This window comes from Salmo salar, chromosome ssa27 (genome assembly GCF_905237065.1).
Source record: "Salmo salar chromosome ssa27, Ssal_v3.1, whole genome shotgun sequence".
NCBI lineage: Eukaryota > Metazoa > Chordata > Actinopteri > Salmoniformes > Salmonidae > Salmo > Salmo salar.
This window is the reverse complement of record NC_059468.1, coordinates 11,083,225-11,154,610: the sequence shown is the minus strand read 5'-3', so window position 1 is coordinate 11,154,610 and position 71,386 is coordinate 11,083,225. Positions and strand designations below refer to the sequence as shown.

Below are 71,386 nucleotides of genomic sequence, written 5' to 3'. Positions count from 1 at the left end.
AAAATGACTTGAATTCATATTGTGTATTTCAGGGTAGATTTGACACTTTATTTCTTATGTAGGTTATGGTATACACACGAAGTTATTTGATATGTAGTATGGTCAATGTTTGAACATGCATTCGAATATAATCCACTCACCGGAGGAATTCAGACATTTTGTCCAAATGTCTTCAATTGCCAAATGTATATTGCCATATCTAACTTTTAAATACATTTTCATGGCACTTGACTGAAACATATTTTTGGCGTCGTATGCAAATATATGCTGACGTAAAACATCATGTGGTTTTTGTCGTAGATCATGAACGACGACTTTTCTTTTTTTTTTTTACTGTTGTCTTTAGGTTATGCCAGAATCTTTAGAATTACCAGCGGAATATGCGCGTTACCACCGACTACTTAGAATTGGGAATTTTACTGCTAGTTTATCGTCCCAGCAACAAAAGGCTCTAGGCAGGTAAGAATACTATATTAAACCGTTTTTCAAGAATGGTGAAGAATATTGGCCAAATAAATTACTAAAATGAAGTTATAAACGGTTTGGTAGCAAGCGAGACTAGCCGCCTGGTTTACCCAGCTCGTGTGGTTATGCTAGCGACATCCCTTTCATCACTACTCGCGCGCTGTCACACTTGAATTAGAATCACCTTGCCATCAAATCATGCCAATAAAACCTTAAAGTCTACTTTACCCTTTAACTACATACATTAACTTTTCGTTTAGGTAAATATTTAACAATTTAGAATTAAGTACATATTTTTAGTTTGACGTTTTAACTTTTTTTGTGCCCCTTTGAAGTGGGCACCTTAATGTATTGGTGTTAGACATTTAGCTTGCCTTGTCACCTAGCTAGCTAGCGACCCAGCTCACTTCTGAAGTTTGAAAACGTGCTAAACAAAGAGTCGTGCTTCAACACTACTTCTGAACTGGTTAGCCATAGAATGTCTGTTTACATAGTTAGCTAACTCGTTAAATAGTCCCATCATTATTTTAAAATTCGGCCTCCGTTTGTCAAGCTTGTTGACAAGTTCTGGATTTATACTATAGTAGTTAGCTATAGGACAGTAATGTAATCATCCTACATATTAGACAGCCTTCCTATTGTCACCAGCGAAACGTACAGTACCTAACAATGTTAATATTTTGTCTTTCTTTATTGTCACAGTGCTTTCGTTAGTTACATGTATTGTGTAACAAGAGGCACAATTTGGATTAGGTAACTAGCTAACGTTACTTATAGCTAATTAGTTATTGTAAATGTTACTTGCTGCTGTTATATAGCTCTGGTTTTATTTGTCGCGTAGCTGGTTGAAACTAGCTTCTTGCTACAGCAGTTAGCCAGCCAGGCAGGCAGATGGGTTAAATGTGGTGACGCCTTCCGCGGTATGGATTGGTGGTGGCACACTGGCAGCGCGGGCTATGCTGCCCGGTGACAGCAGTGTGGTAAATTCCACCAGCAGTGGCGGACTGGGACAAGAATTCGGCCCTGGCATTTTATCCACACCAACCGATATCACTGCGTCCAGCTTAAACCTGGGGAACACTACACAACTTTCTAAATCCTATTGCTGAGCCTCTCACATTAAACGACCGTCTATCCAGTAGTTTTTGTGTGTGTTGCCAACGTAGTGGTGCACACACTAAACGATGTGGCACAGAGATGGTCGCACACGACAAGATTCTTCACTTGGTCATGAGGATTCTCTTGGTCATGAGGATTCTCGATACCATGCTTTCTCGGGAAAACAATGATGTGATAAGATTTAACGTAGCTAGGAGCTGTGGCTCAAAGCAGCCTCATGAACTTTGTCAGACATTCATGCTTGCCATACAGAGTTAAAATATCTAGCCAACATATTGAATTGAATAACATTGCTCGTGATCTTCAGAGCTGTAACAATTTGACACTTTGGTTAAAGGCAAGTACAAACGCATACTAGTAGTAGTCATCGCTCCTGCTCGAGAGTCTACACATTCTGGGTGATGCGAAACATCTCACTGGCTTCCTCTGGCAAGCTCTCATTGGCTGTTGCTGATCACCATTCTCAAAATGTGTCATTGCAGATCTCACTCTACAAGAGAATTGCAGATTTTGTGCTGATAAAATCAAACATGTTTGAAAATATATTGATGTTTGGAACTTCTCAAAGATGAGTTTGGTAGCCCTCAGATTGCATCTTTGACCCACTCACATTAAGCGAGCGTCGGTGACAGACGTGCGCCCCAAGTAGGCAACGACATGGGGATTTTATCTCCGATCTCAAAAACTTGTCTGGGAAGCTAAATCGTGGCCAAAAATCATGTAGTGTACATCCGCCTTTAGACAGGGGCAGTAGTGCTGACGCAACATTGGCAGTACAGTACAGCTTTTCGCAACCGCTGCTATACCAGTGACTGGCAAGACATGGTCCTCCTCTTTTAATTACATTTTTTTACCAGCTCATGTTTAAAAGTAATACAATATGCAGAAACACCACTGGAGCAGGCACGTACACAGATAGGGCTCAACCAGTGCTCAAGCACTTGCCTGTTTGCCTTCCTATGAGAAAGTGCCCTATCTGCTCAGTGGATTTTGTTCATTTTATACATTTTACTGAATAAAAATTATAAATGCAACATGGAAGAATTTCAAAGATGTTACTGAGTTACAGTTCATAGAAGGAAATCAGTTAATTGAAATGCATTCATTAGGCCCTAATCTATGGATTTCACATGACTGGGACTACAGATATGTATCTGGTCACACATGCCTTTAAAAAAAATATATATATATATTTTTAAAAAGTAGGGGCGTGGCTCAGAACCCGACAGTTTCTGGCGTGACCACAATTTTCCACATGCAGCGCGACACATTTCCTTTCCATAGAGTTGATCAGGCTGTTGATTGTGGCCTGTGGAGTGTTGTCCCACTCATCTTCAATGGCTGTGCAAAGTTGCTGGATATTGGCGGAAACTGGAACACGATGTTGTACACGTCTATCCAGAGCATCCCAAACATGCTCAATGGGGGATATGTCTGGTGAGTATGCAGGCCATGGAAGAATGACATTTTCAGCTTCCAGAAATTGTGTACAGATCCTTGCAACATGGGTCTGTGCATTATCATGCTGAAAGATGAGGTGATGGTGGCAGATGAATGGGCCACAGGATCTCATCACCATCTCTGTGCATTCAAATTACCATCGATAAAATGCAATTTTGTTCATTGTCCGTAGCTTATGCCTGCCTATACAATAACCCCACCACCACCATGGGGCACTCTGTTCACAATGGTTGTGAGGTTGGTTGGACTGTGGAGTTCAATGCCCACAGCTCATTGCACTTTACTTATTAGGTTTACTGTATGGGAAAGTTTAGCTGGAAATGGTTTACATGGTTTCTTATTTGCAAGTAAACAAAGCACTATGACATTGATCAACTATACTGAACAAAAATATAAACACAACATGTAAAGTGTTGGTCCCATGTTTCATGAGCTGAAATAAAAGATCCCAGAAATGTTCCATGCACACAAAAAGCATATTTCTAAGATTTTGTGCACAAATGTGTTTACATCTCTGTTATTGAACATTTCTCCTTTGCCAAGATAATCCATCCACCTGACGGTGGTATATCAAGAAGCTGATAAACAGCATGCTCATTACACAGGTGCACCTTGTGCTGGGGACAAAAGGCCACTCTAAAACGTGCAGTTTTGTCATACAATGCCACATATGTCTCAAGTTTTGAGGGAGCGTGCAATTGGCATGCTGACTGCCGGAATGTCCACCAAAGCTGTTGCCAGAGAATTTAATGTTAATTTCTCTATTGTAAACCAACGTTGTTTTTGAAAATTTGTCAGTATGTCCAACCAGCCTCCCAACCGCAGCCCAGGACCTCCACATCCTGCTTCTTTACCTGTGGGGTCGTCTGAGACCAGTCACCCAGACAGCTGATGAAACTGAGTATTTCTGTCTGTAACAAAGCCCTTTTGTGGGGAAAACTCATTCTGATTGGCTGAGCCTGGCTCCCCAGTGGGTTGCTTATGCCCTCCTAGGCCTTCCCATGGCTTCACCCCTGCCTAGTCATGTGAAATCCATAGATTAGGTCCTAATGCATTTATTTCAGTTGACTGATTTTCCTTTATATTAACAGTAACTCAGTAAAATCATTAATTGCTGCATGTTTATATTTTGGTTCAGTATAGATTCAGTCGCGGGACACTTAATTTTTTTTTTCTTGAGTGGATGGTTGGCAAGCCGGAGCATAAGTACAAGTCATTTATTGACTGAAAATTGACCGCAGGAAGCCCAAACAGATATCATATTTGACTGAAACATAATCATTTCAAACCTTGCTTACATTTGTTTATGATCACGTCTCTAATATGCGTGGAAATACTTGAACATATTTTACAAATTAAAATTAATTTCCTGGTTTTTACATTTTTATGTCCAACAATGAAATCAGAAAATTCGGAGGGCTAAGTAAAACCACCTGCGGGCCAAATTGGGGAACCCTGCACTACAATGTCAGGCTCAGGCTACTTTTAAGTTATCTCTAAGGCCTGCTTTGAATTACCGGTAGCCCTGTCCCTTGTATGACTTCTCAGTTTGCACTCACTAAAAATAGACTCAAAACTCCTATAGCCTGGGCCAGATATGGTGAGATAAGTGACTAGTAGTAAGTCTATATTATTATTGTTGTAGTTATTTTTTGTAGCCTTAATTATGTAAGCCCAATGATAGATGTTAATAGTTTTAAAATGTATATTATGTTGATCAGTTACTTGTTGGTTTTGAATGATTTAAGTATTGTCTAATATTTTTATCAGGAAAACAGATATTTCCATTTTGTCTTCAGACTAGCCCTTAGTGAAAACTTTTCTGCAAAATCTGGTACTGCTCGATTTTTGGTTCAAGCTCAAGGAATTCATTAATCTGCATCTTATTTGAATTTCCTGCTTGCATAAGTATTGGTTAATGTGAGCTCCAGAGAGCTGCTTGGCAAGCATGCACTTGTGCAAGTCATGTGGTGCAAATACAATGTGCTCCGATGAGCCCCCCCAACTGAGCATGTGCAACGCTGGAAATCACAAGCCCAGTGCTCAAATTCTGCAGCTTGGTTCTTGCTCTCCTCCACTATGCCAGGCTTGCCTAATTGGATGTTAACACGCATAGCCTACTCCATTTTGCAATATGCAGCCCTGCAGACTAACAAGCAAGGTGTAGTAGACCTATCCTGTAAATACTTTGTATGACCAAGGCTAGTAGAATCTTCTGCTGCATTAGATTAATATATTTAATGCTCCAGTAAATGCATTTGCATTCAGTTGTCTCACTGAATCAAGTGGGTCTGTTTCTTCCCAGGGAGCTGCATGTGGGACCTAACTACTGTACTGTAGACATGGAGGCTGTAGTGTAGAGCCATCTACTGCAGTTTCCCCAAGATCATTCATTGCATAGTTACCTCTGTTTACACAAAAATGATCTGTCTGCTCACCCGCTTTGAATACCATAGTCAATTAATTGCCAGCACCAATTAAGATATGCTAAATATTTTTATTTCAGTGACTCATTGTTAGTGAAATGGTGAAAATCCGAACACTTAAATGTAGGCCATATCTCTCAACAGCAGTTGGCAATCGAAAGCATTTTGTATTTCACATTATGATTCAGTGTAAGAGAAGAGAACCATAATCAACTAAATTTGCCTTCAAAAGCAGCTCTATTGCTTTAAGACTTCATTTGAGGGTCAGAAATGACATAAGCTTGGACACAGCCTTACACTGTTCTCCTCTTCAACTCTGCCGCCAACAGTGTCCTCAAAAGTAAACACATGGCGTAGGCGTAAAGTACTCCTTGGCTGAACCTTCACTTCAGGGTTGTCGATTCTGGCAAACAGGAGGGTCTGTCAGGACCATCATATTTATTGGTAGTTATCACAGGCCTAGCCTTGGGGAGAGAGCGCAGTGGTTTTCATTCAATAACGGTCAATTTTGATTCTCCAAAAGAAAATGAATTTCATTGCAGCGACATACCCTTGAATAGGCCTACTCGTTTATCAGTACATTCATTGAGTGGTGAGTAGGAGGTAGTTCTATGTGGCAACCACTTGCTGCGGTTCACATGTGGATGCTATGCTGTTGGTGACTAAGCAGTCGTTTCAGGTGGACGGATGATGTCACTTCTTTGGGCTTAAGCTCCCTTGAAAGCTGCGTTGTTGTGCTCTGTCTGTAGCAATGACCTCATCCTGAGGGGTAGCATCTCAGTGGCTCTCTGGTTGTACTGTATGCTCCGCAGCCCCTCTTGTCATAAGTGCTGCATGTGGGGTGGATCATAGGCTGGGACGATACCAGTATCGCGAGACTCGTTAGTATCATGGCAAGGAAACAAAACAAGAAGCGGATTTAATTTCTTTAGGAAAACTAATGTTGGAAACAATCATTATGTTGTCATCCAGAGTTACACATTTATTTTCCAAGCTATAGCGCACAATATTTTACATTCACAGGTTTTTTAAATGACCAAAGAATTTGTTCTGTTTCGTGTTTCAAAAAAAATATATAATATATATATATATATATCATCCCAGCCCTAGGTGGATGACTCCATTTTGTAAATGTCAAATCAAATGTTATTGTTCGCATACACGTGTTTAGCAGATGTTATTGCGAGTGTAGTGAAATGCTTGTGCTTCTAGTTCCGACAGTGCAGCAATATCTAACAAGTAATATCTAACAATTTCACAACAAATGCCTAATACACACAAATCTAAGTAAAGGAATGGAATAAGAATATATAAATATATGGATGAGCAATTTGAGCGGCATAGGCTAAGCGTGTTTATGTTAAGACGTTATGTTTTTGTTTGCCATAGAGATCCTGTAACACATTTTTGGTATATTTTATATAACATGCACTGTGTATTGTAATTTTGGGTTAGTTTGTTACATCTTCGAAATAAGCAGCAAAGATGTGGCTTGCTGCCTAGCTCCATTTTACACAGATTCCATCTTCATCGCTTTGGGCTGATTGTTATAAACTGGTCCTGGTTTTACCCAGTCTTGCACACACTTTTTAAAGTAGCCTAACTGTATCGGCGATGAACTTAATTCCTAACGGCGTTCATTGACAAGTTGTAATGTGATTAATTCTGATAAGTCAAGCGCAATGAAACGATACATCCCAGGTGGTGTTTGTCATTCAAATAACCTTCCAAAGCTGTCCGGCTCTTTCTTTCGGCACGTTTCCAAGGTAACAACCTTCAATTTTTCGGCAAACACAAAGCGGTGCAGTTTTCAGGGCCTTTGCAGGGCTCTGCCCCCCCCCCCGCCACTGACATTCTTGTCTCGTCTCAGATTCCAGAAGAGACTACCCAGAGTGCCGCTGGACCGGAGACCAAAAAGGAGCTGGAGAGAGTGGAGGCGGAACTGGAGCAAGATAGGCAACCCCCCCCCCCCAAGGGAAGCCCCACCCTACTGCGGAAGTGCAGTGAGTGCCCTTTCACAACGGGGCAACACTCGGGTGGGGGCGGGATGCTCAGGGGGGAAACCGGTACTACTCTACTGTTGTAATTGCTATGCTTGTTTAAATCGGCCCTTTAGACGGCGCTGCCTTTCGTTGACATCAGATTTACAAGTTTTCTATTTATATTATCCTTAGAACATCCTTGGATGTGGTATGGGCAAAGCCACGTTCACGCTACGCAGCTTTAAGCCCACTCAACATACCGTAAATATCACAATAGATAGCTATAAATACAAACAAAGCGAACAGCTGCTCATCTAAAACATATTGAACATAATATATGCAACAATTCAGAAGTCAAATTTTCCATTCAGCAAACTCAACAGAATGCACAGCACAAAGCTGCATACTAGCTACTATTCCTAGCTAGCATAGTTCATGTTAGTTGGCTGATTTTAATCTTCTCAGTCATGCATCGAGTAGGGCAGGCTATTTATTCAAATAAAAACGATCAATCTGCATTTTAACACAGGTAGTTCCCATGGTAAACATTTCTCTGCATTTACTTTTTAAACACTTCAAAACATCTATTTGCCTAGCTAGCTAACTATGTACGGTTTTCCTTTTTTTGTCAATGAGAAAGTAACAGGCTGTTACTGCAATTAAAACTAGGCCTAATAGCTCGATAAACAAGTCTCCAAATGTATGGTATTTCTGTTTTAGATTTGAGCTGTTTTACTTGTCTGTTTCAAGAGACATTCTCTTTGCACACCACAAACGCACTGTGGGGGATATGTGGCGCAGAAGTGTCCCTACAGACCCAATAGCCCCCTCTCGTTCGACTGGATTCCACTGGATTTCTGGATCAAAAGGGGCTAAGGTGGTGGGCGTGGTCGGCCCAGCTGAATTTGAGAACATTTTAGAGGCCCCCGTCTTGGCGGTGTGGACAAGTTTATCCATGGAAGTTTATCCATGGAGCTGAGAACAATGTTTTCAGTTTTTAAGCTAATTTCCTTATTCTATATATTTTGTTCAAACTTTATAACAAATCTAAACTGCCAAATTCATTGTTTTTGGAATTTTTGATTCTCCCTGGCTGTCTAGCTTTTTTTGGTGATTTTGTTGGTTCTCAAAGATTATATTATTACAAAATATTTAGGTCCATTATCTTTTTTACATACTTATATCTGGTTTTAGTCATTTAGACTGAAGGTGCTTTTCCATCCTGAAAATGATATATATTTTTTTTTACACTGTTTGGTGGCCCGAAAAAACGCCTAGGCAGCCCGCCCAAGGATTTTGATAGCAGAGAAATCCCTGTGATGGTTAGTCAGATGGTTCAACATGCAGCAAAGGGAACTTCAGTGTTACCAATGTAATACTGTATATAGTAATCACCACACAATTCATTGTAGATGTGTCAGACTTTTTCAGGGGAACAAGCATACAATATATACCATCTGGTCTGTTTTTTTCCCCCATCTACTAGAAGTAATGGTTTTTGGTACAGATAAGTGAATATTGTGTTTGGCGCTCACTTGAAATTCCACTGTAATTAATGGGCCGCATAACAAATTACACTTTACAGTATTTATTTCAATGTTGGAGCGAGACCCATCTGGGGTATGTTTATTTGTGCAACAACGCTCCACCATGGGTCATCACGCTGCAGTGACAGTCTTTGATCCGTCTCACACTTCGCAACATTAGTTCTCCTCGACCTCCACGGTTAAAGCGGTTCACCCAAGTAATGTCTCCTACCTGGCCAGGGCTAATAGAATAATTCATATTTGGCAGGAAAACAGTGATTTTTGGTGCATAGTTAGACTTGGGAACCATATCTCCGGTCTTTCAACAGCTGACATGCCAGCACGTTTTCCCTTTCAATCAATCCAAGTCCTGAGTCACCAGGTAAGTTGACTCTCGAATCGCTGACAAGCAGCCACTGCTGCCTACTGCAACTGGAGTTACTGTGTGTACCCTTGATCAAGGCCACATTTAATAATTCATCAAGGGGGTGGGCATTTTTATTCCTTCCCACTCAAAGCGCCATAATAGACGGCTACGCATACAAACATGAAGAATACTCACTTTAAAAGCCACGTAGGGAACTGTTAAATAAATATATATTTTTTCATACTTGTGTACCACTTTTAATATTGAGTTGCACCCTCCCCCCTTTTGCCCTCAGAACAGCCTCAATTTGTCAGGGCATGTACTCTGTCAAGCGTTCCACAGGGATGCTGGTCCATGTTGACTCCAATGCTTCCCACAGTTGTCTAGATGTCCTTTGGGTGGTGGATCATTCTTGATACACGGGAAATTGTTCAGCTTGAAAAACCCTGCTGCGTTGTAGTTCTTGACACAAACCTGTGCGCCTGGCACCTACCATAACCCATTCAAAGGCACAAATCTTTTTTCTTGCCCATTCACCCTCTGAATGGCACGCACACACAATCCATGTGTCAGTTGTATCAAGGCTTAAAAATCCTTCTTTAACATATCTCCTCCCCTTCATCTACACTGATTTTAAGTGACATCAATAAGGGATCATAGCTTTCACCTGGTCAGTCTGTCATGGAAAGAGCAGGTGTTCCTAATGTTTTGTACACAGTGTATATAAACATATCTGCAGTGAAGAATTTTCCCTTATCACTTCAACAAGATGACAAGCACACCTTGTTAATGCCAGATGCTTTCTCCAATTGGTTCTGTGGCATCAAGTGATCTATGTTGTGCTTCTCCTTGAGTCTCACCTGTGTGCTTGTCCTGGGTACATGGGAGGCTTAATTCCGCTCTCCTCCATACTTTGTTTGCCATTGTTTAGCTATATTTTTAACTGCTCTCATTATTCACTTACGTCTGCTGTCTCACTTGTGCATGGACAGTGTTTGTGACTTGATCTCGCATGAATCCTACATGCATACGTTGTTGGATGGACATTATAATTTTAAACAGACAAGTCTCTTAATTTGTCTAAAAAGAAACATTTAGGCCTGCCTGAAGATTCTGTTGTCCCCATTTGAACTACTACGAGTTCTGATACCGTTTTGTACCTTAGACCATGTGTCTGGCAAAAGATACGTATTTGCTGTCGAACAACAGCCGAAAACTCAGCCCACTCCTTCCCCCTTGTCTCCATCAGACCTCCCCCCAACCCCCCCACCCCCCCCACAGACACCCCCTCGGATCCGTCAACGTTGCTTTGCCTCTAAACTCTCTGGGAAAGAAGCCATGGGAGTCTGCCGCTCCACTGGATCCAGTTCCTGCTGGACATCCCCACATGTAGAGAAGCAGCTGGCCACCACACAGTTATTCAGCACATACCCCTTCCAGCTCTCTCACACACACTTGTGCTCCTGTCCTTTACGTAGCTCTTTTCTCATTCTGTTTACACATATACAAATGAATGGTTTCTCCACCACGGTTTATCAGCATCACACTTTAATGGGCTAATGTATTGTTTCATAACTTTTCATAAGTGAGCTCCAACCTTTTATTTTGAGTCGCTGGACGTTTTAGCCTTTCATCCGCAGTTCAGTGGTCAGCAGAAAACCATTTCCTGCGTTTTTGCCATTGTTTAGAGTGACCACAAACCCTGCTTTACCACAATGTAAGGATCAATGGTTTCTTTGTCTGCAGGGGTGTAAGGAGGAAAGCATGGGGGGGGAGAAACGTTTTCCAGATCGGAGCTTAAACAAGCAGCACAGGATGTGCAGCCAAACTATTTCCCTGCTTGGCTGGCGTTTTTGAAATAAATGTCTTTAATGTGTGGAGTTTGCAGACAAGATGGAGTCCTCTGTTCTCAGAGAACAGCAGTCCCTGTGGATGTCATGTGGTCTCGTCCCTTTTATTCACAGGTGGGCGGGACGGGATCCTGCCTAAAAACATACTTCTAATCCTTTGTCTGATCTTGTGTTCGTCTCTGTGGTTTAGTTTGTAGTTTATTTCAAAGACCAAGTTTAGAGATGTTTTCATGAACTAAGAGACAGTCAGACATTAGTTTGAGACATATTCGCAGGAGAATAAATGTGAATAATCACGACGAAGGACAAGGAATAGGAATATTAGTCACCAGATTATCGTTGGCCCAAAATTTGACCATTATACTCCGAATCTAAATCTACATAAATGTCCTTCAAAAGTATGAAAAAGAAGACCCTTACATCTCTAAATTCAAACGGAGCGTAACAATTGCCATCAAAAGGTCTTGGAGGAGATTGAATCACTCTTATCTCCGGTTTGGCAGTTTCCATAGCAACATGCCAGTCCCATGGCCGTCTGAGGAGAATTAAACCCCAGTAGCCTGGACCCAAATCTGCCATCAAAGTTTCAGGGGCATCAATCTGAGCGTAATGATTGAACGTTGTAGGAGTTGTTTGGAATCGCCCTTACACACTGATGCTGCCACAGACTTTTCCCTAACATTTATATAGCTATGGGGAAATACTGTTTATTTTTATTTTTTATTACATCCTTACATAATAATATGGATTAGCCTACACTATATTTGTGTAGTGTACATTGCATGACTGCATTTGTGTTGTATAATTTGTTTTTTGTTGTATTTGACTCGTAGCGCTTTGGGTTTGTGGGAGTCTGTATATAATGTACAGTTAGTTCTACACTGTGTGAAGATATTAAACCCGACCTATGTTGCCAGAGACAACAGCACAGTGCATAACTTCCCATGAGCTCTTCCCCTAGAAGGTAACTGTCTAACCACTTCAATTAGGCTACACTGACTTACGAAACACCAAAGGGGGACTAATGCAATTACCTCTGTCTCCATGCAGAACTGATAAGGTATTAAAGGGCGGCCTGATGAGATTTAAATTAATTCTGTGCTCATTCAAATTCTTCTGTCTCATTGAGATGAGCTGCTCTGTTATTTGGGTTTAGTCTCCTCTCACTGGCAAAGCAGTTCTTAAAACGTTTAACCAAATAGAGCAAGATTTAGCCGATGAGCTTGTACTTAACATGCTTTTGAAATCAGACACATGCAACGTTTCCTCAGTGCATTGCACTATTTGAGGACTTTGATATTGCATGTCAGTCAGTCACCACCTTTTGATATGGAAATTACTCTACACAGGAAAATAAAACATGATCCTTTCTAGAACTGCTTGTTAGGATTGCATGATGCTCTCTGAGCTTTGAGGACAACTTCTAACTAAGAACATTGTCTCTGAATGAACCTGCATTCATTTGAGGACAAATTATGCCTTGTTGTCTTTAGGAAGTGCTGCCTACATCCTATATGAATCCTTATCCTTACTGGTGTTGATAATCACAGTTTTATAGTAACTAGGAAGTTCCTTTTGTGTTACTAATTAGCCTACAGTCAATCACATGCCATGATCCACTTGTGAAATTTGTTTGAGCCCTACATGTCATGGTCAGATTGACTCGGTCACTCTTTTTTGTTGTTTTTCCTCTCTCCCCTCTCCCCTCTTACTTTCTCTGTCTGTCGTTTTCTCTGTTGTGATTTGAGAGAGCTGACCGCAGGGCTGCGTGTATGTGACTTAGTAGAGGCTGCCTCTGGGGTTTTACACAGTCTGCTCTGGCTGTACAGGACATTGATCATCCACGATGATGCATTGCGTTTGTTCTCTGAACTGGCACCGGAAAAGTTCAACGCACCATTTTAGAAATCTTCAGCACTAGTCTTTTCCACTGTATAGAACCCTGAACATCCCTGGCATATGTCACTGTCAGCCGCCTTTAGAGGGAATTGTCTTGCCCAGATTTTAGTGGGAGTTGTCTTGCCCTGATTTTAGGCAGTCAGTGTTGCCACCATTTATGAAGTGAGTTAATCGGCCAGTATGCACAGATGAGGTTTAAGTCATATCCCAGGCAGTCTGGAGGCCGGCTTATGTCCCCCGTGGCTGACTGGCGCTTTAAGAGTTGCCAGAGGACACGAGACAGACAGGCTCATGCATGTTTGATCAGCCCAGCCCTGCCGCCTCCGTGGCGAAGGCCTACCCGGGCGAGCGTCACGGATCAGCCGGAATGGATCTTCCCGACGGGGTTCGCGGAGGACCCTTCGCCACACGCTGTTCACTGTGGCTGGCCCCAGCTCCGCTCGACCGCAGCCCCCCTCGCCTAATTAGCACCTGTGAGAAGAAATCGTTAATATGCAGCGGTGTGAGGTAGCAGAAAGGCACCTCGCTGCCTTGGCTGTTGCCATAGTGACACCATGGCAATGAAGGCAGTCTTTAATTATTTTAGATTTTTTTCTTCTCGTTTTTAATAAGGAGCCACTGAATCTATTTCATTTATGAGGGAGGACTGACATAATTATTTATTAATGTTTTAGTTCATTCAGTTCTGGGCAATATGGGCATGACAATTCAAGTTTGGGTAGAATTGAGCGTGCCTTTGAGGCTGGATAATATTTGTGAGGCAAGTGTGTTCGAACAACCTTCCATATTTAAAAGAAAAGACAATTGTGGCCATGTCATAGATTGTTGTTTAGGTAGAGGTGATGAGATGCCTGGCATGTTGCATTCTTAAGGTGCAAGACAGCATAATCCCTGCTGCCCGGCATATTGACAGACCTAGAGCTGAGGACACTGTTGCTGAGCTTTTTACAATTAACAATATTCCTTTTGATTACTGAATATTGGCCTACATCTGTCAGTTCCATTTTAAAAACATGTTTTTTTTCTTCTGCGTCACATGAATAGTAAATACTGTATGCAAACTTCAGGAAGGCAGTCATATGGCCCTGTCTTGGTGTGTCGTGCACCTTTAGGCACATTAACACTATGTAGCCTAATTACTGTTTCAGGCCCTGTGTGGATAATGAATGATTGATCAATGCTTTTTGTCATGCGTCTCATGGTGCTACTGAATACAAACTCAGCAAAAAAACAAAAGTCCTCTTCACTGTCAACTGCGTTTATTTTCAGCAACTTAACATGTGTAAATATTTGTGAACATAACAAGATTCAATAACTGAGACATAAACTGAACAAATTCCAGACTTGTGACTAACAGATTTTGAATAGTGTCCCTGAACAAAGGGGGGGTCAAAATCAAAAGTAACAGTCAGTATCTGGCTGCATTAAGTACTGCAGTGCATCTCTTCCTCATAGACTGCACCAGATTTGCCAGGTCTTGCTGTGAGATGTTACCCAGCTCTTCCACCAAGGCACCTGCAAGTTCCCGGACATTTCTGGGGGGGAATGGCCTTAGTCCTCACCCTCCGATCCAACAGGTCCCAGACGTGCTCAATGGGATTGAGATCCGAGCTCTTCGCTGGCCATGACATTCCTGTCTTGCAGGAAATCACGCACAGAACGAGCAGTATGGCTGGTGGCATTGTCATGCTGGAGGGTCATGTCAGGATGAGCCTGCAGGAAGGGTACCACATGAGGGAGGAAGATGTCTTCCCTGTAACGCACAGCATTGAGATTGCCACCAATGACAACAAGCTCAGTCCGATGATGCTGTGACACATCGTCCCAGACCATGACGGACCCTCCACCTCCAAATCGATCCCGCTCCAGAGTACAGGCCTCGGTGTAACGCTCATTCCTTCGACGATAAACATGAATCCGACCATCACCCCTGGTGAGACACAACCGCGACTCGTCAGTGAAGAGCACCTTTTGCCAGTCCTGTCTGGTCCAGCGACGGTGGGTTTGTTCCCATAGGCGACGTTGTTGCAGGTGATGTCTGGTAAGGACCTGCCTTACAACAGGCCTACAAGCCCTCAGTCCAGCCTCTCTCAGCCTATTGCGGACAGTCTGAGCACTGATGGAGGGATTGTGCATTACTGGTGTAACTCTGGCAGTTGTTGTTGCCATCCTGTACCTGTCCCGCAGGTGTGATGTTCGGATGTACCAATCCTGTGCAGATCATAATTATACTTTTGTCTATTAAGCTGAACAAAAAAACTAGAGGCAATTAGTTCAGCTTGTTGGTAATAAAATGTAGTTGTACTGTAGGCCTAATTATTGTAATAATTTAGTAAGTGTAGGCTAGCTTGGGTAGGACCATTGCATGTAGCGTAGAAGTTTAATTATTAAAACGACAAAGCTAAAAGTGATAGTTTGGTTTAATGACTTAAAATGGCTAATACACTAAGGTTTGTAATACTGTCATTATTAGATAAATAGGTTATCATGTGTCTTAGATTTTCTCTCCCTTCCTCCCCCCATCACAACGGTCTCACTCACACTCAGGCCATGGCCTAGTTTATCTTCTGCTTTGTGCTCATATTGGCGTACATGTTACGCTTCAGAATGCCTGAATGAGACTCTTTCGGTACTCAAAAACTTCTCCACTTTTGAGTTTGTGTGAATGTCAGTCTGGCTTCAAACGATATAAGGATTTCCTTTGCTGTTAAACTTTGTACTGAAAGTCACACCTCAGTACTGCATTTTAGGCCCACTCTCTGTAGATATTGAATTATATGTTGAATTTATAGACCTACTGTTTTTCCAGATTAGATTAGCTATAGTTTTGAACTAGTTTTACAAGAGTGAAAATAAAAGGTTATGTCAGTATTAAAGGGCCAATCTGTAGTTGCTCCATACATTTTTGGACTTTAATGATCTATTCTTCAAGCATCAATGGGTACATAACTTAGAAATGCCTCATGAACTTAGTTTAACTGTCACACTCCATGAGAACCCAAAATATAAGCTTGTTTTACTCCATTGTTTGTAAACAAACACTATAGCCTCAAAACATGTTTAAATGGATGGTCAATCCTTGCATCCATAGCTCTATGAGTTTGAGAGTGGTTACATTTCTCCAACCCCATCCCTCAGCTTTTTTTCAACTGCCCCTTTAACATTTCCTATTTTTCCCTTTTATTCTAGGTGAATGCCATCTGTGATGAACTCTCATGAAGCCGCACACGGGAGCTGACATCCAAGGTCAGCAGGAGACACCACTGCACTACCCAGGACAGTAGAGGAGCAGGGTCTTCTTCAAACACTGGAGACTTACCCTCCCCCTGACCCAAATAACATCCCACATCAGTCACCAGCAATGTCCAGTCGCAGGAAATCCTCCACCCCCTGCATGATCCGGGTTAGTGACAAAATGGAGCAGGATGACTCTGAAGAAATGGAAGTGTCCACTGCCAATGTGACTAGAAATGGGTCTTCAGAGTCTGTGGAAAATCAAGAACATACCTTACAAGGCACTATAGAAGATCTAGGAAGTGAGATTGAAGCAAAAGTTGTGGCGGAAGCTGATCCTATGCCCCAGCTGAGGCAGCATGGAGGTTATGAGTGCAAATACTGTCCTTTCTCCACCCAGAACCTCAACGACTTCAAAGAGCACGTAGACTCCAGTCACCCCAATGTCATACTCAACCCCCTCTACCTGTGTGCCGTGTGCAACTTCAGCACCAAAAAGTTTGACTCTCTTACAGACCACAATGAGACCCAACACCCTGGAGAGACCAACTTCAAGTTCAAGAGGGTAAAAGTAAATAACCAGACTATCTTGGAGCAGACAATCGAAGGCAAGACCAATTCAGTTCTCTGCAATACTGTAGACGGACAAGGTGGTAACGGCTTTGTCACTTTTCCACCGAGCAAACCAATTACGGTGAATATCGGAAAGCCAAACATGGACAACATACAGTCCCTCTACCAAGGGAATGATTTGGAGAAGAGGTTGGAAAACTTTATCCCAAAAGATCAAATCACAGCTGTGAACATAAACGGCACAATGATCATCCCTGAACCAACAATCATTCAAGGGCTCTCGTATGTAATGCCATTGCTTCAAAGACCACCCAACTTCTGTTCTGTACCAACAATTGCTGTTCCTCTGAACTCCACCAAATATAATCCTTCACTGGACAATAACCTAACCCTAATGACATCTTTTAACAAATTCCCTTACCCAACCCATGCTGAGCTGTCCTGGCTAACTGCTGCGTCTAAGCACCCAGAGGAGCAAATAAAGGTGTGGTTCACTACCCAACGGCTAAAGCAAGGCATCACCTGGTCACCAGAGGAAGTTGAGGAAGCCAGGAAGAAAATGTTTAATGGCTCCATCCCACCCATACATCAGACCTTCACCGTTCTGCCTACCCCAATCTCTCAGCCTGCCAAAGCCACCCAGCCCCTTATTCAGACAAGCTTTGGGCAGTCTAGTCTAGTACTGACAAGTATTGCTAATGGATCAACCATGACCTGTGCTCCTGTTGCAGTGACTGTAGCCAGTTATGTGCAACCTCTCAAGCGACCCCTGACAACTCCTTCATTCGCCCCAGAATTAAAGCGCCCCATGGCGGCCCCTGCAGAATACCCAAAGGAGAAGATACTAATGGCCCCTCCTCCAGTTCCACAAAAAGAGAGACTTCCAATGGCCCCACCCCCAGTGCCCCCAGAATTAAAGAGATCTGTAGCACTTCCTATTATCGCCTCGGAGATGAAGAGGTCCTCGGCAGTACCTCTCATGGCTTCTAAAGGAAAACTGCCCTTGGCCACTCCACTTGTGAACACCAAAAACAAGCTGCCAATGGCACCTTCTCCAGTCTTCCCTAAGATGAAGAGACCTATTGTCACCCCTCAATTCAAGAGTTACATGCTGCCTCCTCCTTCATTAGTTTCCAAAGACAAACTTCCAATCACCCACTCTCTATTGGCTTCGGACTTAAAGTTACCAATCTCACCCCCTCTCATTGCCCCTCAAGTGAGGAGGCCAACAATAATCCAGTCAGTGTGGACTCCCCTCAAGGGCCCGTTCCAACTCCCTAGCTTTTCCCAAGACGGCAAGAAAACAAAAACGCAAATAACAGAGATGAAGGCCGGATATGTCAGAGGACGTCTCTCAGAGGACAAAGTGCTCACCCCTCTTGGGGAAGCGAATGGTGTCTCTCGTGGGGATGCAAAGTGGGTTCATGACCAAGGGCCTTATGCACAGAACGGCATTCTACAGTTGTACAATGAGCTAGCATCGAAACCAGAGCAGCAAAAATCAGTACAGACTCAATTTCCACTCTTGGAGAGAATGAAAGGGAAGACTTCTGAGCAGTTGAAGATTCTAGAAGAGAACTTCCAGAGAAACAGCTCTCCAACATACAATGACGTTGACAATCTAGTGACTTCAACCGAACTGTCACGGGAGGAAATTGACAGCTGGTTTTTAGAGCGCCGGGCACTGCGTGACAACCTTGAACAAGCTCTTCTAAACTCCATGGGCTCAAAGAGACTCAACATTGAGAAGCGTCAGCAACAACACGGACCGCTGAATGGTGTGCGCAAGCAAGGTGGCCATCCAAGAAGCTCTCCCTTTGCCATCATTGCCCCCACCACCACTTGCTCAGTGCCTCTAGACAGCAAATCCTTGGCTCTTCTCAAGGATGTTTTTGCACAAACTCGGTGGCCTTCCCCTGAAGAATACAATCAGCTTGAAGCTCAGACAGGCCTGGCTCGCACAGAAATCGTCCGCTGGTTCAAGGACAGTAGGTCAGCACTGAAGAGTGGGACCTTGGAGTGGATGGAGTTTTTCCATAAACTGAACAGCAGTGGGCAAAATGGCGAGGGGGCGCTACTGAGCACAGAGAATGCTTTCAGCATAATCCAGCGCTACCAGGAAGTAAAGGCACCCAAGGTGGAGGATATTGGGAGGCTAACGGAGCATGCCAGTCTTAGCAGCCAGGAGATCAAGGAATGGTTTGCCAGCAAATTGAGACAAAACACATCTGATATCAGCCAGAATTGTGGCCAAAATGGAGGCAGTCGAGAGGGGTTTGGGAGCTGGATGGAGGAAACCAAGGGGAAGGATGCACGCATGGGTGCTAAGGAGCTGGTCTCGGACAAAGACAGGATGATGGAGGATGCTTCTGGAAGGGTGACTGGATAAAGGGTAAGAAAGTGTATCGAACGTAATTTATTAGTTTTGTAGACATTTACATTTTAGTCATTTAGCAGACGCTTTTATCCAGAGCGACTTACAGGAGCAATTCAGGTTAAGTGCCTTGCTCAAGGGCACATTGAAAGACTTATAACCTAGTCGGCTTGGGGATTCGAACCAGCAACCCTTTGGTTACTGGCCCAACCTCTTAACTGCTAGGCTACCTGCTGCCACTAGAATAGGGCATGTTTTTCTTACCGTAGTAGCTGCATTTCACAACGTGTCCTAGTTACTAATGGGACCAAGGCACTGAGAGCCCTGACTGTTGGCAGTAGAATAGCATTTTAATCCCTTTTGGGAATTATCAGGGCTCTTGTGAAAGTGTTATTCCAATTGTGTAAAATGTAATAACGGGACCATTTTTCTTCCTTGCAGGTGAGAACAGTTGCCACTGTCAGTTGCCCACAGGAGCTGAAAAGGAAAGAGTTTAATTATTGAATATTGTATTTTCTGAACAAATAATTTCTTGCTTGTTCCATCCCAGTTTGTGCCCAACATTTCCTCAAGGTTGAGTTAACTTTGTAGAACGTTTTCAAAAACATGGTGGTAATGTTGTGTGTGATTTAGGATGAGGTAGAAGGCACAGTGCACTGAATGTGTGCCTGAAGCACTGACCAGGTGGTGATCGTTGAGTGCCAAAGCTGGATTTGCTGCATTATTACACTTTTAAAAAAAGGGTTCTTGTAAATATATTTTTTCTGTGTTGCTACAGATTTGTACAATTTTGGGGGAATTTTGTTACATTTTATAATGGGAGCAACTTGCCCCTTTTTTTCGCTCCAGCTGATCTTAGTGGTCTGTCCTACATTTTGTAATGAAACACCATGAACCACTACAACCGTTGGCAATACTTCAGTCAGTTTTCCAATGCTGAACTTCCGTTGCAGTTCCCTCCTGTCAGGTGGACTTATATCAAATCAAACTATTTACTGTTCTGAAGTGCTATTGTACTCCCTGGACTCTAAGCCAGCCTGCACTCTGGTAAGGAACATGCTTGTTTGACCAAGTGATGTTGTGGATCATTGTTAGAGAAAAGAAACGGTCAGTGGCAAAACCAGAAAGAAATAATCACATTGAAACAAATCCAGAATCATGCTGCCTGCATTATATTCTAATCTCTTTCTCTATTTGATTTATTTGTTGTCCTGCAAATGAACATACACATCTGTAATAGCCTTTATACCTACGTACATGTTGACTTAATAGTAGTAGTGCTAGTTCCATTCTGACATTAGAAACAAACCAATACAAGCTCTTTATGTACCGCTTTAGTGTCATGGTCAAGACATACAGTGCCTTCGAGAAAGTATTCAGACCCCTTGACTTTTTCCACATTTTGTTACATTACAGCCTTATTCTAAAACATTACAGTAATCTGCACACAGTACCCCATAATGACAAAGCGAAAACAGGTTTTTAGAAATGTTTGCAAATGTATTAAAATAAAAAATAGGAAAAACCTTATTTACTTAAGTACTCAGACCCTTTGCTATGCGACTCGAAATTGGGTGCAGGTGCATCGCGTTTCCGTTGGTCATCCTTGAGATGTTTCTTCAACTTGATTGGATTCCACCTGTGATAAATTCAATTGATTGGACATGATTTGGAAAGGAACACACCGATCTATATAAGGTCCCACAGTTCACAGTGCATGTCAGAACAAAAACCAAGCCATGAGGTCGAAGGAATTGTCCATAGAGCGCCGAGACAGGATTGTGTCGAGCTACAGATCTGGGGAAGGGTACCAAAACATTTCTGCAGCATTGAAGGTCTCCAAGAACACAGTGGCCTACATCATTCTTAAATGGAAGAAGTTTTGAATCACCAAGACTCTTCCTAGAGCTGGCCGCCCAGCCAAACTGAGCAATCAGGGGAGAAGGGCCTTGGTCAGGAAGGTGACCAAGAAACCGAGGGTCACTCTGAAAGAGCTCCAGAGTTCCTCTGTGGAGATGGTTGTCTTTCTGGAAGGTTCTCCCATCTCTGCAGCATTCCACCAATCAGGCCTATATGGTAGAGGGGCCAGATGGAAGCCACTCCTCAGTAAAAGGCACATGGCAGCCTGCTTGGAGTTTGCCAAAAGGCACCTAAAGACTCTCAGACCATGAGAATCAAGATTCTCTGGACTGATGAAACCAAGATTCAACTCTTTGGCCTCAATGCCAAGTGTCATGTCTGTCAGAAACTTGGCACCATCCCTACGGTGATGCATGGTGTTGGCAGCATAATGCTTTGGATGTTTTTCAGTAGCAAGGACTGGGAGACTAGTCAGGATCAAGGCAAAGATGAACAGAGCAAAGTATCGAGAGATCCTTGATGAAAACATGCTCAGGACCTCCAACTAGGGTGTAGGTTCACCTTCCAACAGGACAATGCCCCTAAGCACACAGCCAAGACAACGCAAGAGTGTCTTCGGGACAAGTCTCTGAATGTCTTTGAGTGGTCCCGCCAGAGCCCGGACTTGAACCCGATTTGAACATCTCTGAAAATAGCTGCGCAGCAACACTCCCCATCCAACCTAGCAGAGCTTGAGAGTATCTGCAGAGAAGAATGGGAGAAACTCCCCAAATACAGGTGTGCCTAGCCTGTAGTGTCATGCCTAGCCTGTAGTGTCATACCCAAGAAGACTTGAGGCTGTAATCCCTGCCGAAGGTGCTTCAACAAAGTACTGAGTAAAGGGTCTGAATACTTATGTAAATATGATATTTCAGGTCTTTTAATTAGCAAAAATGTACCTGTTTTTACATTCTCATTATGGGGTATTGTGTGTAGATCAAGGGGGGGGAGGAATAATCAATTTTAGAAGGCTGTAACTTAACAAAATGGGGAAAGTCAAGGGGTCTGAATACTTTCCGAAGGCACTGTATAACAAGAAATACTCCACTTATACCAATATCCTGCTTACTCTTTTCAAAAACCAGTTGTCTGCTGTAATCCAATAAAACAGAGCCTTTTTAAAGGTAACTTGCTGTGTTTACTCTTTGTCCCATGTATGCAGCATGTCATGAGGTAACTTGGATGCAACGTATTGTGAAGAAACCTTTCTGAGCTCAGGTAAACTCTGATCTTGAGCCAAATCCTGTGAATACTTTCTGCTGGACTTACCAATCAAATTACCTTAGCCTTTCAGTATTAGTCCTGTGTGAAAACCATTATGTAACCATCTTATTTGTGTGGTTATAATTGGGAGAACCATTTGAATGTGGCCATCTTTCAATATAGCATACAACAGTTTGTGAGACAGCCAACAGTCTAATTTGTATGCAATTATCATGTGTAATTGTTTTATTGCATTTGTTTGGATTTTTCATTCCGATTTAATGTGGTCATTTCCAAACAATCATTGAACTGTGTAATGTTACAAGCTCCACCGTGTAATGTTACCTAAACGTACTGTGTGGAATAAGTAATTCATGCGTATTGGAAGTGTGTACTCTCTTTTTTTTGGATAGAACAATAGGGTATATCAATTAGAATTTTTTTTTCTTTTTGGCCTTTACTCATAACCCATATTTTACCACTTCAGACCATATGGGACTTTTCTGTGATTGCAGGAAACTTGCACTATTTCAGTGCTAATGCACTAATCTGCAGCCTGCTTATTTGATTTACGAAACACAGATTGCTTCTCTAAACGGACCACTTCACCAATGTCATGGCACGAGAGGGGACTATTCAGCCTTTACTCTACAATGATGCATATAACTCAGCACAGCTTTCAATCCTGTGCCACTATCGGGCAGTAATGTGATTTCTGGCCTTTGCCCTCCACTTCTGAGGAAAATCCAATATAATGGTGTCTCACCTCCTGGAAATCCTCCACTTCCTGATGGCGAAGGCCAATTTTAACAATTCATTTTGGGATGTCAGTTCACCATCTACTGTACCAACCTTATTTTAAAGTCTAGTAGGGGCTTAGAGAGTAGAGTAACAGCTGTAATAGGACACAGAGGGCACTGGCCTGGCATTCTCTCCTCTGCTCTTGGCAGATGTAATGTGTCTTAAAAGGTTTACCTCGATTTGAATGGTACAGGACAGGGCTAATCACTCCGGGCTGACTCGCCATGGGCCCACCAACAGAACCCGATACGCCAGTAAATTCATTTAGGCAAAGCGCAAGCCTCCTGTTTTATAGTATTCAAATGTTGACACCACAAATTGTCTGAGTACCAATGCAGCAAGCCGTACACTATGAGGACACTGTCCATCCCTCGGCTCTTAAGCTGAATTCAAGCGTCATTAATTAACATGAAGTTGGCAAAGCCTTAGTTTAAAGTGTTTAAAGCACAAATACAGCCTCAGCCATTGGGGTTGTTTCTGCATGTCATCAGCAAAAGCAGGAGGAAAAAGGTGACCCTTCAGCTTACCATCCTGCAAAAGAAATGACAAGCATCACTGGAGGGGTTTGTGCACCTTGTTCAATTCCACCACTGTTGACTTGAGACCGTCAGACAACAGAGCTGGAGTTCTGTTACTTCCCACTTAGTTCCGCTGGGGTACATCTAATATTGGTTAGAGGTCCTGAGGCTCTGTCTGCTGGGATATTAGTGGTCAGAGCAACACAGGTAAGATGCACAATGGAGATGAAGTTTGAGTCTTAACAGAAGCAGCCAACATTGTTGAGAACAACCGGAGATTTAAATGGCATTGCTCGTGCTTCACTTGTTATTTTGCCACAATATCAACAAGAAGGTGGCCTGCCCTGCACAACCCGCTGCGATACCTGCAGGCCTATGTTTCAGCTTTCGATAAAGATATGGTTGAATTTTAAGGGACTGAGGCACAGGAATAATGGGCCAGGTGGAACAGAAATCAGATACCCCTCCAGGCCCCTCGCTGTTGGGCCTCTGAGCCAAGGTCGGCCAACAATGCGGAGTGCTTAATAGGAGGAAGTGATTATAAGCTCACAGAAAGTCCGGCGTCAAGAGAAAGGCACTGCCGCCCATGTCCACTCAAACCATTAGGAAGCTGAGCAGGTGCTCCCTCATTGTGTCCCAAACAACTGGATGGATTGATACTTAAACCCGTATCGTAATGTTTTGGTCCAACATCTGAAAGTGAAAGATAAGGGTATGAATGTGTATTCTGGACTAGTTTAGTTTATTAATTTGACCATTTTTATAAACAAGCACACACAAAACTTGAAAAAGCCATACATGCACATGAGGTAAATCATTGAGGATAACACACAAAGTCAGACTTATTTCCATTGTGGTCCTCTTGAGACAAGATGGCTAGGCAAGATCGAACACGGTTGAACACAGTATGACAGCTCGATAATAAACAAAAAACAAAGGAGAAGAACATCTATCTCATCATTGCAGTTACATCATCATAGGGGCCACTCATATGGGATCAGAATACTTTATTTTTTAAAGCTTCCCAGAGAGGATGTTGTTTTTATGGGCAGAGGCAACTCGTTCCACTCTGGGCTCCGGTATACAAGAAATACCTTTCCCATCATTACTCCTGAACCTGTATAAGCACACATTAGCAACACCTGATCTGGTGCTGTGATTGTGTGCATCCCTAATACAGGGAAATTAATCAGTTTGATATCTGGGCACAGAACCATAAATACTACTGTAAACCAAACCCGGTCTAATCTGGGACACCCTAGCCTCAACAGGCAGCCAGCTGAGTTCCTGAAAGCAGCTCCTGCATATGTGAGTACGTGGACTCACCTTCAATACTACCCTGATCAGCATATTCTGGGCTATCTGGAGCTTCCCCTTCATAAGCTTGGATAAGCCCCCAAACCAGGAAGTACTAGCGTAGTCAAAATGGCATTGAATGAGCTAGCACTTTCAAGTCCTTATCAAGCAGCTTGGGCTTTCTGGCCAAAAACGTAGTCCTAGCATTAACCAGTGGCCATGCTCACACCTCCCAAGCTTCCATCAAGGATGCATCCCAGGTAGCTAACATAGGTTTTAGTAGTCAGCACCTCACCCCCTAACTCCACTCTGATTTTAGAGGACCCACTCGATTTAGGTCTGGATCCCAAAATAATTGCCTCAGTTTTCCCTAAGTGCAGAGAAAGCTTATCTCCAAGCCATTTGCTAATGTTAGTAAGCTCTGTGCTAAATATGCTCTCCAACATAGTTTTACTTTTGTGAGACACCAGAAGTGTACAGTTATCCGCATAAAGGAAGATGGCAAGAACAAGCATCTTTCATATCGTTAATATAAAGTAAAAACAGTAGAGGCCCAAGCATGCTCCCCTGCGGAACGCCACAACTCACTGGATTTGCCTGAGACAGTGAACCATTAACCTCTACTACTTACTCCCTACCTGATAAATAGGACTTTACCCAGCCTAGAGGAATACGGCTTAACCCCAGTGCCTCCAGTTTGGAGATTAGGAGACAGGGGTTAACTGTATCAAAGGCCTTCTGTAGGTCTAGCAGTACCATTCCACAGAGATATCCCTCATCAATCAATTTCCCAGTGAAGTAAAGTATACATACATTTTTCTAAAACCCTAACTGAAAATCATACATTAGACTTTGTTTGTTGACATAATTATACATTTGCTCATGTACAACTCTCTCCAGTATCTTTGATGTTATACTGAGGATAGATACAGGCCTATAATTACCAGGGTCAGAATGTATTTGTAAGTCGCTCTGGATAAGAGCATCTGCTAAATGACTTAAATGTAAATGTCAATGTATCGCCTTCTTATACAGAGGTATAACTTTAGTGTGTTTCATGTCCCTGGGAAAGATGCCTTTTTCAAGAGAGAGATTAACAATATGCGTAATACAAGGGGCAATTTGCTCAGCAGAATCTATAAGATACCTTGCAGGAATATTATCTGTGGCTTTGGAGCATTTAAGCTCTGCTAGCAGACTGGCTATTTAGTCTGTTGCTACCTTTGCAAAAGAAAAAGAGTTTGGCTGAACCCCTTACTCATAATACTTCTTGACTTGGTCGTTTCCATACAAACCAGAACAGGTGGCAGGCAGCTTGCTGGCAAAATAAGTTAAAGAAAAAAGAGTTGAATTCATTGGCATCCTCTTCTTTTTCATATTCCATCTCCCCCTGATGTTCAGTCCTTTATGCAGACATCTGTATTGAAATCCCCTAACAAAATGATTTCCTTCAGCAGAGAATCATTACAGTTTGACAACACAAATTTCAGACCTTCATGGAATGCATTCTGATTGGGCGGCCAGACAATCTCCAGATCAACGTTTTAATCCGATTTGACGTTATAAGCAATGTCCGATCTAACAAACGCACATATCCCCTCCACCTTTCCGATTCCAAACCTTACTATCTAAATTTTTTGGTCACAAACAGATGAATCCAACCATGTCTTTGTAAAACGTAAGACACCCACCTCTGATTTCCGAGCCAACAGGCGTATCTCATCGATCTTCGATAGTACAGTCGTGGTCAAAAGTTTTGAGAATGACACAAATATACAGTGAGGGAAAAAAGTACTTGATCCCCTGCTGATTTTGTATGTTTGCCCACTGACAAAGAAATGATCAGACAGTGAGAGAGAATAACAACAACAAAAATCCAGAAAAACGCATGTCAAAAATGTTGTAAATTGATTTGCATTTTAATGAGGGAAATAAGTATTTGACCCTTGTGAGGGGGCCCTCTGCAAAACATGACTTAGTACTTGGTGGCAAAACCCTTGTTGGCAATCACAGAGGTCAGACGTTTCTTGTAGTTGGCCACCAGGTTTGCACACATCTCAGGAGGGATTTTGTCCCACTCCTCTTTGCAGATCTTCTCCAAGTCATTAAGGTTTCGAGGCTGACGTTTGGCAACTCGAACCTTCAGCTCCCTCCACAGATTTTCTATGGGATTAAGGTCTGGAGACTAGCTAGGCCACTCCAGGACCTTAATGTGCTTCTTCTTGAGCCACTCCTTTGTTGCCTTGGCCGTGTGTTTTGGGTCATTGTCATGCTGGAATACCCATCCACGGCCCATTTTCAATGCCCTGGCTGAGGGAAGGAGGTTCTCACCTAAGATTTGACGGTACATGGCGCCACCCATCATCCCTTTGATGCGGTGAAGTTGTCCTGTCCCCTTAGCAGAAAAACACCCCCAAAGCATGTTTCCACCTCTATGTTTGATGGTGGGGATGGTGTTCTTGAGGTCATAGGCAGCATTCCTCCTCCTCCAAACACTGCGAGTTGAGTTGATGCCAAAGAACTCCATTTTGGTCTCATCTGACCACAACACTTTCACCCAGTTTTCCTCTGAATCATTCAGATGTTCATTGGCAAACTTCAGACGGGCATGTATATGTGCTTTCTTGAGCAGGGGGACCTTGCGGGCGCTGCAGGATTTCAGTCCTTCACGGCGTAGTATGTTACCAATTGTTTTCTTGGTGACTATGGTCCCAGCTGCCTTGAGATCATTGACAAGATCCTCCCGTGTAGTTCTGGGCTGATTCCTCACCTGAGAAGGTGACAACAGTTGGTGCGATTATTCGCAAATGGAAGAAACACAAAAGAACTGTCAATCTCCCTCGGCCTGTCATGATCCATCATGATCACCGTCATGATCATTGCAACTCCACGAGGTGAGATCTTGCATGGAGCCCCAGGCCGAGGGAGATTGACAGTTCTTTTGTGTTTCTTCCATTTGCGAATAATCGCACCAACTGTTGTCACCTTCTCACCAAGCTGCTTTGCGATGGTCTTGTAGCCCATTCCAGCCTTGTGTAGGTCTACAATCTTGTCCCTGACATCCTTGGAGAGCTCTTTGGTCTTGGCCATGGTGGAGAATTTGGAATCTGATTGATTGATTGCTTCTGTGGACAGGTGTCTTTTATACAGGTAACAAGCTGAGATTAGGAGCACTCCCTTTAGGAGTGTGCTCCTAATCTCAGCTCGTTACCTGTATAAAAGACACCTGGTAGCCAGAAATCTTTCTGATTGAGAGGGGGTCAAATACTTATTTCCCTCATTAAAATGCAAATCAATTTATAACATTTTTTACATGCATTTTTCTAGATTTTTTTGTTGTTATTCTGTCTCTCACCGTTCAAATAAACCTACCATTACAATTATAGACTGATCATTTCTTTGTCAGTGGGCAAACGTACAAAATCAGCAGGGGATCAAATACCTTTTTCCCTCACTGTACATTTTCACAAGGTCTGCTGCCTCAGTTTGTATGATGGCAATTTGCATATACTCCAGAATATTTTGAAGAGTGATCAGATGAATTGCAATTAATTGCAAAGTCCCTCTTTGCCATGCAAATGAACTGAATCCCCCCCAAAAACATTTCCACTGTATTTCAGCCCTGCCACAAAAGGACCAGCTGACATCAGTGATTCTCTCGTTAACACAGGTGTGAGTGTTGACGAGGACAAGGCTGGAGATCACTCTGTCATGCTGATTGAGTTCGAATAACAGACTGGAAGCTTCAAAAGGAGGGTGGTGCTTGGAATCATTGTTCTTCCTCTGTCAACCATGGTTACCTGCAAGGAAACACATGCCGTCATCATTGCTTTGCACAAAAAGGGCTTCACAGGCAAGGATATTGCTGCCAGTAAGACTGCACCTAAATCAACCACTTATCGGATCATCAAGAACTTCGAGGAGAGCGGTTCAATTGTTGTGAAGAAGGCTTCAGGGCGCCCAAGAAAGTCCAGCAAGCGTCAGGACCATCTCCTAAAGTTGATTCAGCTGCGGGATCTGGGCACCACCAGTACAGAGCTTGCTCAGGAATGGCAGCAGGCAGGTGTGAGTGCATCTGCACGCACAGTGAGGCGAAGACTTTTGGAGGATGGCCTGGTGTCAAGAAGGGCAGCGAAGAAGCCACTTTTCTCCAGGAAAAACATCAGGGACAGACTGATATTCTGCAAAAGGTACAGGGATTGGACCGCTGAGAACTGGGGTAAAGTCATTTTCTCTGATGAATCCCCTTTCCGATTGTTTGGAGCATCGGGAAAAAATCTTGTCCGGAGAAGACAAGGTGAGCGATATCATCAGTCCTTTGTCATGCCAACAGTAAAGCATCCTGAGACCATTCATGTGTGGGGTTGCTTCTCAACCAAGGGAGTGGGCTCACTCACGATTTTGCCTAAGAACACAGCCATGAATAAAGAATGGTACCAACACATCCTCCGAGAGCAACTTCTCCCAACCATCCAGGAACAGTTTGGTGACGAACAATGCCTTTTCTAGCATGATGGAGCACCTTGCCATAAGGCAAAGGTGATAACTAAGTGGCTCGGGGAACAAAACATCAATATTTTGGGTCCATGGCAGGAAACTCCCCGGACCTTAATCCCATTGAGAACTTGTGGTCAATCCTCAAGAGGCGGGTGGACAAACAAAAACCCACAAATTCTGACAAACTCCAAGCATTGATTATGCAAGAATGGGCTGCCATCAGTCAGGATGTGGCCCAGAAGTTAATTGACAGCATGCCAGGGCGGATTGCAGAGGTCTTGAAAAAGAAGGATCAACACTGAAAATATTGACTCTTTGCATCAACTTTATGTAATTGTCAATAAAAGCCTTTGACACTTATGAAATGCTTGTAATTATACTTCAGTATTCCATAGTAACATCTGAAAAAAATATCTAAAGTCACTGAAGCACTCTCCGCCCTAGGTAAGTCCTCTGGTCCCACTCCACCTTCAATGCTCACACACCCAGCGGGTACAGCACACAGACAGCAAACGTAAGTTTCATTGACCCCTTGCCCAAAGCTAGGTTCACTGCATTTTAGATGAATCCACTGCACGCATTCCAAACATACCAGACCTTTGCTTTTACTCTTAATCCAACATTCGCAGGAGGAACATGGGTGCATAGGCCATTTGATTGTGTTGGTGATTAACTGAGGTCTAGGGCATTGATGGATATCACCTGATAAGAGAAGGCATAGAGTTATTATAAGATCTCCACCATTCCTTTGAGATTTCAGACTGGCTTTCAATTATCGTTTTGGTTTGTGCCAAGGTGCTATCAAAGTTTGGTATAAAACATTCCTTCCAAACCCGAAGTGTTGGATACCATTAAAAGTATCGGCATGACTGAGAAGTTGCTGAGAATTTACAGTTCTTTCATCTATATTGCAGCTGCCGCCATGCCGAACTTGCCAACCACCATTTTGAGTGAGTATGAGGTGTGTGTGTGATAGCTTGTGTGAGTGAGGGTGCATGCATCACCTGGTAGAAGAAGGCTAGTGATGCTAATAACTAACTCAGTCCATCATCAACATTAGGAGATATTTTCTTTAATAGAGAAGACAGATGAAGGATCATACCAGTGGCACATAGTCATTTGATATGGAACAGATTTCCTGGTCCATTTTTCAGAAGTCACAGACACAGTTGTGTGATTTGCTGAAAGCATACATTTAGATATTTTCATTGATCTGAGATTTGTATTTGTCAGGTCTATGAAGTCAAGAACAAGGTCAGATACAATCTACGTCAAAGAAAACCTTGGGGATTGGTGACTGATCAAACTGAGATTTAAAAAAAAAATACTGTTAACTTGACCTCCGTAGACACGGATGCACCACAGGAGGAAACTGCACAGAATGTCAGCGGCACTTTGAGGACACTGCATTCTCTTTGACGACCAATGACATTTGCAGAGCCTGAACTGAGAGTTGATGTAACCAGTTTGAAATCAGGCTTTACTATCTGTGGCAGTGCAGCAAATGCATTGACATGAAAACTAAAGGGGGGGGACGGGACGACACAACATTGTTCAAAACGTCTGGGAATGGTTTATTAAAACTGTGGCATTGAAGGATCGGTTAGAGCGGGCGTGATTAAAATGTCTGTACACACGACACAGTTTCATGTCAGCTGTGACCTAGATAAACCGGCACACTGTGTGGTGACTTGGTACGATCGGAAAAGTACCTCGCCGACACAATACAAAACGCCAGGCAGATGAACGTGAACTGGTAACAACGCAGAGCGGACTACTGGAACCAGGGTTAGGGGGTGACACTTCTCTAACCCCAAGAGGAACTTTGCCATAATTGTATATTATTGGATTGTATGCACTGACTGCATTGAAGGAACACGTCAGAGGCAACACAATCTATTCAGGACATATCATGTTCAGCATATGAACATCTATATTATTGGATTGTATCACTGGGACAATGAATACATGCATAGATGTCAGTCCCTCAGTAATAATGCCGTAGGCTGTGAGCAGAGAGAAGACAAAGTTAATGCTAGACGTGAGCTTGAAATTGGGTCACTCCTGTGGTCAGGATTCTTTATTTGATTTGTCTATTTATTCTTGATATTGGAATATTTGAGACCAGTGGAACCATAAGAGATGTCCCAAACGGAAGATGGTGAAGTGAAAAGATCATCTGCTTCCTGTGACCAACTGTAAAGCTTGTGCAAGAGTCACAATACCATTACAGCATTGTACTACAGTCGCTGTAGTAGCAACACATTACTCCTTCAGCCAAGTCATTTTCAATACCGTTCCACTGCGGTACATTGATGGGATGCTCTGTTCCGTTTAAAAGCTAAATTAATTCAGGTTAATTTGGTCTCCTACAGATTTGAATGGGATCGCTATGTAACATTATTCAGGTAATGAACTGATACAGCCGAGAACAATGTCCCTCAGCCACCAGATGGCAAATGGGATTTTAAACAGAACATGTTGACCGAAAAATTGCACACTGTTTGAATACATTCTTTGTATACTTCAGATTTCAATGCCCTCATACAATTGTGTAACAGCCCCCTTTTCATACACAGAGATCCAGCTATGGTGTCTTCAGCCCAGGATTTTTAGGCTGGGTTCAACAGTGCTGTGCAGTACATTGAGAACAGACCTCTGTTCACTCTACCCTGGATCATATCCCAGTTTCAAACTCGGAACACAAAGGCAAATATGAGACGACAGACTGGATTTGATGTGATGGGTGGCATGCGTGGACTGAACCGTTCAGGAGTCTAGAGATGGTGGCCTAATGGTATATCTGTCAACAGCTATACAGCATGAATCCCCTTTGCCTTGTGAGTCAGGGTATTGTAAGGACAAGTTCAGGGGAGGCGCATCTCTGGACACTGCCATAGCTGCATCAAAGCAGTCGATCACGTTGTGGGTTGGTTCAGCCCAGTAAAGAACATTGTGTTCTCTATTCGTCCCATATAGGCTACATAGTCATGTGGGGGCATTATCCCAGGTGGGGTTATTGGGGATTAACTGGATTAAAAAATGGTTTGCACTGTAGACCGTTGTGCGACAGACGTTGGGAATGCTTTATTTGCAGCGTGTCGCAACATGGGAGCAGGCAGCCAGGCATTTGATATGTAGGCCGACGCAGTGCTCAGGGACCTCAGGCTGCAGCAGCAGATACGTGGGGGAGGGCGGGGAGACGGGGAGAGTCGTCCTTAACATGACCCAGTGAGCACCAGAGACTGGGTTGCTCTCTCCTCGCTCGCCCTCTGCTGCGTAATCGCTAGGGGAAAAGCAGTGGCTGCGGCTGGCACAGATGCCACTGCTGCCAAGACGAGAGCGTACAGCATTAACACATGCTCATCTGTACCGCCATGCGTGTTTACATAGCACTGCCTGGGTATGCATATCTGGGTCAGCAGAGAATGGGTATGTATTCTACCTCTCATTGCTGGTCGCTGACACCATTTATTTAACTTTCATCCATATCTAATTATTTCCCCTCGCTCCCTCTTCCCCCCCTCTCTGATTAGGATGGAAGCCCACAGCTGGTCACACCCTTGATTTGGCCGGTTCTCTTTAACATTAACTCTTCGATGGCCAAATATCAAGCAGTCTCCCATTGAGCAAGGCAATAAATCTTAGTGGGGATTTTCAGCCTGCCAACACATTTTTGTGGGGCATTTCAGCACAACAGGACATTTCTCTTTGGGTAAATGCATCTCCAGTGAAATGACACTGGACTTGTTACTGTGTGAAGCCATAATATAACTAATTATATGAAGATAATATAGGTTGACCGCAAAGGTGACTAGTTCTACCAAGCCAGTCCCCTACACTACGTCCATCATTGTAACACTGGTAGGACAGGTGACAGCAATTTCAAGTGTAGTCAAAACGGTACTTGAAATGTTATATCACCCCACTCTGGCTTACCTTATTCAAAGTTGGTTTAGAAAAACAATAACATTGCAAATAGCTCCACCTCCTGGAATAAAAAGACAGCCATACCAGAAGAATCTGAACCATAAGAGTATACCTCAGCATGGCTCGTTCTTAATAAACCTACCTCAGCATGGCTCGTTCTTAATAAACCTATCAGGTGGTATAAATACAACTGGATTGACAGGTATTGCCATTTAATGATGTAAGGTTCAAATAATGACATCCAATATCTTATTAAAATCATATTTCCCTCAAGTATGTTTTGCTGCGTAGATGTCTATATTAAGATAACCATTTCAGAGGTATGACAAATTGTGGAACGCAAATGCATCAAAACTCAAGTTGAGTTTGTAGTAGATCGAACAATAATTGCACAAAAGTCAAAAATCAGGGTGCAGTGTTGTCCACACTTCTAAATACAAGCATGTCACACACAAATGTATTGTCTGACTGTAAAACAAATAATACATTTTGTATTTTAGTAGATCTCAATGGCTTACAGTTAGTTGCAGTTTTCCTATAGCTTGACATTGACTACTGAAAATCTGTTTCTTCCCTGCAAAACCACTGGTCTGAAACTAAATACATTTCTTGACAAAGTTTATTTTAGCTTCGGATAAAAAGTATTCATGAAAGTAAGATATAATAAATAGACTAATCATACTTGTCAATTATTACAGCAATTAAGGATGGCAAAAGGATTATTTACATTTACATTTAAGTCATTTAGCAGACGCTCTTATCCAGAGCGACTTACAAATTGGGCTTATCATATAAATTCTGTACTAAGGTTCCCTGTCTACTGAAAACAGAGAACCAAAACAATAATTTACAATTCACCATCCCCCTCAATTGATTGTTATTTGATGTACAGTTGCATATAACCTGTACATCCAGATTTTTAGCATAGTCCTTGAAGATAAGCAGAGGAAAAAAAGTAAAAAAAAATGTAACTAAAGTAAAATTGGCTCTCGATTATAAAGGAACCATACCAAGTGCTTGTGGTAACTTCACCCTATATATATATATTGTCATTGTACACCTGAAAGATTTTAACCCGTAATTTTGGGGGGGAAAGCACAAGTTAGTTACTTTAGAAAAAACTGCCATCTGAAGCAAATTGTGAATGAAGATGTTTCATGTGTATTTTTATAACGCATCTAAAATGAACAGTCACTTTCTTCAACTCATAGCTTAAAAGACTGAGGTAATGTTTACTAAGTCCTGAATTACAGCACACATGCCTTTTTCATTTGGAAAGCCAACATACAAAAAAAAAAAAAAACACCCCAAAAAACTGAGCATAATATTAACCAAGCTTACTCCATATTTCGTAATTTAAGACTAACAAAGAACTTGAATACATATAAAAACAGTTTTGTAGAACTAAAGCACTGGTTCCATTTAAAACATAACCCAAAAACAGATGGCACTGATTTAAGTAATATTCACAAATCTGTGAGGTTTTAAAAACCGTTTTGTCAGTACATCAAAGAAAATACATGGGAAATTCCCTTGAACCTTGACACAATTTCACGATTTAAAAAACGGTTCAATGTTATCACATAACCTACAAGAAAAAGGTGAGGTTTAACCTCATCGACATGTCTTGGATTTAGTAAAGATAGCAAGGTCAAATGACTAAAATGTCCCAAAAGACCAAATAGTATTTTAAACAAAGGTAAAACATACTGTATGTATCTATTATTCCTTGCTAAAATTATTTGGCATCATACACCTTCTCTTGTTTCTTTGTGTCTGGTTGGTCCATGCAGTATAACACAAACACTTAGTACATTTCACCTGTGTTTTTCATCTCTTCTGTAGGCAAACAATGTGAATTCTGTGGGAGCAAAACACGTCACAAATGAGAAAACATGATTTTCTTCTACTTAGTGTTCAAATTTCCTCATTGACTGTATAAAGAGGAAATCAAGGTAAAAAAGGTAATTACATTTGTATTAGGCTAATTTAATTCAATTCAGAGGGGGGAAAAAATTGCTATGTTAAAAAAAGAAACATCCAGGACACACAAGGAATGAATGCCTTTACAATTATAAAATGATTTCATGCATGAGCTCATTCTACCCACCCTTTTCATCATCACTCACCTTTAATCACTGATCCTCTGACTCCGGCTGTGATTGCTTGATACATTGAGGCTCTTCCGTGGTTTCATTGTCATTATTTTCAACTTCATCATTGTTATTTTCATCATCTTTGTTATCGTTTTTTTCATCAGTGACGACATCCCCTTGCTCTTTCACTTCCATCTCTGCCTCACTGTCGCCATGCGTCTCCTCTTCACCGTCACTGAAAGGGTCAAGGCCTTTCTCTTCCCTCCTGCTGATCTCCGCAAACCAGTCCCGCACCTGCTCATAGCTCATACTGGACTTGGCCACCAGTTCATCCAAATCTTTCTCATTTAAGACCTTATGCTTGAGGTAGTGCTCCTTTAAAATCTCTTTACCCGTCTTGACTTTGATGGCAGGGGTTGTTTGTTTGCAGGGGTATGGCCGCCTCGTCCTCCTGGACCAACCCCGAAAGCGTTTCCGTGGCTTCTTCTTAAGTTCACCTCCGTTCATTGCCTCGTTAACTTTTCCACTCTGGTACAAGTAGTACCACTTCAGGTTACTGTTCTTGCAGGCATACCGGGTGTCTCCAAACCAGTTAACAATGTAGGTTCTGGGTAACCCGCTCTCCTCTGCCATCTTGTCGTACTCTTCAGCAGAGGGCCACTGGGTACGAACAAAGGTGCTTTTCAGGACGTGTAGCTGCTCTGGGGTTTTCTTCATTATCTTTCGGCCGCTGGGTGGAGTCTGAGCCTCTTGCCCAGAGGAAGGCGCTTTGATCCGTTCACTCTCCGGCTCCTCTGCGCCATCAGAGTCCACTGGCATTTTTCTCCTCTCGGAGAACCAGGCGTCCACCTCTCGCCTAGTCAGTTTAGTCTCCATTCTAAGCCTACTTAGCTCCTCATCGCTAGGTTTGTCAGACTTCTGGTAGCTGGCCTCCAAAAGCAGAAGCTGCTCCGGAGTCTTTTCCTTGAACTTCTGAGGTGTGAAGTCAGGAAAGGCGTGGCGGAACTTGATTCGTGGATCATAAATGGGCCCTTGGGTTGTCGGAGAGGATTCACTGGCTTCGTCGCTGGAGTCGATCACAATGGCTGTGCTGCTGCTGCCGTCGTTACTGTTGGCGCTGACTGAAATGTCATTTAAGGCAACGCCGTGGTGGTCCTTTGAGTTGCGTTGGTTATAGCGTGTATCGCTGAACCACTTCTTTATTGCTCTTTTGGTGAGGTTAGTGACCTTCATCAACCGAGAGATTTCTGCCTCAGTGGCAAACTGTCGTCTCAGGTAACTGGCCTTCAGCTCTGCTAGTTGCTCCTTGGATTTTTTAGGTCGCGCTCCCAGGGAATCGGGACTGAGTGGAGAAGCGGTCTCAGAGGTGGAGGGTTCTGGCACCTTACTGACACTGGTTCTGGGGTTGGGGATCCCAGCTACAGCTAACGTGATGGGTGAGGCCACAGGGACAGCGTTGCCACCCCCGACCTGAGTCAAAACCATCCCTGGTTGCCCTACAATCTGACAAGTCTGAAAGATGGACTGCAGGCCATTGGCTGCTGTTGCAAAATTGGCTGGGATGACAGTGATGGTCTGTGGCACCGCCTGCACTGAGCCGTTAAACTTTTTCCTCCTGGCCTCCTCCACCTCCTCCGGGGTCCAGCTCACACCGTGCTTCAGCCGCTGAGCAGAGAACCATACCTTTATTTGCTCCTCTGTGAACTTGGTTTGGGCTGCTAGGCCCATGATTTCTGACACAGATGGGTAAGGGAACCTGTTGTAGGCGCTGACCAGCAGGACATTATTGTCCATGGCCCCATTGTATGTGGGGATACTACTGACCGGGATGAGGAGCTGGGTCTGGGAGGTCTGCTGATTCTGTAAGGCAGACAGAACTTGAGCCAATGTCCCTGGGGGGAGCATTGTGGCAGAGTTACTGGTCTTTATTTGGAGCACGTTTGGGCTGTTGACCATTATGCTTTGCTGAATAGGTTGAATGGTCAGAGGGGTCGACACAGCCACTACATTGGGGGTGACAGGAGGGGGGACCACCTCCTCCATCTCTTCCTCCCCATCACTCTCCACTTTAATGACACTGTAATCTGCCATTTTGTGTGACCCTGTAAACTTCTTGGCCTCAGACCTACTCTTGATCTTCATGATTGGCGTTTTGCTTAGGGCAATACCCTTACAGGATGTGTCATCATCCTCCTCAACCTTAACAAAACTGCCATCAAAGGTCAAGTCATTGACTCTCTGCTCAAAGATGGTTTGATTGTTGCGTTTCACCATAGTCCTGGTGAAATTGTCTTCTCCAGGGTGGTGACGTGCATTATGCTCCAACAATGCATCATATCTCTTGGTGTGAAAGTCACATTCAACACACACATAAGATGAGTTTAGAACTATATTTGGGTGCTCAGTGTCCACATGCAAGGTAAACATATTGAGCTGTGAGGTCTGAAAGCTGCAGTACTTGCACTCATAACCTCCTTCTGCCGTACTCGAGTCCATAGTTTTAATGAAGTGGTCGATGGCCTGTGAGTCATCCTCATTCGGGATGCTTTCAGTTGAGTTTTCCACAGGACAGTTAGCGGCCCCCTCCTCAGCCTCTCCGTCTCCCTCTTTAACGACCTCCATGTCAGGGTCTGAATCCACCATTTGAACAGGAGGGACCATGCAAGGCGTTGTTGATTTTCTTCTGCTCGCCATTATCTGTCTTATCTGAGCTTGTGTTGAATATATATATATATATATATAATATGTTTTAATCTAAATCTTGGTTCAGGTCTTGTTGCTCCATTCAGGCGCTCAAACTTGAATGTTGGCTTATTCTTAAATCCTGCAAGAGATAGAACCATATTATGTGCACATAATTGAGAAATTCAAGGTCTAAACAATTTACATGAATGCCTATCTACTGGAAAATGTAGAGGGGGGCCTTTACTGCAATGTATGTAAAACCTCATTCTCTGGCTGGGCCTGGCTCCCAAGTGGGTGGGCCTATGCCCTCCCAGGCCCACCCATGGCTGCGCCCCTGCCCAGTCATGTGAAATCCATAGATTAGGGCCTAATTTATTTCAATTGACTGATTTCCTTATATGAACAGTAACTCAGCAAAATATTTGCAATATTTGCCCACAAAATGGCTTTATTACAAACAGAAATACTCCTCAGCACCCCGCCCTTCCCCCTCTGATGATCCCACAGGTGAAGAAACCGGATGTGGAGGTCATGGGCTGGCGTGGTTACACGTGGTCTGTGGTTGTGATGCCGGTTGGACATACTGACAAATTCTCTAAAATGACGTTGGAGGTGGCTTACAGTAGAGAAATTAACATTAAATTATCTGGAAACAGCTCTGGTAGACATTACTACAGTCAGCATGCAAATTGCATGCTCCCTCAAAACTTGAGACATCTGTGGCATTGTGTTGAGTGACAAAACTGCACTTTTTAGAGTGGCCTTTTAGTCCCCCAGCACAAGGTGCACCTGTGTATTGATAATGCTGTTTAATCAGATTCTTGATATGACACCTGTCAGGTTGATGGATTATCTTGACAAAGGATAACATGCTCACTAACAGGGATATAAACAGATTTGGCAACAAAATTTGAGTGATAAGATGGCGCCGAAGAGGATGGCTGACATTTTACATACTCCTAACCAACTGTGCTATTTTTCTATATTTTTTTTGCGTTGTTTGTAACTTTTTAAAATGTATTTTGTATATAATGTTGCTGCTACTGTCTCTTATGACCAAAAATAACTTCTGGATATCAGTACAGCTATTACTCACCACGAACTGGAAAAAGCTTTTTCCTTTAACGAGTCTGACGAGAAGGATACACTGCTTTCCCGGGAACAGGTTCAAATCCCCGTCATTTGTGTGAAGAAAAGACGGAGGAAAAGAGGGCGCAGGTCGGGCTGCCTTCTGAGAATCAGTAGGCGAGCGAGTAAACTTCCACTGCCATCCGTTCTACTTGCTAACATGCAATCATTGGAAAATAAAATTGATGACCTACGATTACCATTATCCTACCAAAGGGACATTAAAAACTGTAATATCTTATGTTTCACTGAGTCGTGGCTGAACGACAACACGGATAATATAGAGCTGGCGTGATTTTCCATGCACAAGCAGAACAAGAGAAGAAGCTATGTCTGGTAAGACGAGGAGTGGGGGTGTGTGTCTTTTTGTTAATAACAGCTGGTGCGCGATGTCTAATATTAAAGAAGTCAAGGTATTGCTTGCCTGAGGTAGAGTACCTTATGATAAGCTGTAGACCACACCATCTACCAAGAGAGTTCTCATCTGTATTATTCGTAGCAATCTATTTACCACCACAGACCGATACTGGCACTAAGACCGCAGTCAACCAACTCTATAAGGTTATAAGCAAACAAGAAAATGCTCATCCAGCTGCCGGGGACTTTAATGCAGGCAAACTTAAATCAGTTTTACCAAATGTCACATGTACAACGATAAAAAAATAAAAAAATTAAAAACTCTAGACCACCTTTACTCCACACACAGAGAAGCATGCAAAACAAGCAAAAACTAAAGCAGGAAGTACCAGTGACTCTCTCAATACGGAAGTGTTCAGATGACGCGGATGCTAAGCTACAGGACTGTTTTGCTAGCACAGACTGGAATATGTTCCGGGATTCATCTAATGGCATTGAGGAGTATACCTCCTCAGTCATCAGCTTCATCAATAAGTGCATCGACGACGTGGTCCCCACAGTGACCGTACGTACATATCCCAACCAGAAGCCATGGATTACAGGCAAAATCCGCATCGAGCTATGCCCTCAGACGAAACATCAAACAAGCAAAGCGTCAATACAGGATTAAGATTGAATCCTACTACACCGGCTCTGACGCTCGTCGGATGTGGCAGGGCTTAAACTATTACGGACTACAAAGGGAAACCCAGGCGTGAGCTGCCCAATGACGCGAGCCTACCAGACGAACTAAATTCCTTTTACACTCGCTTCGAGGCAAGCAACACTGAAGCGTGAACGAGAGCACCAGCTGTTCTGGATGACTGTGTGATAACGCTCTTGGTAGCCAATGTGAGCAAGACCTTTAAACAGGTCAACATTCACAAAGCCACGGGGCCAGACAGATTACTAGGATGTGTACTCAAAGCATACGCGGACCAACTGGCGACTGTGTGGCCAAACACGACTCCAACACCATCATTAAGTTTGCTGACGACACAAAAGTGGTAGGCCTGATCACCGACAACGATGAGACAGCCTATCGGGAGGAGGTCAGAGAACTGGCAGTGTGGTGCCAGGACAACAACCTCTCCCTCAATGTGAGCAAGACAAAGGAGCTGATCGTGGACTACAGGAAAAGGCGGGCCGAACAGGCCCCCCATTAACATCGACGAGGCTGTAGTGGAGCAGGTCGAGAGTGTCCACATCACCAACAAACTATCATGGTCCAAACACACCAAGACAGTCGTGAAGAGGGCACGACCAAACCTTTTCCCCCTCAGGAGACTGAAAAGATCTGGCATGGTCCCCAGATCCTCAAAAAGTTCTACAGCTGCACCATCGAGAGCATCCTGACTGGTTGCATCACCGCCTGGCATGGCAACTGCTCGGCATCTGACCGTAAGGCGCTACAGAGGGTAGTGCGTACGGCCCAGTACATCACTGGGGCCAAGCTTCCTGCCATCCAGGACCTATATAATAGGTGGTGTCAGAAGAAAGCCCATAAATATTGTCAGACACTGTTTTCTCTGCTACCGCACGGCAAGCAGTACCAGAGCACCAAGTCTAGGACCAAAAGGCTCCTTAAAGCTTCTACCCCAAAGCCATAAGACTGCTGAACAATTAATCAAATAGCCACCGGACTATTTACATTGACACCCCCCCCCACTATTATCTATGCATAGTCACTTCACCACTACCTACATGTACAAATTACCTCAACTAACCTGTACCCCCTGTATATAGCCTCGTTATTGTTATGTTATTGTGTTACTTTTTACTTTAGTTTATTTGGTAAATATTTTCTTAACTCTTCTTGAACTGCACTGTTGGTTAAGGGCTTGTAAGCTAGCATTTCACAGTAAGCTCTACACTTGTATTCAACGCATGTGACAAATAAAGTTTGATTTGACATTTCTGGGATCTTTTATTTATGCTCATGAAACTGGGGACCAGCACTTTACATGTTGCGTTTATATTTCTGTTCAGTGTACTTTAACATATTGTTGTAGGTGTGGTGGGACATGTATATCAAGTTTAATTTCACTAATACGCAAACATTAAGTCGTTACATTGTTTCCACTGCCATGACTAAACTCCACGCGGAACATTGATGCAAGTCTTTAAATAGTACAATACAAGCTTAATATGTGGCTGCTTATAGTGTATGTATTCTAGCCCAAAGCAAAGGGATGTGAGAAAACTGCAGTAGAAAACATTTGATTCCTAAATCGATGTAATATTGATAATACTTCTGTATCATTAGTCTGCTAACTACCAGTGTGTTTAACAACTTGTCAGTCAGTTACACTGCAAAGAACATTCGTGTTAGTTGTCCCCTTGTGCCTCTGTCACGAGTGTACGGTATTTTGCTGTTTTTGGGGGGGATGGGAGTATTTTGCAAAAAGTGGGAAATTGTAGTCAAATCTTAATAATGGCAGATATTACGTGAATGTATGATTAACTTCGCATGGTGTTCATTTTATTACATACCCGTGCAGATAACTGTCGTTTACAAGCATCTTGCAACAACCAGTTAGCTTCCAATCTGACTGCTGATGCGCCTTCTTCCGCCTTTGCCGTCGTTCCCTCACCCACAAATGCACTGTCGACTCCGGCAGTGGCACACAGGCGCAACGAGTCCATCTGTTGTTACCATAGACTCAGAGCAGAATAGTGAATGCGCCGAGATTCGTTTGGTTTTTCACTCCCTTTCCTTTTGCCTACAAAACGTCGCCTTGTTTGGTTTGTTCATGCATTAAAACCGACCTAGATGTAGGCATCGATAGTTCATCGAATCTAACGAGTCATTTTTTTTCTTCCAGAGCGTCATGACAAATATTTTACGTCATAACGTCATCGTAAAGCGACTTCCTCCATGGAAAAAAATAAAAACCCACCAGAGAGGAAGAGGCTCATTATATAAATAATCTTTGAAAGAACTGACTTCTTCTCAATTATCCTAAAAGCCCATACTTTTGATGTGAAATGTAAAAGAAAGTCATAAAAATAGATGTAAATAATATGCAATTAAGTCAAAGTGTATTTATCAGATGCGCCAAATACAACAGGTGTAGACTTTAGTGAAATGCTTACAAGCCCTTAAACACTCTTAAATCTGCAACAATAAAATAAGTCACAAGGCTACAGTTGAAGTCGGAAGTTTACATACACCTTAGCCAAATACATTTAAACTCAATTTTTCACAAATCCTGACATTTAATCCTTGTAAAAATGTCCCGTCTTAGAATGTGAAATGTCAGAATAACAGTAGAGAATTATTTCAGCTTTTATTTCTTTTATCACATTCCCAGTGAGTCAGAAGTTTACATACACTCAATTAGTATTTGGTAGCATTGCCTTTAAATTGATTAACTTGGGTCAAACGTTTTGGATAGACTTCCACAAGCTTCCCACAATAAGTTGGGTGAATTTTGGCCCATTCCTCCTGACAGAGCTGGTGGAACTGAGTCAGGTTTGTAGACTTTGCTCGCACACGCTTTTTCAGTTCTGTCCAAAAATGTTCTATAGGATGGAGGTGATGGCCACTCCAATACCTTGACTTTTGTTGTCCTTAAGCCATTTTGCACCAATTTTGGAAGTATGTTTGGGGTCATTGTCCATTTGGAAGACCCATTTGTGACCAAGCTTTAACTTCCTGACTGATGTCTTGAGATGTTGCTTCAATATATCCACATAGTTTTCCATCCTCATGAAGTACCCAAAAAGTACAATCTTTGTCCCCATGTGCAGTTGCAAACCATAGTCTGGCCTTTTTATGGAGGTTTTGGAGCAGTGACTTCTTCCTTGCTGAGCGGCCTTTCAGGTTATGTCGATATAGGACTCGTTTTACTGTGGATAAAGATACTTTTGTACCCGTTTCCTCCAGCATCTTCACAAGGTTCTTTGCTGTTGTTCTGGGATTGATTTGCACTTTTCGCACCAAAGTACATTCATCTCTAGGAGACAGAACACGTCTCCTTCCTGAGCGATATGACGGCTGCGTGGTCCCATGGTGTTTATACTTACATACTACTGTTTGTACAGATGAACATGGTACCTTCAGGCGTTTGGAAATTGCTCCCAAGGATGAACCAGACTTGTGGAGGTCTACAATTGTTTTGAGGTTTTGGCTGATTTCTTTTGATTTTCCCATGATGTCAAGCAAAGAGGCACTGAATTTGAAGGTAGGCCTTAATCCACAGGGACACCTCCAATTATGTCAATTAGCCTATCAGAAGCTTCTAAATCTTTTAAAGGCACAGTCAACTTAATGTATGTAAACTTCTGACCCACTGGAATTGTGATACAGTGAATTATAAGTGAAATAATCTGTCTGTAAACAATTGTTGAAAATAATTACTTGTGTCATGCACAAAGTAGATGTCCTAACCGACTTGACAAAACTATAGTTTGTGGTTGAAAAACGAGTTTTAATGACTCCAACATAAGTGTATGTAAACTTCTGACTTCAACTGTATATACAGGGGGTCAATGTGGCTATATACAGGGGGTCATGCAGTCAACGTGCGGGGGAACAGGTTAGTCAAGGTAATATGTACATGTAGGTAGGGGTAAATTGGGTGGTGGGTGGGGTCAATGAAAATAGTCTGGGTAGGCATTTGGTTAGCTGTTTCTTATAGATTGGGGGTAAAAGCTGTTAAGAAGCCTTTTGGACCTAGACTTGGCGCTCCGGTACCGCTTGCCGTGCGGTAGCAGAGAGAACAGTTTATGACTAGGGTGGCGGAAGTCTTTGGCAATTTTTAGGGACTTCCTCTGACACCGCCTGGTATAGAGGTCCTGGATGGCAGGAAGCTTGGCCCCAGTGATGTACTGGGCCAAAAGCACTACCCTCTGTAGCGCCTTGCGGTTGGAAGGCCGAGCAGTTGCCATACCAGGCGGTGATGCAACCAGTCAGGACACGGTCGGTGGTGCAGCTGTAGAACTTTGAGGATCGGAGGACCCATGGAAAATCTTTTCAGTCTTCTGTGGGGAATAGGCGTCATGCCCTCTTCACAACTGTCTTGGTGTGTTTGGACACCATTAATATTAGATTTCGTGCACCAGCTGGTAGATTAAAGACAGACTCAGCGATATGACATAGATGCAGAAAGTAAACAGCATAGTGGGTCAATTTCCACAACAACTAAGAGCGTTGAAGTCCGAGGCCAAACTTCTCACACACCGACTTGCAAGTCTCAAGTCAATTCTGACTCAAGTCCATGCCTCAAATACTATAAATTATGGAAAACCAAATTTCAGACTAATGTAATGCATGATTAGGACCATTGTAATAGGTAAAAAAAAGATCATCTTTAAATGCATCATATTTTATTACAATATGGAAATAAATAAAACATCAAGCGAAGTTAGGAAAAGTTGTCAATGTCTCTCTTCATTTCCTAAAATGAATGAAAGGAAAATTAACAAAGATTAAGTCATTTGAGTGACTCACATGCACATCAATTAACTAAGCACACATTTCAATGTAGGGAATGTTTTTGGTTTCCATACTCAACGTACTGTATTTCCTACAACAAGGGACGTGAAAGAGTCATAAGTTGTAAGCCACATACCTGTACGAGCTCCGTCTTATCAAAGTTCTTGCGGTGTCTGTAGATGCTCTGACACAACAACGCATAGAGCTTCTCCAGCTGATGCACCTCATAACCCTCAGTCTTGGACACAGCTCTTTTGAGCAATTCCTGGACAAGAAATATTACACAAACACTGTATGAATATAGCGTTTGGCTGTGACCATGATTGTTTTCTGGACCCATATTTCTGGTCTACAACGTTCTGGTTGTAGTTCTGGTACATTGTAAGAAGCATGGCCTGACGTTAAAGACTAGTCAGGAGGTTACAGTACCTTGAGTTTGTCGTGGTGCACAACCAGCTGAGGGGTCTTCTGGGTCAGGATCTCCAGGGCCTTGTCCACGTCGATCAACTGCTGTTGCTGCTGCACCAGAGTCCTGGTGGCACGGGTCACACGCCTCTCTGTTAGAGGGAAACACAGGAAGCAATCAGGAGGGTGTGGGGGGGCTGATAAACTGAAGTCCCCTGCTGGCTGAACAGGCTATTGCTAATGCTAACACAATGTGCAATTGGTGTTGACATGCACATCTAACATGCAAATTAGGTTTCTACTCGAACGTTGGATCTCAAGCATTAAGTCGAGGCATGGTTTCCTATTGTAGACCTTAGAGGTGTTACTCTGAAAAGCGTTCAAACTAAGGCACAGAAGCTCATTATAAGCATTTGCACTATTATTAATGTCGTTTGATATCTACAACAAAGTCAACCTTTCTGCATGCGTTCACTCGCACTCATGCTGTGGCGAACACATTTACAGTACAACCAAAAGGTACTCACTTTTACAAAGTATTTAAATAAGTCAAGAGGTGGATGTATCCCTTTAACTGATGCGTTGTGCTGAGTTAGAGGTGCAAGAGCAGGAGCCCCAGAGACCAAAGGTCAGCGAGACTGACTGAACTGTTCCCGTCGGCCAGAAGCAGTAGCTTGCCTCGCTGCCCGTGTCCTGGACCCTAATACAGACCTATGTCCCAGTCCTCTTCCAAAATGTCAGGCTCTTTGCGTGGTGTTTCTCCCCCTGGTCTACCTCCTTTGTAGGGGTGTTGTTAACTGGACTTGGGTCGTGTTCCACTGGAGGGCTGGCAGGCTGATGGTGGTCTCCATTGACTGCCACCAGCTTAGAACTCAGATTGGACCTGTGTGAGTCTTCTGTGGGGTCTTGAGTTTGCTGTTGCCAGTCTCCATTGGGGATGGGGGTGGTGGGATGCTCTGTAACACAGGCCTCTTCCACATCCTCTGCAGGCTTAGTGGTCTTCTCTGAGGTACACTCCATAGGGGAGTCTCCACAGCCGTTCTCTAGAGTAGTCTCCAAAGGCTTAGCTTGTTTCTCTTCACCCTCTATGCGATCCCTCTCATCCCCCTCTTCCTCCCCAGAGTTTGTGATCTCCTTGTTGGAAGAAAAGGAAGATGTAGGTTTCTTTTTAATTCTTCTTTATGACGCCAGAGCTCTATTTGCTTTTGGGTCGTGTTTTGGGCCGTTTCTTCTCACGGGCTAGGAAAGTGGTTAAATAGAGAAGGTCATTTAACATGATAGAGAAATGGATAGGCAGAAAGACAGACTTCTCTGTAACCATGAATATCATCTTCCTCTCCTCCCTGGCTCTCAATTTCTGCTCTTCCCTGTCATGGTGTTTTTTTAAAACTGTTTGGTCTGGTCTTGTCTTCTGACTGGTCCACTCCTCCTCCTCCTCTTCCTCTGGCTACACCAACTTCTGTTCCTGTCCTGATCGTTGGTACGTCCACTTTCTATCACTCGCAACATCTGGCTGGTATTAGTTTTCTGCCCTTACATTTTGAAACACTACTACTGATAACTGCTTATGTACTGTAAATCAAGCAGTAAAAAACCCTTGGTGGTTGCCCAGTGTCTACCAGTATGAATAATTTCTGAAGGCATGTAATTTCCACTGGATGTTCCTCTGCTCTGTAACAAATAACCTACCAATAAACAGTTAAGTAGTAGAGTGGTGAGACTTACGTGCGGGCCGTGGAGTGTTGGCAGTGTACGGGGTGCTGGCGTCTTTGCCAGCGTTACCGCCTGGCCTCTTGGACTCTGCGAACCCTTCCTCTCTGGGCAAGGTCTGGTAGTAAGAGGGGGCGAACTTTGATGACGTGCACCCTGTTAGCAGACATAAACATGTTATTCGCTTTGTCAATGAAAACTAAGATGTTTCAGGGAAAATAAGAGAGGGTTCATCTCATCATTGGACAAATAGTTCAAGAAGCTGAAAAGACACTGAAACAATAACTAGCTGAACTCGCCTGGAGAGTGGTTGGTCATAGTTTGTTGATAGTATTCAAATAAAGTATCTGTTGATAAGCAACTGCTTGCTAAAGCTACGGTTGGGTTTAGGTTTAGAATCAGGGTTAGGAGATAGTTAGTTGAAATGTTACTGATAGACCATCTGCAGATGGACTATCTAAATAAAGTGTTACCTAGATGTCACTACTGTAGCTTTTAAAATCCCAGCAATACGGCAACGTTATTACCTCTCTTGTTGCGTGACTCTCTGATCTGCTCACAGATCCTGTTAAAGTCCTCGTCCAGTTCGTCACGGATGATGGCGTGGGTCGTGTCCTTCAGGGCACAAGCCCGGTGACGAATCTGACGATCTGGAAACACACACACACACAGAGAGACAGACAGAGACAGACAGACAGAGACAGAGAGACAGAGAGACATTGATGACAAAGGTACATAGGTAGGGGGCCTTGTCATCCACGGGGCCGACTAACTGCAGCGGAACAATGAGAAGGGAGATAACTAACACAAATAATGTAGCATACTCAATGGAGTAAGATATGCTTGGTCCCAGATCTGTTTGTGATGTCTTGCCAACTCCTACGGTCATTGGCAAGACAGCGGAAAACAGATCTGGAACCAGGCTAGAATTACATTTCAGTTATCATTTAATAATAATAGCAGCATTCAGTTGAATGAGATGGAGATGATTGTAGGTATACCAGATGGGTCGCTGTCAGGGTTGTACTCCAGGGCGTTCTTCCAGATCAGGTCCACGTCGTTGACAAACTCCCTGACGGTCACGTACTTGTGGAGGTCGACCTTGGACAGTACAGTGGAGAGGTCCATGGGATGCCTGATCACCTTAATATAGTCAGGAACCTGGTGAGAGAAGAACAAACCACTGATAAGATGGGGGACACAATACCACTCTGATAGGTTGTTTTGGATGAGAGTGTCGGTAAAGGAGAAAGGCTACAGATCTGAGGTGATAACAGTGCAGCCCAAGGAACCACAGCTCACTTAGACTGTATGTACTTGTATTCAGACTCGCTAGTTAAGAATTGACTAAGTTTGGGTCATTCAACATTCAGCTTACATTAGAGTAAAAGTAATCTTGAATATATGTATGTATTTATTTTACCAGGTAAGTTCACTGAGAACATTCTCATTTAAAGCAACGACCTGGGGAATAGTTACAAGGGGGGGTGGATGAATGAGCCAATTGGAAGTGGGGGATGATTAGGTGGCCATGATGGTATGAGGGCCAGATTGATCATTTTTCCAGGACACTGGGGTTAAAACTTCTTTGGGATAGGGGGAGGTATTTTGACGTCCGGATGAAAAGCGTGCCCAAAGTAAACTGCTTGCTACTCAGGCCCAGAAGCTAGGATATGCATATAATTGGTAGATTTGGATAGAACAAAAACATTAAAATAATGTCTGTGAGTATAACAGAACTGAAATGGCAGGCGAAACCCAGAGGACAAACCATCCCCCCCAAAAAACATTTTCATCCTACCACTGATTTCAACGGCTGGCACTTTTATAATAAGGCGAAATTGTGCCCGATTGCAGTTCCTAGGGCTTCCACTAGATGTCAACAGTCTTTAGAAAGAGTTTCAGGCTGGTTTTTGGAAAAATGAGCCAGAAATTGTAGTTTTTCTAGATGGCTCCCATTTTGGCTGTAGCGTTTCCAAGCGCGTGGAAGAGAGCGCGTTCTTTGGTATTTTTCTCCGGTAAAGACAATAACGATTCTACGTCTTAAATTGTATCGTTTTTTAGCGAATTAGGGTACCTAAGGTTTGATTATAAACGTTGATTGACTTGTTTGGATAAGTTTATTGGTAACATTTGGGATTCATTTTGAAGGAGGGAAAACGAGTGGATTATTGACTGAAGCGCGCCAGCTAAAATGAGTTTTTATGGATATAAAGAAGGAGTTTATCGAACAAAAGGACCATTTGTAATGTAACTGGGACCTTTTGGCGGCTGGATTAACAACAAGTTAAGCATTATTTTGATGTATTGCACTTGCGATTTCATGAAAGTTTAATATTTATAGTAATTTCATTTGAATTTGGCGCTCTGCAATTTCACCGGATGTTGGCCAGGTGGGACGGTAGCATCCCACTGGTCCGCAAGAAGTTTTAACACCCCTATTCTTACAATAAGTACCATGGGATCTTTAGTGACCACAGAGAGTCAGGACACCAATTTAACGTCCCATCCGAAAGACGGCACCCTACACAGAGCAATGTCCCCCGGACTACAACACCCCATCTTCCTTCCTTGGTCCCCTCTCTTTTTCGATGTTTTCTCCCTACCTCTTCAATGTCCACAGGCTTAGTGAAGGCCTTGAAGCGCTTGTCCTGGGAGAGGCGCTCGGTGACGTTGCGCAGGAACAGCCTCAGCTCCCTGAGTGTGTCCTCTTCCTGCTCCTCCAGACGCAGACACTCCCTCTCACTCATCTGCCTGGGGGGAGGAGGAGGGGCAAGGGGGAGCACCTCCATGGCATGCATCACTGAGGCGGGGGAGGCAGAGCGGGTAAAGGAGAAGGAGGGTTCAAATGGAGAGATGGGACACAAACAGCGATTATACCAAGTGATTATCAAAAGGTATACGTGTCTTGTACTTACAGGCTTTCTTCTTGGAAGCGGGTGCCCTGGCAGCCTGGCTAAGGATGAGATTCTCAAAGAACTTCCTTCTCTCCTGCTGGGTGGGAATTTGGATAGAGTGCACTTCTCCATACTCCAACCGGAACAGAGTCTGGATCTGCGAGAGACAAATTGTAGAATAGTTACCTCAGTGACCATTTAGGGCCTTCACCTCTACAAAGAGTATTAACTGAATGTAAAAAAATAAATACAATTTTCAAAACAAAATGGGTTGAGTAGCCCAGTAAGGTACACATACCACTTCTCTACAGTACTTGTGATGTATGTTGGGGGAGGCCCAGGTAAGACCTACCTCGTCGGCCAAGTCGTGGTGAGCCACGTTGCTGGTGGCCAGCAGCATGATGGGGGAGAAGGAGGGGATGTCCTGCAGCAGGCTGAGGAATGTGGCCTTGAGGGCCAGGCCCACCGTGTCCCACCACTGCTGGATGTGGGGGATGTACAGGACGCTGGGGGAGGTCCGCTTGGCCTCGCAGAACACCTGGGGCAGGCAGGGCAGAGAGGTCACCGACACTGTCACTCACCAACCTAGCACTTAGGTCGGGATGCAAACTGTTAGCACTGCACCGACATCTTGCTGCACTTGACTTAGTAATTATGTGCTTGATGGAGTTAGCCTTTCTACATTGAAGTCAAATCTGGGGCTATAGTTCACTGCACCACAAATGAGAGGAGCATGTAAACACTTCACTTCTAAAGACTACATTTGGTTCAGCCAGTACCTGAGCACAGGCCTCCTCGGGGGAGGTGCAGCTGACTCCAAACAGCACGGCCATGTCCAGGGTGTAGACGGTGAACTTCTCCAGGGCGTGGAGCACGGCGGGGGCCAGGTGGGAGCTCTGACCCGCCCCGGGACGCCCAGCCAGCAGCAGCCTGGGCCGGTAGGTGGTGGGGTGGCAGGTCGCACTCCTGGAACAGGAGGCGAGAGGTGAAGTGAATGGAGACTCAGGGATGTGATTATGAACGGAAACAACGAGAATGGGGGGTTTATTTAAGGTCAAAATGTATGTACGTCTTATAGGTAGGCTATACCTTACCTGGCAAAATGGAGGAAGCTCCCTTTGGTGGTGGTCTGTTTGGTGATGGAATTATTGGATGAGGGGCCCTCGTCCCCACTGTACATGAGGTCATCCTCCAGAATACTGGCTGTCAGATCTGACCAAAGGAAAAACTTGATTAAGAAGTTGCATCAACTGAACTTAACCAAGGATCCACTCTAACAGTGACCTAACCTGGTCCCACATCTGTTTGTTCTGTATAGCCAACATTGGCATGACAATGACCATAGGAGTCGGCAAGACGGCACAAAATAAATCTTGAGACCAGATATCAGATATAAATCTGGGACCAGATATCACCGTGGACGGTGTTCTCAGACCAAACTGAACCGCGACCCGGACCCACCTGTGTCCCTCTTCCTCTTGAGGCCCTGCTCGGCGTGGGGGAAGACCTTCTGCAGTGCGTCCAGCACGTTGGCGAGTTCGAGGCCCAGCAGGGGCGTGACCACGGGGGTCAGGGCCTTGGCAGGGGACGACACGGCCCTCTGGGAGGCTGGCACCATTTTCCTCACAGCGGCCACAAAGTCCCGGCTGTTGATGTTGATGGAGCCCACATCCAGCAGGAGCTTCTGGGACGTGCCGTAGATCTGGGGGTAGCGCCGGCGCAGCGCGCACAGGGCCGCCTCGGCGCACACCGCCTTGATGTCGGCGCCGCAGTAGCCTGGGGTACAGAGGGGGAAGACGTTGCGGTCAATACGTGGCATGTGTAGGACTGACTGTGGAACTGTGTTAAATCGATAGATGAATTGTGGTGATCTGTCTGAATATTATGAGACAACAGAACTACATAGTCCTTTTTGTTCTTACAATTATTGTGAAACCTTGACTTCCCCAATGCTAGAGTTGATTTGGTATACATTAGGCACCTACCAACACATTTATCAGCCAACTCTTCCAGGAAAGGATCGGACGGTGTAGGATTCCACTGTCTGGTGTGTATCTTTAGGATATCTTTCCGGGACTGAAGTTGGAGAAAGAAATGAAAAGGTAAAGCACACAAATGAAATGTAACTGCACGTAGGTCTCTGATTTCAGTGGGAGAGTCGGATAAACATTGGAGTTACGCATGCACACATATCAACTCAAGTGATGATTTCCCCCCCCCTTCCCCACCGGGGATCAGTCTTACCTCGCGATCAGGGAGGCCAAAGAGGAACTCCCTGTCGAAGCGTCCGGGGCGTCTAAGAGCGGGGTCGATGGAGTCCAGTCGGTTGGTGGCTCCAATCACCACCACCTCTCCTCGGCTATCCAGGCCGTCCATCAGGGCCAGCAGGGTGGACACGATGGAACTGCAGGAAGGAACCAAAAGGGGGGAGTACACAATGTTTAGCATGCAGGTGCAATCATGGGTAAGTCTCTGTAAGCAGTGACTTCACTGGTGTGAAATGAGAGTGGCTGAAATGTCTCACCTGTGTATCTGGTCTTGGCGACTGGAGCGAACCGGAGCCAGCCCATCGATTTCATCAAAGAAGATAATGGCTGGCCGCATCTGGTAGGCCTGTGGGTACAAATAATGAGTCTTGCGGTCAGTGCAAGTACATCCCTATATAATAGGCATTACCCTAAAACACGGTATAGCCAGCCACCCTTGCATTTCACTTTGCAGAGTTACAACAAGAGACCAATAGTGACTTGAGCAGGAAATTCTGATAGATAGGCAAATTCTAGAGGCAAATTCTAGACTCAATGGTCTCACAAAAACTGAATGCACCAGTGATAATTATATGAATGATCTCCACTATGTTGTATGAGGAAATGTACTGTACCTGGTCAAAGAGCAGCCTGAGCTGGCGTTCCGACTCGCCCACCCACTTGCTCAAGCAGTCGGCCCCCTTCCTCATGAAGAAGGCCACCTTCCTGTCCCCCTGGCTGCACTCGTTGGCCAGCGCTCTGGCTACCAGGGTCTTCCCCGTACCCGGGGGACCATAGAACAGGCAGCCCCTGCAATAGACAACAGGGATTGTCTTAGAACGGATCCTTGCAAAGGACACAACTGATCCACGAGCCAATTAAATGAGTGGATAAGGCTGTGATTAGGGTTGGGGGTGGGCCTTAAATCCATTGACAGGATCCATTCTAGTTGCTCACCCAAGTAAGTTCCTCATCGAGTCATAAGCTACTTCCTATGTCATTATTGTAAGCTATCCAAGATAATGTAAATCAACTGCTAGTTACCCAATAAAGTACGTTAGCTTTTCAACCCTAAAACAAGTGCTCACCTAGGGGGCTGGATCTTGAATTTGTCAAACACCTCTGGGTAGATCAGAGGGAAGACTACCATCTCTTTCAGGGCGGAGATGTGGCTTGTCAGACCGCCAACGCTGTCAAAGCGTACCTTGAGGGAAGAGACCTCTTTAAGGAATACCTGGGATAGGATATAGTAATCCTTCTAACCCCCCCCAAAAAAAAGATAGATGTACTATTGTAAAGTGGTTGTTCCACTGGATATCATAAGGTGAATGCACCAATTTGTAAGTCGCTCTGGATAAGAACGTCTGCTAAATGACGTAAATGTAAATGTAAGAGAGGGTTGGTACATTACACAGAAGAAGCAGGCAGTTCATTTAAAGACCATAGCATGTAGGAAAACCAACTTTGAGAATATATATATATATATACACAATTTTAAAATGGCTTAAAATCTTTCCACATTTAAATTCAGCTGACTGTGATAGAACGTACCGACTGGTCAATCGCCATGGGGTCGACATCCGCCAGACTCGCACCCATCTTCATTCTGTCCTTATGGATTCCCAAAATGTCCTCCTTGCGCAAATTCAGAGGCAGACACCTGAGAGGGATCCCAAAATGTGTGGTTTTGGCAAGCTTATTCTGAGCAAAAGCTCAAAACCACACCGGATTCCGCTGGTGTAAAATATTAGACTGGGATTTTGTTTAAAAATCCAGATATTAATATTGTTCCTTGTGTTAGTCTCATATAGGAGAAAGTCATGAGTAAGATCATGTGTTCACTCCAAAAGGTCTGGCTCCCAATGCACCTCACCAAAGAGATATTACTAGAAAACCAAGCTGGAACCTTCGTCTATTATTACATCATCGACGACCACCACTCATGTTGTCATAGACACAGTTCAAAAAACATTCAAGAGTGGGGAATCATTCGTCTGCTCAGGCCCTTTTTTTCTAGCATGTTCATTATCCTTTAAATAGGATTGAATCGTGTCCAAGATAAATGTGATGTCAAATAACAGATGATCAGTATAAAAATGATGTAATATGTAACAAAACATTGTTTCATCCTTTCTGTAGTACCAATTATAGGCGGAGATGTCATCTGTGAACTAAATGAAACATTTTACCATTGTAGGGACAAGTAAAACTGCTAAAGTGTAACAAACTGATGACACGTTAACTGACCTGTTCTTGGCTTCTTGCTCTGCGTCTTCCTCGTCAGAGGAGTCGTCCTCATCAGAGGAGCTGGCTTCCCGGGTGTGCCAAGCATGCCTTCTCCTGTGGGTCAAACCAAACCGTAAGGAGACAGAGAAAGGACAAACGTCTTCACTACTTTACGGTGCTCCTCTCTTCCCAAGCCGTCAGTCCCCAATAGCAAATGTGAGACCTAAGTTGTTTAAATTGTGCCAAAAGACTCACCTGCCTATGGACCCAGTCCTGTTATTTGAAACAGTGAAACAAGGAAAGAGATGAAAAACATTAAAACATCACATTGAAAAGTAATCTATATTCACATCGTCCTACAAGAGCAGCCCTTAGACAACAACCAGAACTATTTACAAAGACCCAACACATGAAGCACAGCCGTATTGGACCCTACAATATATTTAGGTTAAAACAGACCTGCCACTCCTTCGGCTGGTGGTGTGGGCACTCCTGGGCACTGAGGCACTGATGCGGTAGCTCCCTCTAGTGGAAGATGCCTGACGGTCAAAAAACATGGGCGGCTGTTTCCTGGATTCTACAGATGAAACAGTGAGAGGAGTAACATCACGATAAGCACTGATCTCCCTGCCCATAGTCAAGCACTTCAGAGTGGGAGTGTTGATCTAGGCTCAGTTTTGCTTTCTAGATCAGAATATTGTTTGTGGAGATATGCTCCGATGAAGGTTGACTGACCGAAAGCTTAGCTATCATTAAAATACATTTGTATCTGACTTAGTGTGCAGAGACTTTTTTCCTGTTTTGTATTTTGGCTCCAGCACCTTCACATTGGTTTTGGGTGTACAGTAAACTCTTCTTATTATGGACTAGATCATAATGAATAACATGGACAGGGGGGACTGCATCCCAATCAGCACTGCTAAGTTGTATCACGAAATGAGGGCCTTTTGCATCCCTTTGATATTTTAAGTAGAAATCGTGCACTAATATTGAATTTTAAAAGCCTGCTATATTAAATGAAGTGTCACTTAATATAGACCACATGGAGAACTTAATCAATATGATTTTTTTAAATATAAATTAAGACTTGGTGAAGTGCCAAAATTCAGCATGTCCCTCCGTGCACCCTCTAGGAAGACTTTAGCCAACTTAAGCCCAAATTATCTCCAAGTTTTGCCGTCATTGTAGATCGCTAGTTATTGCTTTGAACAGTCTTTTCTGAAGATGATTATTTCTTTAATGTGATTCATTTATGTTTGCCCCTCATTTGACTGAATTCTCATTTTCATATGGTGAAACTACTCCTTTTGAAATATTTTGATTTTCCAAAAGAAACATTGAACATCTAATAGTTAAATCATAGCGTAAAAGCAGGTGAGCTGGTTCTACTCTTTTTTTAAACATTTTTCTGGTGTTTTGTGTTGGAAAACTGAGCGTGTAAAGCGTACCACATCAACCCTGTTACCCATAGAGAGACAGGCTAGAAACGTTTTAACAACTTCCTTTTTTTGGGGTGAAGCTAGCATTCAATTGTCACTCCCTGTTGCACACAACAGGCTTCCATTCCCGCTGTCACAAGGGGTTTCACAGCTGATTTAAGAACAAATCGTATACCCTGTTACAGTAAACCCTGCTACTTTATTTAGCAATTAATAGGCCCTTACTATATTACTTTTTATTTCAACTCTTGAGATGGGAAAACTTATTTCTTATTAAGATAAACATGAGCTCATTATGACAATGTTATAATGCGATGAAATCCATAATTTCTTTGGTTTTTACTAAGTTACTTCTCAAAAGACACCGAATTGGTGAAACTACGCTAAGTTACGGAGAACATTTCTCAGAAGGCTCTAGTTCAGTGAAGAGTAGTAATACGTTGGGATTCAAATGTAAAAAGGACCAACCATCCAGTGGCGCATGGTAGCGAACCACCGCTTTTTTCTGTCGAGGTTCATAGCGCTTGCTGTTATCGTCGTTTTCATCGTCCTCATCATCGTCGTCGTCCTCATCCTCTCCACCGTCATCAGAGTACTCTGGAAATGGGTATCGGACCAAAAGTTGATGAATTCATGTTTAGAGAGTTATGGTCATAAATACTAACTTTCCCCTAAACTACAATATATACCTTCAGTTTCTTGTTTGGAAACAGTTTTTACTGTTGGAGAGTCAGTAGTCTTCTTTCGCTGGGCTTTAGAATACATCCTCTGCAACTACATTTAAAAAATGTAATAAATTCATAGATAGAACTGGTATGGTATATCCTTCTTTCAATGACCGGTATGACACAATGGTACATATTTCAGTGAGACTTCAAATCTCAATAGGGATTATTGGTCATTTCCATGCACTAGTCTCATATCTCAAGGCTCTAAACCAGGGATAACTGTGTGAAAGTCTAATTAAATGTATTACTACTCCGGCTTCTTGAAATACGGTGGCCACTGATAAACCCTTTATAAGTCATCTGCTGGTGAATGAGGCAACATGACAATAGTGTGATTACTTTCCCCAAACCCACAGCACAGAGGACTGCTGAGGGCAGAGAAAGAGGGTGGTGGACCACAGATGGGTGCAACACCCTTTACAATGGCCTGGTAAGAGATTGTGTGCGGTAGCAGAAGATATAGAACCTGGAAAAAGTGGCCAGTTATTATGTAAATATTTCTACAGTGCAACAAGCCCTTGTGGTTGGGTAAGAGTTAGTGTGAGTCTTCAATGTCAATGAATGGTTTCTTATTGTTTGCAAATTATACGCTGTACTGTATTCCATCCCTGCCTTTGTGGATGGCTGAATGACAAAATTATATTTCACGGGATGGAAAAAAAGCCTCACTGATTGTTTTGAGTTTTCCAAGTGGTGGCACATCTTCATGTCATCGATCTTGTGGAGGACCGCCTCAGCAGGACTATGGAGAAAAACAAGTGATGATATAAAAACTTCTGATGGTATCCTTCTTTAGCATGACTTCATGGAGGTTTTGGGTCCCAATGCAATAAGCATTAATTGTGTGTTTATTTTTTTGGGGGGGAAGCAGAGGAATTTGTAATATGCCTATAATAACCCACGTCTGACATCTGTAATAACTTAAATAGTCCCTGTATTAGGACTATCCCCCATGTTACACACTCTACTGGGGAAGTAAACAAGAGACTAGGGAGCAAGGACACACGGGGGGGAGAATCAGGATTTTGTGGTGATGCTCCTTACTTAGTGCTGAGGCAGTCGTAGATCATAGACTGTTGGTCCCTGGTGGTTCTGGTGCTGCGTCTCAAAACCCCCTGGGATCCCCCTGGTCTAGGGGACACCTCTGGAACAGGTATTCAAAACACAATTCATCATTTATTCACAATTCCATGTAGGTGAATGAGTGTAGAATGATTGTTTTTAAAGGAGCCAATTGTGGGACATACTCTTTTTTTTTTATTGTTGTGTGTTTTTTATGACATGTCTAAATAGGTGAATTGTTGTGTTCTAGGAAAGACCTAGATTGTGTTTGCATCATAATGTGAAACATGCTTTAAGCTCACCAGTTTGGTCATCTTCACTGGCCCCATTGACCTGAAACCTGGGCGATTTCCTGGGGAGTAATCAAAAATAAAATTGAAAAAAAATACCTTAAAATGTCAGAAGAATACTTGATGATATCGGAATCAAAGTGCTCTGTAGGACTAGCCTGGGTACCAGTCTGTTTAGCTAACATCCCACTCCAGCAATGACATGGAGTAGGCCTACAGAGAGTGGAAAGTTACCTAAACAGACTAGTACCCAGGCTACTGTAAGACTGCAGACAAAGACTCAGCTTGACTTTATATCTGGCTTAGGGATAGAAACATTAGCTTACCACATGCCGAAATGTTTATACGGTGCAGTCGGCAAGTATTTCAGATCCCTTGACTTTTTCCACATTTTCTTACATTACAGCCTTATTCTAAAATGGATTAAGTAAGACAGTTTCCTCATCAATCTACACACAATACCCCATAATGAAAAAGCAAAAACAGGTTAATTGTTTTTGCAAATGTATTTAAATAAAACTTGAATATAACATTTACATAACTATTCAGACCCTTTACTTTATTAAAGCACCTTGGCAGCGATTCCAGCCTCGAGTCTTCTTGGGTATGATGCTACAAGCTTGGCACACCTGTATTTGTGGAACTTCTCACATTCTTCTCTGCAGATCCTCAAGCGCTGTCAGGTTGGATGGGGAGCGTCGCTGCACAGCTATATTCAGGTCTCTCCCGAGATGTTCGATCGGGTTCAAGTCTGGGCTCTGGCTGGGCCACTCAAGGACATACTGAGACTTGCCCCAAAGCTACTCCTGCGTTGTCTTGGCTGTGTGCTTAGGTTCGTTGTCCTAATGGAAGGTGAACCTTCTCCAGTCTGCGGTCCTGAGCGCTCTTGAGCAGGTTTTCATCAAGGATCTGTACCTTACGCCGTTCATCTTTCCCTCGATCCTGACTAGTCTCTGTCCCTGCAATTGTAAAACATCCCCACAGCATGATGCTGCCACCAACATGCTTCACTGTAGGGATGGTGCCAGGTTTCCTCCAATCACGCTTGGAATTCAAGCCAAAGAGTTTAATCTTGGTTTCATCAGACCAGAGAATCTGGTTTCTCATGGTCAGAGTCCTTTAGATGCCTTTTGGCAAAATCCAAGCGGGCTGTCATGTGCCTTTTACTGAGGATTGGCTTCCGTCTGGCCACTCTATCATAAAAGTCTGATTGGTGGAGTGTTGCAGAGATGGTTGTCCTTCTGAAGGTTCGATCTCCACAGAGGAACTCTGGAGCTCTGTCAGAGTGACCATCGGGTTCTTGGTCACCTCCCTGACCAAGGCCCTTCTTCCACGATTGCTCAGTTTGGTCAGGTGGCCAGCTCTGGAAACAGTCTTGGTGGTTCCAAACTTCTTCCATTTAAGAATGATGAGACCACTGTGTTCTTGGGAACCTTCAATGTTGCAGACATTTTTTTGTACCCTTCCCCAGATCCGTGCCTCCACACAATCCTGTCTCGGTGCTCAACGGACAATTCCTTTGACCTAATGGCTTGGTTTTTGCTCTGACATGCACTGTCAACTCCGGGACCTAAAATAGACAGGTTTGTGCCTTTCCAAATCATGTCCAATCAATTGAATTTACCACAGGTGGACACCAATCAAGTTGTAGAAACATCTCAAGGATGATCAATGGAAACAGGATGCACCGGTGCTCAAATATGTAAATAAGGTATTTCAGTTTATTTTTAATACATTTGCAAAAATTTCTACAAACCTGTTATCGCTTTGTCATTTTGGGGTATTGTGTGTAGAGTGATGAGGAAAATGTTTTATTTAATCCATTTTAGAATAAGGCTGTAACGTAACTAAATGTGGAAAAAATTAAGGGGGCTGAATACTTTCCGAATGCACTGTGTACAATGAACAAAAATATAAAACATTTTACTGAGTTACAGTTCATATGGATATCAGTCAATTGAAATAAATTAATTAGGCCCTAATCTATGTATTTTACGACTGGGACAGATACCTTAAAAAGATACCTTAAAAAAAGGTGTGACCACCATTTGCCTGTGGAATGCTGTCTCACTCCTCTGCAATGGCTGTCGAAGTTTCTGGATATTGGTGGGAACTGGAACACGCTGTCGTACATGTCGATCCAGAGTATCCCAAACATGCTCAATTGGTGACATGTCTGGTGAGTATGCAGGGCATGGAAGAACTGGGATATTTTCAGCTTCCAGGAATTGTGTACACATCCTTGCGACATGGGACAGTGTATTTTCGTGCTGAAACATGAGGTGATGGCGGCGGATGAAAGGCACGACAATGGGCCTCAGGATCTCGTCAAGGTATCTCTGTGCATTCAAATTTCCATCGATAAAATGCAATTGTGTTAGTTGTCGTTACTTATGCCTGCCCATACCATAACCCCACTGCCACCTGGGGCACTCTGTTCACAACGTTGACATCAGCAAACTGCTCGCCCACACAACGCCAAACACCGGGATTCATCCGTGAAGAGCACACTTTTCCAGTGTGCCAGTGGCCATCGAAGGTGAGCATTTGCCCACTGAAGTCGGTTATGGTGCTGAACTGCAGTCCAGTCAAGACCCTGGTGAGGACGACGAGCATGCAGATGAGTTTCCCTGGGATGGTTTTTGACAGTTCGCGGAGCAATTCTTTGGTTGTGCAAACCCAGTATCATCAGCTGTTCGCGTGGCTGGTCACAGACCATCCCACAGGTGAAGATCCCGGATGTGGAGGTCCTGGGCTGGCGTGGTTACACATGGTCTGCGTTTGTGAGGCCGGTTGGACGTACTGCCAAATTCTCTAAAACGACGTTGGAGGCAGCGTATGGTAGAGAAATTAACATTAAATTCTCTGGCAAAAAATCTGGTGGACATTCCTACGGTTAGCATGCCAATTGAACACTCCCTCAAAACTTGAGACATCTATGGCATTGTGTTATGTGACAAAACTGCACATTTTAGAGTGGCCTTTTATTGTCCCCAGCACAAGGTGCACCTGTATAATGATCATGCCGTTTAATCAGCTTCTTGATATGCCACACCTGTCAGGTGGATGGATTATCTTGGCAAAAGAGAAATGCTCACTAACAGGGATGTAAACAAATTTGAGCACCAAATATGAGAGAAATAAGCTTTTTGTGCTTATGGAAAATGTCTGCAATCTTTTATTTCAGCTCTTGAAACATGGGACCAACACTTTACATGATGCGTTTATATTTTTGTTTGGTATACATCCCTAATATTTAACTCATGAGTGCTCCGACTTGCCTTGTTATCTTTCTGACAGGTCTCCCATTCTCTGGTGTTTGTCCATTTAGCTCTTCCAAGGAGATAATATGCAGATCCTTCTCACCAACATATCCCTGAGAAAGAGAACAGCAGAATTCAAATTTAAAAAATGTATTGGTCAACCTTGAAGTCACTGAGAATCAATTGTCTTACATCTGTTGAATATAAGTGGTTTGTGGTGACAAAGTTTAGAAATGTACAACAATTATCTGCATAGCTAACTTACAATGAAGTTTTTTTTTTTTTAATCGGTGACATTATTTGCAGATTTTGCAAAGAGCAGGTGACTGACAGTTTTCAAATGAGGACACTAGAAAACAAAAATTCACTCACTGTCAAACTGTTCAACTCACCTTAGTCAAGCGTGCGGACTTCCTCGGTAAATTCTGCGGGGATTGAAAATCGGCGTCTGGTTGTGAAGACTTTTGGTTTGTTGATTGGTCTGCGTCCGAAATTCTACGTATTATCACCATTGTGTTGAATTAAGTGCGCGTTTATAGAGTTGAATAGCTAATACTACGGCCACTTATTCACAAGTGCAATGTTAACAATGGTATGCATCGATCTATCTCCATATAATTGCGAATTGTGAACGAGGTCCTAGCAAACCTGAGCTGTCAAAACTACTTCTGTATAAATTCAAAAGACAGCATTCTGGCGCCACCAACGTCACAGATCGTATGCTGGCAGCGTTCGTTTTACATCTCCCGGGGCGGAAAGATTAGTTTATTATGAATCCCCATTAGCTACGGCACACGCAGCAGCTACTATTCCTGGGGTCCACGTAAAACGTACAAAAACATGACAAAGTACGGAACAGCATCGCCTCTTCACTGTTGACAATGAGAATGGTGCTTTGTGGGTACTATTTAATGAAGCTGCCAGTTGAGGACTTGTGAGGCAACTACAATCTGTTACGAACAGAGTGGACTAAGTTCTGTAGACTTTACCCTTTGCAAAAGTTTCAAAAAATGTAATTGTTTATAAAAGGTGTACAAAGGCGAATTGAGTTATTGCACAAGCGCACTTCACAGAGTAGGTGTTCCTCAACGAAAATATGCAAACGTCTGCTAGAATGCACAAATAGAATCTTGCTAGCTCGTGCTTGGCTCTGCCCACTTCTTTGCTTGTTCCGCCCACTATGGCTCATTTGTTCCTATTTAAAACGACAGGCTGTGGTCTATCTTGGTACAATCCTGATCTAGCGTAGCGAGTTCTGTGTAGCGATACAGAATGTAAGCTCGTGAGATCAAGATGGTTCGCACAAGGCTACAAGGGGGGTAGATAATTAACTGAAATGTATTAGTCACACGCAATCTCAATTGGTCCAAGGGGGTGGGGGGGCTGCATCATTGGTAGGGGACGACATATTTACTGTTGCCTTGTTTCCTTATTGATATAAACTATATATGCAAAAGTATCTGGATACCCCTTCAAATTAGTGGATTCGGCTATTTCAGCCACAACCATTGCTGACAGGTGTATAAAAATCGAGCACACAGCCATGCAATCTCCATAGACAAAACATTGGCAGTAGAATGGCCTTACTGAAGAGCTCAGTGACTTTCAACATGGCATCGTCATAAGATGCCACTTTTCCAACAAGTCAGTTCGTCAAATTTCTGCCCTGCTAGAGCTGCCCCGGTCAACTGTAAGTACTGTTATTGTGAAGTGGGAACGTCTAGGAGCAACAACGGGTCAGCCGTTAAGTGGTAGGCCACACAAGCTCACAGAACGAGACCGCCGAGCACTGAAGCAGGTAAAAATAGTCTGTCCTTGGTTGCAACACTCATTACAGAGTTCCAAACGGCCTCAGGAAGCAACGTCAGGACAATACAAATCATAGGGAGCTTTATGAAATGGGTTTCCATGGCCGAGCAGCTGCACACAAGCCTAAGACCATCGTGCGCAATGCCAAGCGTTGGCTGGAGTGGTGTTAAGCTCGCCGCCATTGGACTCTGGAGCAGTGGAAACAAGTTCTCCGGAGTGATGAATCACACTTCACCATCTACAGCATTCAATGACATTCTAGACGAGTCTGTCTTTCCAACTTTATGGCAACAGTTTGGGGAAGGCCCTTTCCTGTTCCAGCATGACAATACTGCCATGCAAAAAGTGTGGTCCATACAGAAATGACTGGGCTGCACAGAGCCCTGACCTCAACCCCATCGAACACCTTTGAGATGAATTGGAACGCCGACTGCAAGCCAGGCCTAATCTCCCAACATCAGTGCCCAACCTCACCAATGCTCGTGTCTGAATGGAAGCAAGTTCCTGCAGCAATGTTCCAACATCTAGTGGAAAGCCTTCCCAGAAGAGTGGAGGCTGTTATAACAGTAAAGGGGGACCAACTTTATATTATTGCCCATCATTTTGGAATGAGATGTTCGACGAGCAGGTGTCCACATACACTACATGACCAAAAGTATCTGCTAAAACAAATAAACATTTGTATTAGCATATTTCAAATAATTGAATAAGGAATTCACATGATCATATATTATAAACACAATATATGTCATAAACGTAATTATCCCCAGCACATAACAGAGCCAGTATCCAAACCATAACATAATTGCAGTCAGTATTTCAATCAGAAGAATAATATTCATCATAATATAAAACCTATTATTTCTATCAAGTCATCACTCTTAAACCATAATTATCTACAAAGCGTTTACAAAATATATGCACCATCGTTTAATGATTATATTATTTCACTGCATAGCTAAACGTTAGTATCCACACGCGGCAACATTCCTTTGCCACTGAAAGTGGAAGTGGCAGGGTTTTATATACGTTGCCGATATGAAACAAACAGACAATCATAATTTCAGTCAAAAATATAAAATTCCCAGTTTATGCTTCAAAACCAACTTTATAAAGACTTTCTCAAATTAGCTTATATTTGACAATTCCATCACGTGACGTACAGTAAGGCATTGTTGGCAGAATATATGGATGCAGTTCAATGCATGATTAACATAACTCACCAATACATTTCTTGGTAGTCTAAAATAATATTGCTAGCAGGTTGTAAATCACAGCTGGGCTGGTAGATTGTTTACTGCCTCCCCCCATTTGGGATGCACTGTTTCAGTTTCAATTACTCCCTATTTTGAACAAAAACGGACAACTGTAACTAAGGCTGGGAATGACAATACAAACTAGCAAGGGCAATAATCCCAAATCAGTCATAATGGGGCTAATAGGCTAGCGCACATGTGTCAAGCGAATAGAACACACAAGCAAGTATAAATTCGTCAACAGTTCAGTCATCTACTTTATGAAATTACAGCCTGATGTGCTCCAATCCGGTGAATTCAACTCCAATTGTGCTGCTGTCGTGTGTCCCGTTAACAGCTGAGTGAAGGTTACTAAAATGTCGCAGTCTGGCTTCGGTTTTTAAAGCTTGACAATGAATAACAAAAAAATGTAACCTGCAACAAAACACCACACAAAGGAGAAAGATGTAGGCCTATTACAGCAACATTAATTAGTGGCCTAGGCTGGCTACTCAACTACAATAACTTACATTATGAGTGCACCCTACAGCAACGTTGCATTTAAGTTCAAATGTTACAACAAACCTATAGCTACGTTTTTGTTATTTGGAGTGAAATACTTTTTTTTAAGTATTTTTTTAAATAGGGTCACAGCATATCATGCACATCTACAAGCATAACAGCAAAGGTTAGACAAATATTATTTAATATTTTATTTTATTTAAATATGTTCAAATGCTATATTCAGCAGCATCCTATGTACATAAGTGAGCATTATTATTCTTATAAAAATATTGCCAATTTGGGTCTCGGTTGCACGTTTGTTTTGTAATAAAACTTTTTTTTTTTTTTAAATCAATGAGCAGATTCAGTTTGACACCCCAGGGCAAGCGTATCTACACTGAACAAAAATATAAACGCAACATGTAACGTGTGGGTCCCATTTTCCATTAGCTGAAATAAAAGACCAGAAATGTTCCATATGCACAAAAATATTATTTTTCTCAAATGTTTACATCCCTGTTAGCAAACATTTCTCCTTTGCCAAAATGATCCATCCACCTGACAGGTGTGGCATATCAAGAAGCTGACTAAACAGCATGATCATTACACAGGTGCATCTTGTGCCGGGGACAATAAAAGTCCACAACACAATAACACAGATGTCTCAAGTTGAGGGAGAATGCATTTGGCATGCTGACTTCAGGAATGTCCACCAGAGCTGTTGCCAGATAATTTAATGTTAATTTCTCTACCATAAGTCACCTCCGTCGTTTTAGAGAATTTGACATTATGTCCAACGGCCTCACAACCGCAGACCACATGTAACCACACCAGCCCAGGACCTCCACATCCGGCTTCTTCACCTGCGGGATCATCTGAGGGCAGCCACCCGGACAGCTGGGGAAACTGTGGGTTTGCACAACCAAATAACTTCAGAATCTGTCTCAGGGAAACTCATCTGCGTGCTGGTAGTCCTCACTAGGGTCTGGACCTGACAGTAGTTCGGTGTCGTAACCAACTTCAGTGGGCAAATGCTCACCTTTGATGGCCACTGGCAAGCTGGAGAAGTGTGCTTTTCACAGATGAATCCCGGTTTCAACTGTACCGGGCAGATGCAGATGGCAAACAGCGTGTATGGCGTCGTGTTGGTGAGCGGTTTGCTGATGTCAACGTTGTGAACAGAGTGCCCCATGGTGGCGGTGGGGTTATGGTATGGGCAGGCATAGGCATTTGCTACGGACAACGAATCCAATTTTATCGATGGCAATTTTAATGCACAGAGATACCGTGACAAGATCCTGAGGCTCAAGGCCGCCATCACCTCATGTTTTACCATGATAATGCACTGCCCCATGTCGCAAGGATTTGTACACAATTCCTGGAAGCTGAAAACCTCCCAATTCTTCCATGGCCTGCATACTCACCACACGTCACCCATTGATCATGTTTGGGATGCTCTGGATCGACGTGCACAACAGTGTGTTCCAGTTCCCGCCAATATACAGAAACTTCGCACTGCCATTGAAGAGCAGTGGGACAACATTTCAAAAGGCCACAATCAACAGCATGATCAACTCAATGCGAAGATGTGTCGCAAATCGTGGTCACACCAGATACTGACTGGTTTTCTGATCCACGCCCCTACTTGTTTTTTTTAAGGTTTCTGTGACCAACGGGATGCATATCAGTATTCCCAGTCGTGAAATCCATAGATTAGGACCTAATACATTTATTTCAATTGACTGATTTTATAATATTAACTGTAACTCTGTAAAATCTTTGAAATTGTTGCATGTAGCATTTATATTTTTTTTCCTTGTATTTATGTAGCTAGCTATTTATTTAGCAAGCTAAAAACACAGAGCCTAACGCTAACCAGCTAGCTGCTGGGAGGATGTCTTGCCATTGGAGGAGTGGGTGAGTGACTGACTTTTCCCCCCTTATTGTTTCTCAGTGGCTACAGCTAGAGATGCAGGTGTTATTTAGTTAGAAAAACAAATTGAAATTGCTTTGCTAGCTAGCTAAGCTGAACTTGAACTTATCCACAGTTAGCATATCTCCTAGTTGTCAACCAAATGACGTATTTGGCGTTGATCAAACGGGCGGGCAGACAGGCAAGTTCCCATTCAGATCTCAAAACCTGGTTTGGAACAAGCATGCATTGGCAGGCAAGCTGCAGAAGGACGAGCAGGCTACTATTCCCCATCGTTTCAGTGGAGGTTTGATGGCCAACTAGCTTAACAAGTTTGAGAGGGTTTATCTAAGGTTTCCTCGTTAGATTTGAGCTTCTCTCGCTAACAATAGCATTAGTTGTTGGTTTTGTTGATGTGCATAACTGAGGGAGAGAGAGCCTACCTTTTCATGGTTGTTTGATCAATAGGACTGAAGTTCCCAAATGGAAGAGGACTCCCGTGGTGTTTACATATTTGCAGAAATCCATTCAGGTGTATTTTGTGGCTTTTGGGCGAATACGTTCTAATGATCTAAAGTTGCACTGTTGCTACTACATGTAAACACACAGTCCAGTTCAAAGTGAAGGATGGCAGGCCCGTGTGGCTAACGACATATTTGCATACAGGTCTACTATAGCTCTGATTGGCTATGGCGCACCGGTCTGCGTAAAACTCTGGTCCTAGACAGATGTTTTTATTAGGTTTAATTTAGTGCAGTGTCTTAATTGTCCAAACACACAGCTGATTTCCCACTCTATATTGCTAAAGAATTATCACAAACGTCGTACTATACATCCCAGGCATTATATGAATTACCATATCTAAGTGCTCGCTTGTCAGAATATTAGAAATGTTTATTTTAAAGGTGTCATTTTCCTGGGGGTGTATATGAACAGATTTTTATGAAATGTCATGTTGCTAAAACGCTGTCAGTTCTACTTGAAACAAAAGACAAAGGAACCCAGGGGTGTATTCATTACGCCGATTCTGTTTCAAAACGTTTTCTGTTGCAAAGTAACCGTTTTGCAATGAAAACAAGTGTTTCTATTAGACAAATTAAGTAGGTCCCTCTCTGTTTCGTTCCATTTACATTACATTTACATTTACGTCATTTAGCAGACACTCTTATCCAGAGCGACTTACAAATTGGTGCATTCACCTTATGATATCCAGTGGAACCATTTGCTCGGTTTCCATTGCAAGATGTAACGAATACACCCCAGGTATTTAACAAGGGAACCGGTTACAGGTGCACGCATAGGAGTGTATAGTTAAAGGGGCATAAGAGCCTTTGCTACACAATGATATTGTAGCAAATCTGGGTGGTTGCCCCAACCGGGATTCGAACCCAGGTCTAGCAACGGTCAAGCCAACACCTTAACCGTTAGGGCCAAGAGGTCCCAAGCTCTAGACCAGGTGTTGGGTTAAAGCTGAAATCCTCAAAAAACAGAACCATTGATCACCCCAGGCACATTTGTTATAATTTTTGTTTAGTAATAATTTTTTTTTAAGAATAATTTAAAAAAAATGTAAAAAGTAGTACATACTCTGCTGTTCTATCACGCGTGCAATGATGTCAGAGAAAAACATAACTGTTGTTTGAAGTAACATCTTTGTTGTTATATCACAAACGTACGTGGAAGTTTCACCACAACGGATTTCAACTTTAAGGTTGCTGCAATATCACGGATGAGCAGCATTAGGTCAGAATAGACCATCAGGTCAAATTGGATAGCGAAACACTCAAATTCAAGGATAGGATTTTCTGAAAAGTTTTCTGTATGAACATAAGTCTGATCATTTTCTCTTCACTGTGGCTCAGACATTCCAAAACAATCTAATTGTTAATAGGCTAATGTTTAAACAGTCTACATCTATTCATTTGAAACCAACAGCATGAATGATCCAGTGTGGTGTTGCTTTCCTACGAGTTTTGTCCACATCCTGCATTTTTAGTCCCATCCTCTGACGTAAGATGTCTGTGTCCTCACCGTCTTTCGCCATTCTGTTTGGGTTCTGTTTTTGTTATTTGTGGACTTTATCCACATGTTTCAGCAGGTAAGCATTCTCAGCAAATCTTCTACCACACACAGAACAGCTGTGCTGTTTTTTTACCCGCGTGAGTCTGGATATGCCTGTTCAGATGTGTTTTTCGACTGAATTTCTTTCCGCAGCTACCGCAGCTAAATGGTTTCTCTCCTGTGTGAGTACGTACATGTTGGGTTAGGTTCCCCTTCTGATAGAAGCTTTTCCCACAGTATCCACAGCTAAATGGTTTCTCTCCTTTATGAGTCTGTATATGCACATTCAGCAGCCCCTTGCGATGGAAGCATTTTCCACAGTCGGCACAGCTAAATGGCCTCTCCCGTGTATGAATCATCATGTGCTGGGATAGATGTGCTTTGTTTTTAAAGGTCTTGCCACAAACAAGGCAGGGGTTCCCACCGTGACAGAGTGGGACATTGGCCTTCAGTTTACTGGTGGAGTTGTAGGGGCATTCAATGGGTCTTTCCCTGGCGAGAGTCACATGCCTCTGAAGGTCAGCTTTTAGAGCAAACACTTTGCCGCAGTCACAGCAGCAGTGAGATTCTTTAGACATGGTGCTGAGTTTAGAACAGTATGCCCCCAATGGTGGTTCGGGATCCAATGGTGGACTGTTTACTTGGTCACTAATTACAGCTGAGCAGTGGCTGATGGCTTCCTGATCCCATTCACTTTTCACACAGGGAGAACTAAATATAAACTCTATGGTATTACCCTCCGGCCCCTGAAACTGCTCTTCCTCCTGACTGGTCCTCAGTTCCTCTTTAATCAGTATGTTCCCTGGTTCCTCTTGTCCCAGACTAGGGCACCAATCCTGCTCACAGTGTTTTTGCTCAGGGGGAAACTCTTCTTCAGAGACAGGGATAGAGAGCTGCTGGGAGTCTGGATGGAAGAAATGATAGGCGCAGGCATGTCTGAGTACACATGATTTTTGCAAAATCGACAAACTAATCATGCATGGTGAAAGCTAAACTAAAACGTTAATGAAAAGATAATCGCTGATAGCCTAAACAGTATATTAAGTGAGTAAATGGGATCTACACACAAACCTGGTGTACATCGTTTTATACCCGGTGTGATCCCAAGTAGTCTCCGTAGACGATCATTCTCCTCTTTAGATCGTGAGATCTCCTCCTGGTACTCAGTTACGACTTTCTCAACTGCCCCCAAAATCTCCACTGTCGCCGCCGTCAAACACTCAGAAAGAAACGAATTCAAAGACTGTAATTTAGACATTCTTTGAAGACTTGTGGTATTATTATTGTCAAACGAGCCTGTTCCTCTCAGGTTGTATTCACCTATCAAGTCTACGAGGAAGTTAATGTTAAATGTTTAAAAAAAAAAAATCGCTCTCCCAGTTCTACATCCGTGTTGTCTTCTTCTTCCGTTCTAAAGAGTGGGTTTGGCGAACCCAGAAACACAAATTGTCGCCCCCGGGTGGATGCAGTTTTACTACAGAGAACTGCATACGGCGCAAAAAGCAATCATTTATACTGAATAAAACAACAATTTCAACGATTTTACTGAGTTACAGCTCATATACGGAAATCAGTCATTTGAAAAAAAATTCATTAGGCCTTAATCTATGGGTTTCACATGACTGGGCAGGGTCGCAGACATGGGTGGGCCTGGCTCCCCAGTGGGTGGGCCTGGCTCCCCAGTGGGTTGGCCTATGCCCTCCCAGGCCAATCAGAATTAGTTTTTCCCCACAAAAGGGCTTTATTACAGACAGAAATACTCCTCAATTTCATCAGCTGACCGGGTGGCTGGTCTCAGACGATCCTGCAGGTGAAGAAGCCGGATATGGAGGTCCTGAGTTGGTGTGGTTACACGTGGTCAGCTGTTATGAGGCCGGTTGGATGTACTGCCAAATTCTCAAAAACGACATTGGAAGCGGCTTATGGTACAGAAATTAACATTAAATTCTCTGGCAACAGCTCTGATGGACAATCCTGCAGTCAGCATGCCAATTGCGTGCTCCCTCAAAACTTGAGACATCTGTGGCCTTATGCTGTGTGACAAAACTGCACATTTTAGAGTGCCCTTTTATTGTACCCAACACAAGCTGCACCTGTGTAATGATCACGCTGTTTAATCAGCTTCTTGATATGCCACACTTGTCAGGTGGATGGGTTAAATTGGCAAAGGAGAAATGCTCACAAACAGGGTTGGAAACAAATGTGTGCACAACATTTCAGAGAAATAGGCTTTTTGTGCGTATGGAACATTTCTGAGATACTGTATTTCAGCTCATGAAACATGGGACCAACACTTTACATGTTGCAAGAGGAGGAAGGGAAGCGCTACTAACGTACACAATAGTACATTTTGGTAGACAGAAGGTGCTCTTTGGTAAAACGGATGAATTGGTCATCAAAAAGAAAGGAGGCCCAAGGCACTCTTCATATAATT

General features: G+C 43.2%; 4 protein-coding genes across 8 annotated transcripts; 1 reads left to right on the top strand and 3 right to left on the bottom strand.

The window, feature by feature from the left end:
* Nucleotides 1-301: 301 nt before the first annotated feature.
* On the top strand, nt 302-20,019 carry zhx2b (zinc fingers and homeoboxes 2b). Of its 3 annotated transcripts, none has more exons than XM_045709630.1 (4): nt 322-459; nt 7,342-7,474; nt 16,285-19,294; nt 19,718-20,019. In XM_045709630.1, exon 3 carries the CDS (start codon nt 16,457-16,459, stop codon nt 19,289-19,291), a length of 2,835 nt encoding a protein of 944 aa, XP_045565586.1. In that variant the 5' UTR covers nt 322-459; nt 7,342-7,474; nt 16,285-16,456; the 3' UTR covers nt 19,292-19,294; nt 19,718-20,019. The 3 variants fall into 3 exon arrangements, with proteins under 3 accessions (XP_014032751.1, XP_045565586.1, XP_045565587.1); XM_045709631.1 differs by having other exon boundaries at nt 7,342-7,537; XM_014177276.2 differs by lacking the exon at nt 7,342-7,474 and having other exon boundaries at nt 302-459.
* Nucleotides 20,020-33,825: 13,806 nt separating this feature from the next.
* On the bottom strand, nt 33,826-42,569 carry LOC106588369 (zinc fingers and homeoboxes protein 1). The gene is made up of 3 exons (XM_045709633.1): nt 42,219-42,569; nt 35,550-38,340; nt 33,826-35,281 (listed from the first exon to the last, which is right to left on the bottom strand). The coding sequence occupies exon 2, from the start codon at nt 38,208-38,210 to the stop codon at nt 35,556-35,558; it is 2,655 nt and encodes an 884-aa protein (XP_045565589.1). The 5' UTR covers nt 38,211-38,340; nt 42,219-42,569; the 3' UTR covers nt 33,826-35,281; nt 35,550-35,555.
* A 2,470-nt stretch (nt 42,570-45,039) lies between these two features.
* Nucleotides 45,040-62,400, bottom strand: LOC106588370 (ATPase family AAA domain-containing protein 2). 3 transcript variants are annotated; one of them, XM_014177280.2, is made up of 28 exons: nt 61,824-62,400; nt 61,450-61,544; nt 58,181-58,230; nt 57,861-57,960; nt 57,486-57,558; nt 56,778-56,862; nt 56,557-56,685; nt 55,109-55,226; nt 54,905-54,922; nt 54,671-54,763; nt 53,975-54,083; nt 53,512-53,627; nt 53,059-53,233; nt 52,702-52,790; nt 52,422-52,581; nt 52,163-52,253; nt 51,639-51,953; nt 51,272-51,389; nt 50,957-51,143; nt 50,530-50,715; nt 50,199-50,334; nt 49,887-50,083; nt 48,282-48,441; nt 47,808-47,930; nt 47,296-47,436; nt 45,595-45,722; nt 45,302-45,430; nt 45,040-45,127 (listed from the first exon to the last, which is right to left on the bottom strand). In XM_014177280.2, exons 1-28 carry the CDS (start codon nt 61,941-61,943, stop codon nt 45,095-45,097), a joined length of 3,474 nt encoding a protein of 1,157 aa, XP_014032755.2. In that variant the 5' UTR covers nt 61,944-62,400; the 3' UTR covers nt 45,040-45,094. The 3 variants fall into 3 exon arrangements, 1 of the variants encoding a protein (XP_014032755.2); XR_006762430.1 differs by lacking the exon at nt 45,040-45,127 and adding an exon at nt 46,098-46,809 and having other exon boundaries at nt 45,306-45,430; nt 61,824-62,399; XR_001324648.2 differs by lacking the exon at nt 45,040-45,127 and adding an exon at nt 46,282-46,809 and having other exon boundaries at nt 45,315-45,430; nt 61,824-62,399.
* A 3,934-nt stretch (nt 62,401-66,334) lies between these two features.
* LOC106588371 (chorion transcription factor Cf2) lies at nt 66,335-70,374 on the bottom strand. The gene is made up of 2 exons (XM_014177281.2): nt 70,024-70,374; nt 66,335-69,856 (listed from the first exon to the last, which is right to left on the bottom strand). Exons 1-2 carry the CDS (start codon nt 70,208-70,210, stop codon nt 69,012-69,014), a joined length of 1,032 nt encoding a protein of 343 aa, XP_014032756.1. The 5' UTR covers nt 70,211-70,374; the 3' UTR covers nt 66,335-69,011.
* Between the last annotated feature and the right edge of the window lie 1,012 nt (nt 70,375-71,386).

Excerpts from the sequence above, each read along its gene's own strand:
- zhx2b (XM_014177276.2), top strand. The coding sequence starts at position 16,457 with ATGTCCAGTCGCAGGAAATCCTCCACCCCCTGCATGATCCGGGTTAGT.
- LOC106588369 (XM_045709633.1), bottom strand. The coding sequence starts at position 38,210 with ATGGCGAGCAGAAGAAAATCAACAACGCCTTGCATGGTCCCTCCTGTT.
- LOC106588370 (XM_014177280.2), bottom strand. The coding sequence starts at position 61,943 with ATGGTGATAATACGTAGAATTTCGGACGCAGACCAATCAACAAACCAA. Across the intron at positions 58,231-61,449 it reads CCTGTCAGAAAGATAACAAG|GAAATCGCCCAGGTTTCAGG; the intron begins GCAAGTCGGAGC and ends ATTACTCCCCAG. Across the intron at positions 45,128-45,301 it reads ATAAGACGGAGCTCGTACAG|GAAATGAAGAGAGACATTGA; the intron begins GTATGTGGCTTA and ends CATTCATTTTAG.
- LOC106588371 (XM_014177281.2), bottom strand. The coding sequence starts at position 70,210 with ATGTCTAAATTACAGTCTTTGAATTCGTTTCTTTCTGAGTGTTTGACG. Across the intron at positions 69,857-70,023 it reads TATAAAACGATGTACACCAG|ACTCCCAGCAGCTCTCTATC; the intron begins GTTTGTGTGTAG and ends TCTTCCATCCAG.